The sequence below is a fragment of the Acanthochromis polyacanthus genome, chromosome 15, assembly GCF_021347895.1.
Source record: "Acanthochromis polyacanthus isolate Apoly-LR-REF ecotype Palm Island chromosome 15, KAUST_Apoly_ChrSc, whole genome shotgun sequence".
Lineage (NCBI taxonomy): Eukaryota > Metazoa > Chordata > Actinopteri > Pomacentridae > Acanthochromis > Acanthochromis polyacanthus.
This window is the reverse complement of record NC_067127.1, coordinates 28,517,440-28,589,528: the sequence shown is the minus strand read 5'-3', so window position 1 is coordinate 28,589,528 and position 72,089 is coordinate 28,517,440. Positions and strand designations below refer to the sequence as shown.

Sequence of the window (72,089 nt, the reverse complement as noted above, 5' to 3'; positions counted from 1 at the left end):
AATCTAAAGCAACAAAAAAGAAAGCCATGGAAACTGAAGTAAACTCAGCCTTGCTTTCCCAATTTGAAAATCTCAAAACGCTAATAAACAGCAGAGCGGACTCTATTGAGAGCAGAATCATGGTTTTGGAGAGCAAGTTTGAACGTGTGTCAGCAGATTTAAAGGCTGTTACTAAGCGGGTGACTTCTCTGGAGCAGAGAGTCACTCAGGTGGAGCGGTCTAGCACAGACATTTACAGAAGGATGGATGCTGCTGAAACCCGTATGCGACGACACAATCTGAGACTGGACGGAGTGCCCGAGTCCACCCGGGAGGAGAACGTACGAGAGAAAGTCATAAACATCTGCTCGTCCTTGGTACCTGGAATGAAAGAGTGGCTCGAACGTGATATTGACCGTGCGCGTGGGGAAATGAGTCGCCTCAGACGATGGGTCCAGACCGCGCACAATAATCATGCACTTTGTACATCAAAACTGCAGAGATGCTGTCTGGGAAGTAGCGAAGACATCGCCCTGCGGTTCAAGGTGGACCTATCCAATGGTGACCGAGAGAGATGAATGAAACTGTGGCCCTACGTGAAAAGTGCACAAGGCAAACAAAAAAGCTTATTTTGTAGGAGGACGAGCTTTCATCGAAGGAGAAGGAGAAATCAATATTAATGAATAGAAGAAACCAAGAAAACCAGGTTAGTTATGAGCTCCTGTGATGAATGACTATTTTTTTGCCATTTATAGAACTAAATGGAATTTAATTTCTACAAAGACAAATGTTGTTGACTGAAATCAATAGCTTCCTTTGTTATGAATTTTAAGTTAGAAGGTGCTGCAGATGCCACTGGCCTGCTCAGTTGGAATCCTATCCTAAGAGAGGATTTTTTTTCTTCTTTCTTTTTTCTTTTTTTTCTTCTAGTTTGTATGTCCATATCTTTATTATTAATAAATGCTAGGGGGATTAGGAATGATTTAAAAAGAAAAAGTTTGTTTCTATTCTGTCAAGGGAAACAATCACATTTTTATTTTTTACAGGAAACGCATGGATTAGAATCGGATGTAGCATATTGGAAAAATCAATGGGGGAAAGATATATGGTTTTCACTTTGTAGTAACAGATCAGCAGGGGTTGCCATCTTGAGGGGAAAGTTTGGAAGGCAAATCATTAAACATATTACTGATAATGAGGGTCGATGGATTATACTGATTACAAAAATTGATAATATGGTACTTATTCTGATAAACATTTATGCATCAAACAATAAGAAATTAAATACAACCTTATTTCAAACTATAGAGAATAAAAAATATATGGACAACAAAGTTTCCCTCCGCTAAAATAATATGGGGTGGAGATTTTAACATGGTAATGAGTGACAGTGAAGATAGACTGCCACCAAAGCCTGAAACAATAAATGAATTAAATCATATATGTAGTAGAATGGACCTAATTGATATTTGGAGGAAAAAACATCCAGAAGTAAGAATGTACACATGGAACAATAAAGACATGTCGATACAATCCCGCTTGGATTTTTGGCTGATCTCATCGAATCTAACTGAAAATGTAGGAAAAAAATGAAATTTTACCAACAGTATTTACTGACCATAAGGCAATCACAATAGTCATAAACTTTTTACCTAAAAAGACTAAATTTAATTCGGATTATTGGAAATTTAATGGAAACCTAATTTGTGATGAGGAATTTAAAACACAAACTGAGAAAATAATCGAAAATCACTGGAGAATGGCTACAACAACAAATCAATACGGGCAATCTTGGGAATTAATGAAATTCGAGATAGGAAAGTTGGCTATTGAAGTAAGCAAACAAATGTTTAAAGAAAAGAAAGAAAAAGAAACACAAATAGTGACTGAAATTATGAAATTGATTGAAAAGGTCAGTTTAACTGATCAGGAACAGACAGATCTCGAACTTCTGCAGGGTTCCCTAGGTCAAATCTATAAAGAAAAAGCCAAGGGCGCCTTCATCAGGTCAAGAAGAAGATGGCTTGAACAAGGAGAAAAATGCACTAAATATTTCTTCAACCAAGAAAAAAGGAATTATGAATTATATACAATAAGTAAACTTAAAATTGATAATGAAGTATGCGATGATGAGAAAATAATTGCAAAATATGTTGCCACTTTCTATAGGAAATTATATGCAAAAGAAGATCTTGATAATAATAAAATGGACTCTTATTGCCGGGAGATTGAACATAACATTAAAAAAAATTGATGAGAATTTCAGAAACAAATGTGATGACAAAATCAGAATAGATGACGTACTAAAAGCTATGACTCTCTTAAAGACAATAAAAGTCCTGGTAATGATGGCTTGACAAGCGAATTCTATAAACATTTTAAAGAGTCTCTTGCCTCCTTTATGGTCCAAGTTTTTGAAGAAGCGATTGCCAGAGGTCAACTACCACCGTCTTTGCAACAAGGTCTTATAAAATTAATTCCGAAACCACAAAAGGATAAAATGAATCTTGAAAATTGGAGACCAATTACCTTACTTAATAACGATACTAAAATTCTAGCTTCAATTTTTGCAAAGAGACTTAAAACAAGATTAACAGAGGTTATTGACGAAGAGCAATCTGTTTTTTTGCCTGGCAGATACAGTGCCTTGCGAAAGTATTCGGCCCCCTTGAACTTTTCAACCTTTCGCCACATTTCAGGCTTCAAACATAAAAATATAAAATTTAATTTTTTTGTCAAGAATCAACAACAATTGGGACGCAATCGTGAAGTGGAATGAAATTTATTGGATATTTTAAACTTTTTTAACAAATAAAAAACTGAAAAGTGGGGTGTGCAATATTATTCGGCCCCTTTACTTTCAGTGCAGCAAACTCACTCCAGAAGTTCAGTGAGGATCTCTGAATGATCCAATGTTGTCCTAAATGACTGATGATGATAAATAGAATCCACCTGTGTGTAATCAAGTCTCCATATAAATGCACCTGCTCTGTGATAGTCTCAGGGTTCTGTTTAAAGTGCAGAGAGCATCATGAAGACCAAAGAACACACCAGGCAGGTCCGAGATACTGTTGTGGAGAAGTTTAAAGCCGGATTTGGATACAAAAAGATTTCCCAAGCTTTAAACATCTCAAGGAGCACTGTGCAAGCAATCATATTGAAATGGAAGGAGTATCAGACCACTGCAAATCTACCAAGACCCGGCCGTCCCTCTAAACTTTCACCTCCAACAAGGAGAAGACTGATCAGAGATGCAGCCAAGAGGCCCATGATCACTCTGGATGAACTGCAGAGATCTACAGCTGAGGTGGGAGAGTCTGTCCATAGGACAACAATCAGTCGTACACTGCACAAATCTGGCCTTTATGGGAGAGTGGCAAGAAGAAAGCCATTTCTCAAAGATATCCATAAAAAGTCTCGTTTAAAGTTTGCCACAAGCCACCTGGGAGACACACCAAACGTGGAAGAAGGTGCTCTGGTCAGATGAAACCAAAATCGAACTTTTTGGCCACAATGCAAAACGATACGTTTGGCGTAAAAGCAACACAGCTCATCACCCTGAACACACCATCCCCACTGTCAAACATGGTGGTGGCAGCCTCATGGTTTGGGCCTGCTTTCTAAATATCATATACATAAAACTAAATGGTCAAAAGCAAAACCAAATGGACAATATTTTGAAAATGAAATCTCTCAGTATCTTAATGTAATAAAATATGCAGCTAATCCAAAAGCTGTGAAAACCTATCAAGTAACCTGTAGTTTTTTTAAAAATAGCAACTTAATGTATCTCATTATGTGTGTTTGTGTCTATTTATACATGTAGATATCAAGGTATTGTTGTATTTCTACATATATGTGCGTATTTGTAGAGGTACATATTAGTATGTGGTTCTGTTTTTGTGTGTATATGTATGTATAAATGTGTATATATTATAAATGTACATATTAGGGATGCAAATTATTGAGTAACACAATTATCGATGGTTGCTTCATTTTATCAATCGATGATCCATTAATTGATAAGAGGCAATTTCTCTGAGAAGCTGAACTCCCTTCTGAGTCAATTGCAATTTTTTATCAAGCAATGTCTGATAAATGATTGATTAATAATCAATTGTTTGCACCCCTAGTATACAACCATATGTGTTGTTTCCAACCCCCCCGGCATGTATGTATGTGATGTATGTGTGTATGCATATATACATATATTTCCCTTTTTTTTTCCTTTTCTTTCTCTTTTTTAGTTTACTTTCTTATTTTCATTTAATTTAATTTTTTGTTTTCTTTTATTAATATTAACTTAATGTTATTGCTATTGATTTATTTTATGATTACTGTATATTGTAAAGCTAAATAAAGATTTTTTTAAAAAACTTGTAAAAACATTCACTTCATTGACTACACAATATTCATTGTGAAGCAGTCACCTGACAGGACACTGTCAAGCTCTTTACGAAACTCAGGGTATGAGCTGTAGGTGCACGGTAACTCAAGCACTGCTCCACATGTGTGTTCTACAGGTCTCCGGCTCAATCCAGACAGTGTATTGAAGGTCACTTCAGTCGTATCTTTGCACAGTACAGTCGATCGTATGCAGAAGCGCAAGAACATCTCCAGCTTTCTTTGGTCAGTGTTTCTCACGTACCGTATCAGGTGGTTAAGTGCTTCCTGCTCTTGTGCATTTAGGCTGTCAGATGATGGCTTTATCATCTTGACCACTTTTTTGTTAGTTGGCCTCTTGGATTCATAAAGCACCATTATGCTGTCTTTTGTTATGTGCATTGGCAGGGAACTGTGAATAATGTTGTGGAAACAGTCAATTATGAACTTTGGCTCTTGAAGAAGAGCTTTGTGGGCCATTTTCAAAATGGCTGCCCGCAGGTTGTCTTGAGAGGGCAGGATGTGTGAGCCCATTCTTGAAAAAATCTCAAGCAAGTCCTCCTCAACGGCTTCATCTATGTTGCCATGCATTGCTTTTTCAAGTGTTGCATGCTCGCTCTCTGAAAGAAATCTTGCAAATGACATCATCAACAGATCTTCATCCACTAAAATAAGTCCTTGGCAACAGGCAAGAACAAAAGCGGGCGATATACCAGCGCCTGACTGGTATAATTTTGTGATCAAAGTATCCTTTTAACCACACTCTTCCAAGACCTTCCCATTTCTTCTCCGAATAGTCTGGTTGCAGTCTGGGTACTCTTTCATCTTCCCTCTCACAGTGTTCCAAAAATTCTTCCCAGAATGCGGAATATGTCTCTCTTGATACCCCATCACTGTCCACAGCTATCTCATTTGTGAATTCCATTTTTAAATGAGCATTCAGTACCTTTGGTTCCATAAAGACATTGAGAACATCCTCAACTATATTTATCCGCCTCAACTTCACAAAGAGGAGCTCTTTGTCAGGTGGGTCTGGTGCTGCTGGAAGACTGCTTGAAAATGGAGGCCCATCATTCAATGTTGAGTGCTGCAAGTTAAGAAAGAAGAAAGGAAAAAAATTAGGAAATTAGATGTGAATAATGATTGACTAATCCATTAATGAGAAGAAAATGTATCAACACATCATTAACAATCAATTGGCATGCAAAAATGCTGATGATGTTGTGGCTCCAGATTTGTTGCTTTTCTGTTTTAGCTTGTATGTATTGCTTTTTTTTAAATGTTCTGATTAAAAAATAGGGATGCAAACAATTAATCAATTATCGCTTAATTGTCGATAAGAAATTACTCAATTAAAATAAATTAATTGCAATTAATTGCGAACCCGTAATTTGCTTCTAACCGACAGTTCACTTATTTATTTTCATGTTTCAAGTCACCTTAAAGTAGCCTTGTTATTGCATTGTTCCATTTGTGAATGTGTTGTTCCCTGCTGTTCAGAACAAATCTTTTATTAAGGAATATGATTTGCATTTTCTCTTTCATAAGAAAGATAAAGCATTTTTGTAGAAAGGAACCTGTTGATTCAGAGGCAAATTCAGCTTCTCAGAAAAACTGGTGCTTATCAATTAATCGATCATTGATTGATAAGATGAAACAACTATCGATTAATGAATTACTCGATAATTTGCACCCCTATGAAAAAGTAATCTCAAAACATAAGCTTTGAGTTATAATAGATGGAGTGACAATTTGTAACTCTTTCTGTAGGTTTGTGTATAGGATATTTGTGACAAATTTTAAAGGAAACAGTGATTGTAGTAATATTTTGCCGCACTGTTGTAACTTAGATCTATACTATACCTGCTGAGGGTCCAAGTCATTAGGAGGATTCCAGGGAAGGGTGGTGTCGCCATCGTCATCACCACCAGTGGGTCCAAAGTTAATTTCAGAGTCTTCAAAATCTTCGAAGGGGCAAAGAGGGGAATCTGACCCATCACTTAACATCAGAATTTCCTCACTCAACTGATCTGAAGTTTGTCCCAAATCGACCTGTGGTTCAGCTCTCTGTAGATAACAATATCAAAAACAAACAATTACTAACCTACCAATGCAGCTTCTGCAACATTAATGTACATACTGTATAACACAAGTTGCATATCACAAATTTTTTCATTGTCTACCTGCACTGACCCACTGGGTTCTGGCGGTCTTCTTGTAGGCCCAATCTTTGAGGATCGTCTCTGCAAAGACGTGCACAGATCAGCAAATGATGGCTATGATTGACAGGTTGTTTAACTGTTCAGAAATCTGTCAAAATAAAAATTAAAAGGGAATCAAAAAATTACCTTTTTTGGCCTCTCATTTCTGGGCTCTGAGTCAGATGACTCATCAGAAATAAGCACTAAACCCTTTGCCTTGGAGCATGTGTAGACCCGCAGCATTCTTAATTTACTCTGTTCATATAGCTGGGCCACTGTTACTTCAGGGGATACAACATTATGGCTGTAATCACAAATATCAAACTCGAAGTCTTCCACCGGACCTTTGGGTGATTGTCCATTAGGAAAAAACAGATCTTTGCCTGTCTGCAGCAGCTCGCCCATATTTATAGATTTTTGGACTGACAGATGCTGTGTTCCGCCTCCATTTCTTGTTCTGATTTGGTGATAAGTGCTTCTCTCAAAGCTGAGCCATCCCATCTCAACCCGCCGGGTGACTTTGACTGTGAATGTATTGCCAGCACTGCGTTCTCTGTTCATGGTAGCAGAGTTTCCCCGTTCCTCCAACCTGTGCCTTATGTTCCGCAATAGGACAGACTTCACTGTCTCTGTTCCCGCTTGGTTTTCATTTGTTACAGCTCTCTGATGACAAAATGCCTTTAGTGCAAGCCGGTCCCCATATCTTGTGATATACTGTCCTAATTCTCCATCAGTCATAACACTAATGACGCTGATGTTGATCTGTGAAAAGACAGGCAAGCGACAAAAACGTTTGAAACAGCCATCGAGAAAGCTATAGCAATGTCACTTTGTAGCCTAGCATACAATGCATACTTCATATTTACCTTGTCGTCTCCTAGTTGATTAATTACACTTTCCAGTATATTTCGACCTCTCAGGAAAGATAACAAATCTTCCTCTGCAATTTTTAAGGTTAGGGAGTGGTTAGCCGGGAGGCTGAAGCACCTCTATATGTGCCTGTACGGCGCATCAGGAAGGGAAGGAAGGTTTAGGTGCGCATGCGAAAGTTTTAGGTGCGCACCAGAAAAGGTTTCACGTGCGCACTTTTGTGTGCGCACCTAAAACTTTCAGGTGCTCACCTGAAAGTTTCTGGTGTGCACGCGAAAGTTTCAGGTGAGCGCCTGAAATGTTTTTTTAATTTTATTTTTTGCATGTGGCTTTAGTATGGAGTTATATTTGTGCCATAATCCTGAGCGCACAGTGTGAAATTTTGAGCACAGAAAATAATTTTGAGCAAAGAAAAACTTAATCTGAGCAAACAAAAATCTATTCTGCACTCAAAACATATATTTTTATATTTGCAACTATCCACATACACACACAGTCTCAATGCTTTTCACTCGGTTTTTCACTCTGCTCTCCTGTGGATCTCTGCTCTACGTCCTCGCTACGTCTCTCTCGCTCTCGCTCAACATCTGCTCTCTGCACACGCTCAAATCTGCCTTCACGCTCGCTCAGCTCTGCACGGCGTTACAAATGTGCCACAATTCCAGCCAATCACAGACTTCTGATTCTATCCAATCGGGTCCCTGTTTCGGCCGCCTCTCGGAAGCGCTGTTAAAAACGATCGCTAAATCAACTGGAGTTTTGCGGTATACGCTGGACTACGACAGATTTTCGGTGAGTATTGTTTTATTATTGAATTACATTAAATAAAGCACTATTTTGTTTAGTGTGTTAAATATAGGTGTAATGTTTTGGTACGGTTTTGCAGAAAGTCAGTCCTGCTTCAGCAACAAAACGAGGGATTTAGCAGATGTGCTAGCTAAACAGCATGACAGATCCAAATAATGACAACCGAAATACTCCGTCACCATGTCAGGTTAGTTAAGATTTTTGGGTTTTTTAATTTTTTATTAGCTGTGCTTTTGATTAAACTTTCTATTAACCAACCTTTCAGATTAAAGCTGATTTACTAGCACGAGTCAAAGCTGTAGAGCTTAAGCTAACCTTATAGCTAATGAAAACTTTGTTGGACATTAGTGTTTGATTTCAAAGTGTTAAATACTCTGTGTTTTGACAGAACATATTAACTTTATATTTGGTATTGATTTAGGGTCAAAATGCGGTTGAGTTAGCAGCCAGAAATCTAATAACTTTGTTGGTTAACACCATGGCCACAACTAGTTCACCAAGCCCTACAGGGACCAGACAGCCAGAGCCTAGAAATGTAACTGTACAGCAAGAGATGGCAACGTTTGTGCATGTTTACTCAATCATAGGTTTTTATTCATAATATTGTGAATTTGATGTTCTCATTTGGTTTGTGGATGTGTTTAACAGAGACATTTAAATTCATATATAATCAGAACTGAGAGAGTCTAAAAAAATCAAATTATCTAATATTTGACTATATTATTTATAAATGCATACATATATATGTCCTGTACAGATCTTTTCCAGGATACTTCAGATCAAACTTTAGTTGAGGTAAAAAGAGGTGTTTAACTTCCACCAAGCAGCCTCCTAGAACAACCAGCAAGACCATTGCTCTCATTTTTTATCTGCTTCCAAAAAACACACTCTACACACCTTTGCCAGTTGAGGAGCTTGAACTCCTTCAAGCTGGCATGGGAAGACAAACGGTGTCGCTGCCTGACGACAGTGACCATGCAGAGGTAGTCAGTTCAGAGTTTTGACTTTCCGTGTTTAAGGCGGTCATTGAGCAACACTTTTAACCCAAATTACATGTTAACGTCTATATTGTAGTGTTTTATTTCTCTCTTTCTTTTCTTTGTTGTCAGATTTCAAAGGCCCTGGCTGAAACATTCCCAAAAATGGAAGATCTTTATGGGGGATGGCTCTTGCATAAGGCAACAGGTTTGTAAGGCCAGGATTGTGTATTTTTGTATCACATCCCACTCCTGTAGTTGTAATTTATTTTAGTTGTACATAAGGGCTATTGCTGCACAGACATTTAGTTGTAAGCATTAGAGATGGCTCGTTGATGATAAATAGGTGTATTTTTAATTAGAATATGTTTGTGTTTCTTACAATAAATGTGGCAGTGGTCGACAGAAGCTCACTGTAATTCCACCAGAAGCAGAGAGTTATTCTGTAAAAACTCTGAGAGCTCAGTCCGGAGGGGGTAAAGCCACTATTTACATAGTGCCACTACAGGAGACATTAGACACCTCTCCTCTGCCTCCTGACTCGCAGCACTTTTCAAAGATGCCAAAGAAGACATGCTACCAGTGTAATGAAGTGATGCCTCTGTAGATGCTTGCAATACACATTAAGATATGCAAAGGAAAATCACTTTCTGATGAGAGTGATGAAGAGGTGAGAAAAATAGTTTGTGTTTCATTGTGATGGAAATGACAAAACATACAGTGTTTATTAAAGTGGCTGTTTTGTAAATCTGCAGTACTCTGAGCTATGCATACTTTCGCTTTCTACATTTTTCGCTTAACAGTGAACACTTTCAGGTTGAACATTTGGCTGATGCACAGTCTCTGATGTTGTTGGCTGAAGAAGTTATAAACTATGGATACACAAGCCAGATCAAGCTGGATAATAAACAAAACATCATTTGGTAAGAAAAAACAACTGTCATTTAAATATTTTTGATTTTTGTGTTCTTTCTTTCATAATACTATTGTCTTGCACTCTACCACAAGACTGATTCCAATGCTTCAGCAAGTGAGAAAGGGCATGGAACTGTATGGTCTGCTCAGTCAGATGGCTGCAAACCCTGACGCTTGCCACACACTCTTTGTTCCTGGGAAAATCATCCAAGTAAGCATTATTCATAACAGTTTTACTCACCGTGTTCTTGCAGACAATCGCCCTGTTCTGGATTTTGTTCTTTGTTATATATGTATATGAATTTTAACACCAATTGTATATTCACTTATTCTTTTTAGCCAGATGCTGATTTCATAATGATGAACTGCCGACCACAGCTCAGTGAAAAGGGGACATCTCGGGAGAGAACTGAGAGATTATAAACTTCATGCAAGATTTTTGCCAGGAGCTTGAAATATCAGGTACTATGCTATACAGTACTGCAGGCAAGTAACTAATAATCAGTACAGTTGAGGTATCCAGTAGGTCTGTTATGCTGTTATGCCACTTGTCCAATTTTTTTTATTTACTTATTTCGAACATGAAATTAACAGACAGCCAATGCAGCTTATACAAAATAAAACCGCAGCTAAAACAAGGCATCACATGAATTTACAAATCATACATGTTCGAAAGGGAGTGGGAAGAAGACAGAACTTATTTAATCCCACCCCGAACAAGGTTACTTTATCAATAATTTATTTCTATATAACCAAAAATTAAATGGCAATAATATACAGCTATCCAACACACCAGAAGCAAGCGTCACAGCAAATCAAAACAAAGTAGTTCTGAGTGCTCACACTTATCATGATAGGGTTGTCTCTTCCAGGATGATAACCAGGCTATAAGATGATTTCACGATTACTACATGATTATTTAAATTGAAATTCCTTAAGTTCAAATTGTTTGTAACATGTTTTATTTCTTATATTTTAAACATCACAGTGCTGCAGCTGAGGATCCACTCTCTTGGAGTTCAGCATGTGCTCCAGTGGTTGACCGGGCAAGCCCACATTCCCATCCTCCCTGATGAAAAGAGACATTTCAAAATAATATTCATGTTTGACCACGACTGCAGGGAGCCACTTGGAGATCACTCCATTTGTTACCAAACTGTGAGTGCATGCACTCGTACAGTAACTTTTCCAGTGCAGCATCTCAACACTTACACTGAATTCAGAAGACTTATGAGTGAAGCAGTTAGATATGGTGGTGGCTTCCACAGAGTTTAACAGAAATAGCCCTCTGGTAATCTGAAACAAAAAATGAGAAGCTATTTCTAAACATTAACTGATAGAATATGTTCATCACTAATGAAAAAGCAAAACAGGATCATCCCACAAATCATGACATATTTCCTGATTCAGGCCTTATAAACAGTAAAGTACTCTTCATTTTATGAAAATATGTGGGTGGAGTCACGTGGGTGCCGCGAACAAGATGGCAGCTGGTTAGATCCTCTCCGACAACCGACTTTATAATTTTAATTACTAAAATTGTGAATGGCTCCAATTTGAAATCTTTATCTCCAATTTTTACTGATGAAGAGATTACGGTAATGCTGGTAGAAAAAAAAACTGCGTACGGAGTTCAAAATGCCTCCTAAACAACCTGGAAAGATGTCCACACGCAACAGTCCGACGTATGGTGACGAACAAGGCCAAGGCCAGGCTTCTGCAAATGATGCAAATTTGATGACTGAGGTCCTTAAAATGAGTGGTACTTTACAGACGGTCGCTGTTGACGTTACTACAATCAAACAGACGACATCTGAATTGAAAACAACTGTGGCGGATTTGCAAGTGTGGGTGAAGGAGGCTGAGACGCGTATCGCCAACATGGAGGATACAACTGAGAAGCTGCAGACGGATGCTAGCAAGAGAGACGAGCTGGTAGAAGCCATGTGGGAGCGCATTCAGGTCCTCGAAAACCATAACAAACGTAATAATGTGCGAATCATTGGATTAAAAGAGACTTTTGGAGTTGACGGGACACTCGTGCATTGTGTCAAAAGCATGCTAACGGAAGGGCTCGGCATTGATGCCGCTAATGCAGAGTTTGAGATGGAGCGGGTTCATCGGCTGCTGGCCCCGCTGCCTGACCCGGACAGGCCGCCGAGACCAGTGCTTGTTCGTTTTTTGCGACAGTCAGCGAGGGAGAAGGTCATTAATGCAGCGAAAGGGAAGCGTGGCTTTGACTGGGGTGGATGTCGGCTGTCCGTATTCCCGGACATGACCAGAGAGCTTGCTGAGAAAAGAAAGGCTTTCACTGTGGTGAAGCGAAAGCTGCAGCAGCGTAATGTGAAATACACTCTGGCGTACCCAGCGACGCTAAGGGTGAATTGGAAGGGCAAAAATATGACTTTCAAGTCAGCAGCAGCAGCTGAGAAGTTTTTCAACTTTCACAATGAAGAAGGGAATGAGGAGGAATCTGTCGCAACCGAGTGAGAATTACGTAGGAGCCACACACATGAAGATGCCGTGCGTTTCTGTCGGGGAGAGATGACCCACCTGCCATCCAGGACAGAGAGAGACAGAGGAGAGCGGCTTTACACGGACCCGATAAGGTTTTTTGTTCTGTTTTACCTTTTAAGCTGTGAGACAGCTATGACTATTATGGTTTCAGCGTTATATAGGCTGGAAATGTTCTTTTTCCACGCCAAATGTTTTTTGGGTTGGCAGCACATATTCTGGGGGTTCACTGGGGGAATGGTATGTGAATATATATGTTTGAAATGCAAGGTTACAGTTTCTAAACTTGAATTTTTTTTCCTGCAATGACTGGGAAACATGTTAAGTTATTTTCCTGGAATATAAATGGAAGTGGAAATCCAGCTAAAAGGCGAAAAATTTGGTCATATTTAAAAACAAACCAAGCAGATATAGTATTTCTCCAAGAGACCCACCTGAATCAGGGGGAGGAGTTAAGATTTAGAACAGGATGGGCAGGTCATATGTTTTATAGTTCTTTTTCAAGTGCCCGCAATGGTGTAATGATTCTTGTTAGGAGAAATGTCCATTTTGTAATGCAAAAAGAATTTAAAGACACAGAAGGGAGAATAATATGCATTCAGGCTATGATTGAAGGTATAACGATGATCCTTTGCAACATTTATGCACCAAACAGGGAAGATCCCCAATTTTTTCATCAGGTAAATAAAATTCTGGGAGAGATGGAAGGGCAAATTGTGTTAGCAGGGGATTTTAATGAGGTTATGGATCCGTGTCTTGACAGAAGTGTTTATAAAGGGCCACTTTCCACTAAGAGCAGATCAGCGGTTCACATGCTAAAAGATGATGCGGGTCTGACTGATGCATGGAGGTTAATAAATCCGTCCAAGAGAGAATATACATTTTTCTCTCACTGTCACAAGTCCTATTCCAGAATTGACCTCTTTTTGGTGTCAAACTCTTTGATCAACTGTGTCATGAGCTGTTCCATAAAATCTATTGCATTAACTGATCATGCAGCCATAGAACTCTGCGTCAGACTAGGTGTGGAGCAAAGACAAGGCTCCAGGTGGAGAATGAATGTCTCACTATTGCAGGACAAATCCTTTAAGAAATCGCTTGGGGAAGACCTTAAAAACTTTTTTGATCTGAATATAGGTAGCACAAAGTGCATTGAAAGTGTCTGGGAAGCCTCTAAAGCTTACATAAGGGGAAAAATTATTGCATATGGTGCAAAAAAGAAAAAAGAGGGCTTACAAAAAATAAAAGAACTGGAGACAGAAATTAAACATAAAGAAAAAAAACTATCAGAAAAATATGATGAGTCATTATATCGAGACACCTGTGGGTTAAAATTTCAACTGAATGAAATATACAATAGAAAAGTGTCCTATTCTCTGTTTCGCCTAAAAACAATTTTTTACGAGGGAGGTGAAAAGACTGGAAAAGTGTTAGCCAGACAAGTTAAAAAACAGGATTTTCTAAATTCTATCCCTGCTATTAAACAGGGAAGTAAACTGGTTACATCTGTTACGGATATAAATAAAGTATTTAAACAGTATTATGAGACTTTATATACCTCTAAAGTGTCTAAAAGTAATTTTGAAAATAACAGTGAAACTTTCTTTTCTAAATTTAACTTGCCAAAAGTGTCTCAGGAACATGTTGAAATGCTCGATTCTCCGATAACCGAAGTGGAAATCAGAAAGGCAATCTCACTGATGAAAGCTGGAAAATCTCCAGGTTATGACGGATTCCCTGCAGAGTATTATAAAATCTATATAGAGGTCCTCGCTCCTGTCTTACAAAAAGTATATGAGGAAGCTTTTCAAAGAGAACACATTCCCCCAACTTTTAACGAAGCACTAATATCTCTGATACCAAAAAAGGACAAAGATAATACAGACCCATCAAATTTCAGGCCAATTAGCCTGCTGAACTTGGACTGTAAAATACTCACTAAAGTGCTGGCCCTGCGATTACAAAAAATTTTAAGTACTATTATACATCCTAACCAGACGGGCTTTATGAAAACTCGGTCTTCCTCTGACCATATTCGAATATTATTGCATTTAATGTGGTCGAGTCAATCTAGTGATGCACCAGTAGCAGCCTTCTCCTTAGATGCGGAGAAGGCGTTTGATAAAGTTGAATGGAGTTTCCTTTTCCTGGCTTTATCTCGATTTGGCTTTGGATCGCACTTTATTAAATGGGTCAAAATACTATATAAGGAACCAAAGGCGGCAGTTATTTCTAATGGGATAATTTCACAATTTTTTGGTATATCACGTGGGGCCCGACAAGGGTGCTCACTGAGCCCCCTGTTATTTCTCATTTTTATTGAAACATTAGCAGCGAGTATCCGATCAAATGAAGGAATTAAAGGAGTGTCAATTGGCCAGCATGAAAACAAATTACTTCTATATGCTGATGACATTTTAGCTATTATTACTGATCCACAATCTTCTTTACCACATCTTTTGGGTACTATAGACTTATTTTCAAAAATGTCGGGGTATACTGTAAATTGGGGAAAATCTGAAGTTATGCCTTTATCATTTCATTGTTCTTCCAACATGGTAGAGAAATTTAAATTTAAATGGGTGCCCAAGGGGATGAAATATTTGGGGATCAAACTTAGTCAAGATTTGGAGGAGATACCTCAGCTAAATTTTACTCCAGTTCTGTTAAAAATTAAAACAAATTTGGAGAAATGGGAAAAGCTACAATTGTCACTGTGGGGTAAGATCAATGTTATAAAAATGGTTATAGCTCCACAATTTCAGTATTTATTAATGATGATACCAATGGAAATTCCGCCTATCTTCTTTAAACAGTATGAAAGTCTGATCAAACAGTTTCTATGGGAAGGAAAAAGAGCAAGAATAAAACTGAGTAAATTGTATGCACCTAAGGAAAAAGGTGGTTTAGGATTGCCTGATGTAAATTTGTATTGTATGTCTTTTGAAATGGCCAAATTGGTTAAATACTGGGAGAAATCAAAGCAGGGACAAGAATGGATAAATATAGAAACAGAAATTTGTTTACCATTTGATCCCAAAAATATACTGTCTCAGAAATTTGATAATACTAACCCAGTGCTTACTCATTCTTGCCAAGTATGGCTGAAGGCACATAAAATGATTAAGATATCACATCAAGTACAAAAGTATTCATCTCTTTGGAATAACACAGCAATATGCATTGGTAAAACACCAGTATTCTGGAGGCAGTGGCATTCCTGTGGCATATATACTATTGAAAATTTATATAATGATGGGCAATTTGTGTCTTACACAGATCTCATTGAAAGATTTAAATTAGAAAGGAAAGACAATTTTTGGAAATATTTGCAAATGAGACATTGCGTGTCTACAAAATTCAAAGAGGGTGGTGATAATGTAATTTCTGAGTATATCCAGATGCCACGGGAACGTCATACAGCTTCACAGTTTTACAGGCTCTTGAATAACACCCGCAATAGTGAATCTGTTAATATCAAACTTTTATGGCAGAGAGATCTAAAGGTAGATTTTTCAAATGAGAGGTGGTCAGATATTTTATCAGATAATGGGAAATACGTGAAGGAAGCAAGAAGTAAATGTATACAGTATAAACTATTGCACAGATATTATCATACCCCGGTCAGACTACACGGTATGAAACTTGCATCAGACAACCTGTGCTGGAAATGTAAAGTTGAGGTGGGAACATTCTTACATTGTATGTGGGAATGCGCTCTAATATCACCTTTTTGGACAAAGGTCATTGAAGTTTTAAGTCACTGGGCTGGTTCACAGATGCCCTTGACCCCAGAGCTGTGCTTACTTGGTGAAAGATGTCAAATGCCTAATGTTTCAAAGAATGTTTTCAGTATTGTTATGACTGGACTGGTGACAGCATCTAGAATAATTTTGAGACATTGGAAAACCACTGTGCGTCCGGAAGTGAAAGACTGGATTAAAACCATGGCAGAGACAGCCTCTTATGAATCTATGCTTTACAAATTAAAAGCCACCATGGAGGACGAAGACACTAAATGGGACTCATTCTGGAGTTTTCTTAAACAAAATCTGATTTATACTGATGTATAAAATAATGCTTTTTTGGTTTGTTTGTTTTTGTTTTTAAATAATAGCTGTCTGGATTTGCTTCTGTTTTGGTTGCAGGAAACAATGTAACTTCTTTGTACTTGCATTTGCAATATGTGTGACTCTAAAGGGAAAGGGGTGGGGGTGCGCCAACCAAATTTTGTGTTTTTTTTTGTTTGTTTGTTTTTTTTTTGTTTTTTTTTGTTTTGTTTTGTTCTGTTTTGTGTTTTTCCCTGTTTTGTAAATTTTAGAAAAAGTTTTTTGAAAATCAATAAAAATTTAAATCACAAAAAAAAGAAAATATGTGGGCTTTGTAAACTACAGTCTGTAATAGTCTAATCTATCAGAATGCGTAGCAGATACGTACTGCTCAGTCTTACAACTCAACTTCTTAAAATACATGTTCTACTTGTTTTTACATTGTACCTCGAGTCTCTCTCCCTCGTCCAGATCTTGTAGATGTCCCATGCACCACAGCTGTTCAGGGGTGAGACCTCCCTCTGTCTGCAGAGAATGATTATTCCATCCTTCAATAAAGGTATCAAGATCTGCCCGGAGTCGAGGGACAAAGACGTAGTGCACACCAAAGAGAAGAGTGGCATCAGATATGTCAAGTAGACCATCCTCTTCCAGAGAGTGAAGAATGTCATGGTACTTTTTCCAGAGATGAAGCTCGATCTTCCTGTTCCCCGTGTGGCAAACATGAAATGTGCAATATCCAGGTTTTCTACTCCCTGATCTACCCTAACCCTGTAACCAAAATAGATAAAGTTGTGTCAGTAATACTTAATGCAACTTATACAGATTTAATCAAACTTCATATAACTAGAGAATTTTAATCAGGTAAGAATACCTTGACGGTAAGCCATGAAGCTGGACCGATGTGATGAAGAATGAGAATGCAGTTTGTGCTTTATTTGTTGCAGCATCCAAGTACAAGACCTGCAGTAAAACCACATGGATAATGTACAGATCTGTGTTTAGCTAACAGCATATTATAACATTGTTCTTTGTAGCATTTGGTATCTCATTTGTTGTGTTATTTTATTTTTAAAAAAAAACATCAATGTGGTATATCGTACAAACAAAAACACTCCATACAATGAGTTTATTAGACACATACAGCAAAATTTTTCATTGAACCAATTGCACGTTTAAATAATATTCAAAAATGTAATAAGCAAAAAAAATTGGATCTCACATACACAACTTTATAATCATTTTGCCTTCTGCAAAGTGAATGGGGCTGTAGTTCTGCCAACAGTTACTATCTGAGATATACTACATCTTTAAATAACTTTTTTATTAATGTTTTTGTGTGCTTTCTGCTAGAAATGGTAGGGTGAAAGTGTGACAAGCTCTGCTTCACTCGTCTCAATGATCATATACAGGGCACTTACAAAAAGACAATATTGCTCTTCAGATTACTTGTATGTAAAAATGTATCCAGATGAGATATTAAATGTTTGATTACGTTATAATTATCATTAATTTCATACTGAAAGCCACTGGCTAAAACAAATACTCAAAACCAAGTTGAAAGGCTGGCACACTGATCTCTGTGTACTTGGCTGTATTTATTATTCCAAAGCCATCACCAATGATCTGTACCCTTTGGTTGAAGATTATGATAAAAGTACCTACATTTTTAAACGGCTGTTCATAAAGCTAAGTCAGCCATGTCCAAGTTTCTGATATATACATAAGGATGAAATTACTCTGATTTATAGCTGCAAAACTTCACACATACAGTCATATAAATTTAAGAGTAAAAAATGACCTTCCTTGAGTAGCCATCCACTCCACCAAAGACCACAATGTTGTACCTGTTCAAGATGGGGAGTACTATTTCAATAAGGCTGCTCATGTGTGAGTCGTGTCAGCTAATTGCAGACTGTTCTAAATTGCAACAACCTTTTTTGAATGCAAATATTCTATTAAAAGATGTTTGATGGACATGTTTAAATTAGGGGCTCCATAATGTATTCCCAAGTAACAAACAAGATAAACTTCACTGAAGTATTTTTAATGACATTCCTCTTACTGTTTACTTTGTGTGAAATAGTCTGAGCAAGCTTATTTACCTTATGAGTTTATGATTTGTGTCAATGTGGACAAGGGACAGAGGGCCTTGCACAGAGTAACTTCGTCAAACAACACATCCTATTTTAGTGAGCTGTGAGAAGATCACAGTTGAATATTACACGTAAAAACAAAAGCATTATTCTTAGATAGTGTATCTGTTCCATCAGTTTGTATGTTTGTCAAGTTTGTGAATTAATTGTTGCGGTGAGAGCTACTGATTGAGCTAGCAGACAACAAATCTAGCGTCACTTTGCAAGCGAATAGAAATATACAAATCAATGAAACAAACACACAGACTTTCATGCAAGCTTACATGACAAAATATTTTTGCAAAACCAACTACTTACATGTGGATGTGGTGCACCGTTGTGTTGCCGTTCAGGATCCGACATGGTCCAGCTTTGCTAATCTTGGCTAATTAAACGAGGGTGGGGAAAAAACGTTACATATCGTCCAGTGGCTCTGAAATGTGGATTTAAACATTACACTTGTACTTTAACACACTAAACAAAATAGTGCTTTATTTAATTTAATGTAATTCAATAATAAAACAATACTCACCAAAAATCTGTCGTAGTCCAGCGTATACCGCAAAACTCCAGTTGATTTAGTGATCGTTTTTAACAGCGCTTCCGAGAGGCGGCCGAAACAGGGATCCGATTGGATAGAATCAGAAGTCTGTGATTGGCTGGAATTGTGGCACATTTGTAACGCCGTGCAGAGCTGAGCGAGCGTGAAGGCAGATTTGAGCGTGTGCAGAGAGCAGATGTTGAGCGAGAGCGAGAGAGACGTAGCGAGGACGTAGAGCAGAGATCCACAGGAGAGCAGAGTGAAAAACCGAGTGAAAAGCATTGAGACTGTGTGTGTATGTGGATAGTTGCAAATATAAAAATATATTTTTTGAGTGCAGAATAGATTTTTGTTTGCTCAGATTAAGTTTTTCTTTGCTCAAAATTATTTTCTGTGCTCAAAATTTCACACTGTGCGCTCAGGATTGTGGCACAAATATAACTCCATACTTTAGGGGCTCCGTATTGGGAGTGTGGCGTGAGAGCGTGTGAAGGGACTGATTTGAATGTGTCTCACGGCCAAAGTGTGAGAGTTGGCAGCCCTGTAAAAGTATGGATAAAAAGCAACTATACCTAGCTGAGGAAACTGTTAGCTACAAGTAAACTGCTAAAATCCTTAGAAGTTGACAAACTGTCCAAATTGCTCGTTGAAAGTATGGATAAATAACAACTTTATCTAGCTGAGGAAACTGTTAGCTACAAGTGGACAAACAGATAAAATCAAGGTAGGTACAAAATGGACAAATTGTTAGCTAAAACTATGCATAAACAATTGAAAGCTCAAACTAATTGATGGTTGGTAAATATCTTAATAAAATTACCTTGATCAAACACTTACACTGTCATTCAAAAGTTTGGGTTCTTTTAGAATGTCCTTATTTTTGAAAGAAGAAAACTTTTTTTCAATGACGATAACATTAAATCAATCAGAAATACAGTCCAGACCTTGTTAATGTCGTAAATGACTATTCTAGCTGGAAACTGTGGGTTTTTAGGGGTAATGCTACATTGTGTTGGCTAATCATGATGAGAGGCTAGCTGATGATTAGAAAACCCTTATGCAATTATGTTTGCACATGAACAAAAGTGTGAGTTTTCATGGAAACTTTTCAACAGTAGTATATATTTAGTGATTCCTGTTTTAATACAATTAAATGAAATCCAGTTTAAAATGAATTCAAATGAACATGAGGTTATGATGAAATGAGTCCATCTCACCGTTTGTCTGTCGGTGGAGGGATGGATTCTGCTGAGTTTGGTTCATGTCAGAGCAATATCAGCTGGGAGACGTTTGGTCGGTTTCAAGGTGAAGATTCGCTGGAGATGTTTGACGGACTCAGCTGTTACCTGTGCAGGTGAGTCCTGGTCTGGTTGATGCTAAAATTGTAATAAATCAGTTGGATTGTTGAGCTGTTGTTGGGCAAATGTGAATTGTTTGTTTGTTTTCTCAATAAGAAATTCTCTGAGCGGGAAGAAGAAGAACTCGGAGATGTTAGTGCTGATCCCTGTTACTGCTGCAACATGTACTTTAATTTACTTTAAAAGCCTGTAGTCTTTAAATCAAATGTAGATTTACGTCTTGGTAAGGAAAAGCAAATAGAGCTGCAAACATCAATCAGCTACTTAAAGCTCGTGTCCGGAGTTTGAATCGCAGCGTCTCCCAAAACACTGTTGGTCCCACCCTCCCTCTGATTTCGCCCCTTTATTTGTGCACGCGCTCAGTACCTGAGAGGAGTGCCCGGAGTGCTGCAGCATCTTGCCTGTTTTGTTGTTTTCCACTCTTCTACATTTAGTACATTTAGCAAATAATAAAGGAATTACGTTAGAATTCTGTATTGAGTCTAACTTGTCCTAATACCAAAATAACATGAATCTGCTAGGACGAACGAGTAAAGTTTCAATATGTGATTACACTTGTGTATCGCTCTCGATGACATTGTTTATCAGACTTAGTGCATTTACGCGTGTATATGTGTTACATTGTTTATTTATTTCTATCTAGAGTTCAGAATTACATGACTCCTCTGACGAAGAGTATGTCCCAGACGCCCCAACATCTTCCTCCAGAGGTCGGGCATCTAAACGAAGCCGTCAGGCGGGCTATGGAGGCCTGCAGTCTCTTGGCCTGACAAGCCGTGGGATTGGTAACTTTTCTGGAAGTTGCTGATCCCTGATGCTCTCTCCTCCACAAGCAAAACAAATGTGCGCGCGGTTGCGTAGTGCGTAGCTTGCCCACCTCTGCATGGGCTTGCTTTCTGTGTGCGTAACCGTTGATTGACAGCATGACAAAGCGGAAGCTCGAACTTGATTGGTTGGCAGTGACCGGCGCTTTTTGGAATAACATGGGAGGAAGGCAGAGCTCATGAATAAATTTTCATATCGCGGCATACTAACATTATATTATAGTATCGAACTAGACTAACACATTTAAGCTTTGTTAAACAATGATACATAAATTGAAAACAAACGGAAACTCCGGACACGAGCTTTAAATTACTCACGTGAACATTATTCTGATCAGTTTTAGTAAGTTTGAGGAATTTCTTTGGAAAGAAAAAGTTTTCTAAATTATCAGATTTTAGTTTCTTAAATGTGAATATTTTATGTTTTCTTTACTCCCCTATGACGGTAACTGAATAACATTCAGTTGTAGACAAAACAAGCTATCATGTTGTGCTTTGGAAAACGCTAATTGGTATGTTCCACCATTTTTTATTATAGAAGAAACAAGTAAGAAATTTTGTCGGGCTATCATGGTTTTAAGATTAGATTTGGCAAATTTTCCCAGCAGAACTCTGGAAATAGAACACGATTAGTTCAAGGACCATCAAAAAATTCACAATCAGACCATTTTTTTTCTGTTTGTACAGTTTCTTGCTTGGATAAACGGTGTGGTTTTAACTTTTTTTTTTTTAATTAAATGACGTGCCATTGGAACATGTCAGTGGATTTTTGGGTTCAGAGGGTTACAATGACAATCCTCTGTAAAACTTTATATTTTCTTTCAAACTAAATAACTTGCAAAAGCAAGTAGTTGATTAATTGATTCTGACAGTCTATAATTGAAGCTGCTCACATGTGTAGTTTTTCTTAAGTCTGACGGTATTTTACTGGTAGTAAATGAACATCTTTGGGCTGTGAGTGGTTGGACTGTTCATCAGATGATATTCAGCAACATTTTATTCACTACTTAAACAACTAGTGATCAAAGAAAATCAAAGAATCTCTGGCGGTTTCAGTAAATATAAACTTTATTAAGTTACAGGCTGCTGACAGTCTAAACATAGCATGGTCCTTTATTTAAATATATTCTGCTCTGTGTGTTTTTACATCGTTATCCTGGTGCTTTACATTCAAATATTTTCCTCATGTAAAGTCTATAACCGTTGTTATGCTCAGGCAGAGGATAACAACGGTTAGCATCTGGAGAGTCGTGCTGCAGACGGTGAGTCATGTTTTGTTTTGCAGCTGGAGTTGTTAGCTTAGCCTAGCTTAGCATTAAAGACAGGTGCCAGAAGGGAAACAGCTGGTTCTGTCCAGCAGGTTTGAAACTGGTTTGGTTGAATGTAAAAACTACTGGAGCTGATTAACACCACCATTCAAAAGTTTGGGGTCACCGAGAAAGTTTCATGTTTTCCTTGAAAGCACACTTTTATTCATGTGCTAGCCTAATTGCACAATGGTTTTCTAATCATTAATTAGCCTTTCAACACGATTAGTTAACACAATGTTGCATTAGAACACAGGAGTGATGGTTGCTGGAAATGGGCCTCTATACCCCTATGTGCATGTTCCATTAAAAATCAGCTGTTTCCAGCTAGAAAAGTCATTTACCACATTAACAATGTCTGGACTGGATTCCGAATTCAATTAATGTTTTCATCACTGAAAAAACACTGCTTTTCTTTCAAAAACAAGGACATTTCTATAAGTGACCCCAAACTTTTGAATGGTAGTTGAAGTGTAGTTCTCAGCTTGGATACCCAGAATTCATTTAGGCAGAAAAAACAAGACTGAAATTAAATAAGCAAAAATGACTAAATCTTTTACATTTTTCAACAAATTAAAACTAAACAATGTGACAGACAGATGAAAAAATGTTTAAAGTCTTATTTAAAAGCCAACTGATCTGTTTGACCTGCTGTTACTGTGCTACTTTTTAAGCTTTTATTTACTTTGTTTGCTTTCAGATTTATTAACTGTGGATTGTTATGAACCCATACAGGTTCGTAAAATCAAAAGGAAAAGATACTCTGGATTTGTGGACAGATTAACTCTGAACTCCAAAACACACCAGCATGTTTGAAAAGCATATCTTTAAAAAAAACAAACAAAAAAAACATCAATTTTCAGAGCCACAAATTGTATGACAGTTGGATTTTCACTGTTCCAACAGTCCTTGAACTGACCATTAGTGATGTCAGAAAGCTGAACCAAATCTAATCCTAAAATCATGATGTCACTAAACCCATTTTATTCTGTCTTATGTAAAAAAAAAAACACACACACACACACACACCAAAAATAAACTCTTTACTCCAACCAAATTTTGTAAAACAACACAAAATTCTGCTCTTCTCAGCAGAACAGTGAAACCATGTCTGACTCAGATGTGACCAACAATCATGTCACAAAAATTCAGAGGAAATTTAATTCAAAATGTTGGGTAGTGAAAAATATCAGTAGTATGCAGAGTCACAATTTTTGCCCGTGGACACTTCGAAAAATGTTGTTTCCAGGTTTGTTCATTTTTTGTAAAATCAATAATCTAAGAATTTCAACTTTAGCTTTTTGTTGCTCATAATTTATGGCATTATACCTGTGTCATACTGCCTAAAAGACATTTCTGAGTTCTCTCTCCTTCATTCTGTTCCATGGAGGTGCAGGACTTTATACTGCAGTGAAAAATGAGCCCAAAGTGAGGAAAAATGTGACAGAAGCAAAAATAACCACACAGAAACTGCTTGGGGTTCAGAGAGTTAACCACTCAGTGTCAACCACAACTGCAGTATTGGTTCATTTTAACAGTTTAATAGCATCATGCTCAAATGTGACGTAAATGCAGCATCAGATCCGGGCTAGCAGTTTCCACCCATTTCCAGTCTTTATGCTGAGCTAAGCTAACTGGCAGAAAACTGCAAAAAAAATATTTTGCAGCAAGTTTTATTTCAGTTGTTTAGTATGAAATTAATTAGTTGGGGGTTAGTTGGCATGTTTTTTTTTGTTTTTTTTTAAGTCTGAGTGTGTTTTAACTGTTTGATTTCAACAAATCCAGAAAACCTGCTCATGTTCTGCTTTTTTTTTTTTTTTTAGCTCATATTTATATAAAACTAAACATCACTGGATTATTTCATTTTGGGTGTAAACTGGCATCAAATATTGTTTTGCACTGACCAACCACTGTTGTTTTTTATTGATCCATGTCTGTTTTTCATCTTTGTTCCACTTTTAGACAATATCTATTGCCATTTTATGTTCATTTGTCACATTTTTGCATGTATTTACAACTGATTTGGTGTTTTCTTTTGCACTTCATGTAGTATTTTTCTGCTCATTGTGGTAGTTTTCTGTCTATTTTTGTTTGACGTGATTTTATGACTGTTGGGTTTGTTTGTTGTTGTTTTTTTTTTGCTTTTTTGTTCATCAATATATCAATTCTGGTTGGGTTTTTTTGTTCATTTGTAATTCTTTTGCATTTACATTGAGTTGTTTTATGTCTATTATGGTTCTTTTTCATAGAATTGTAAGTTTATGGTTGTTTTACATACATTTCTGGCTGTTTTGCACTTGCAGCATCTCTCTCTGCCCATTCCTGGTCATACTTGTGCCAGTTTGCTTCTTTTAAAATTGTTTTGTGTGTACTCATGGTTGTTCTTAATCAGTTTTTTGCATATTTGTAGTCTGATGGTCCTGTTTACAAGACTTTTCACTTGTTAATACCCATCTTATGCCTTTTTGTTTGTTTTACACTTATTTGAGACACTATTACATCTGTTTTTAAGCATTTTTGGGCTTATTTGTGGTAATTGGTTATATTTCTTGTTCTGTAGCATCTTTGACAGTAGGCATATATTGAAAGAAGTCAGTATTTTCTATTTGTTTCTGCAACATCAAAACAGATACACATAAAATTGTCCTTCCTGTTCTAATTTAAAAAAAAATGAACCAAAAGATCATTTTAGCAGGCTTATTTTTGTTTCTTGTGTAACTGTAGAGCTGGAATCTAAACAACTAAAGATTCACAGACAGGTTTGATCCAGTTCATGACTCTGTAAGGTGCTTTGGATTAAACATGGAAATTTGTTTCACAACACCTCCGGTGACTCCGCCCCCACAGTCTTTGATTGTTTTTTGTCCTCTGACTGTCAGCTAATTGGTCCACAGCAGCTCAGGTTCGGTGGAGCAGCAGCCCGGCGAACACATTGTCCTCTGACTCCTGCCACTGTCCCTCCTTCAGTTCCAGGCAGACCTCCTCGCCCTCTCTCAGCAACAGGAGGCCGGTGCCAGTGACAAGCCCCGCCTCCGCTGCCTTCCGCTGCTGCAGAGACACTGGCACTCCGTCCCCCTGCCCCCTCCTCAGGACCATGTGGGCGGGGCCTGGCCTCAGGTCTAAAGTGAGGAGGAACAGGTAGAGCCCGTCCACTGGAGCCGTGAAGGTGCCGCTGTCGGAGTAGATGTGACCGCGGTTCAGAGACGGTTCAAACACGATGATGCTATTGAAGATGCTCAAAGGAGATCCAGTTACAAACAGCAGGGAGCCTTCTGATTGATTGGATGGGATGGCGACACCTGGGCAGGACAAAAGATGTGATGTCAAAGTTCAGAAGGATAGAATCCTATTTAGTATTTTACAGTTGAAATCTGTCGGTTGTTGTGTGCTGATTAGTTTTGCTGTACTTAAACTGTTTTGAGTTGAAAACCTCCATTTAGCACTTACTAGCAGCCGTTTTGAGTCTATTTTTAGTCATTTTGTGTTTCTTTGTAGCAGTTTTGCACAAAATCACAACCACAAAAAAACTCAAGACCACTAATAAGCACCAAGTCACCCCTAATAGACTCACAGCTGGTAAAGAACACAAAATGGCCACTAACAAGCAACATATGATCATTTTTAGCCTCAAAATGGTCACCTTTTGCCAATCAATGACTAATAAGCCATGAATAATCATTTAAACGCCACTAATGGACTCAAAGTGACCACTCACAACAGCTTCTAATGAGCACCAAGCAATAACCAACTGACTAAAAACAGTAATTACAGCCAAACGACCACTAATGGATTGAAAATGGACACTAACTGGCAATAAACGACACTGAATGGTCTTTTAGGGGCTACAAATAACCACAAATTGCCTCAAAATGATGGACAATGATGAGACCCACTACAGAGAGAAGATCCAGCACCTTATTCAGTGGTGTTCAGTAGGAGTGTAACGGTACACGTATTCGTACCGAACCGTTCGGTACAGACCCTTTCGGTTTGCTACGGAGGTGTACCACGGTACGAAAATTTTAAGACTATTAAGAATGTACAGAATTATTTTAATTGTGAAACCTAAAACTTCATAGTGCCCACAGTTGCGGTGGACCTTCTCTGGCTCACACAGTCGTGCAGTATTGCAGAACTAAAAACAAGAAGGAGTTTCCAGTGAACCACAGGATGTGACGGATTCTTATTCTCCTGCCAGTGCTTCATGGCTAATGCTAGCAATAACAAGAAGAAGCTAGAGCTGGAGGACGCTCCGGTGTAATTAAAATCATCTGTTTGGGATCTCGTCAGTTACCCAGTGAAGCACGAAAAAGTAGAGAAACAAGTGGGCAAGACAAAAGCCGTATGCCGACACTGTGAAGCAGTGCTCAACTATGCATCCAGCAACACGTCAAACTTAGACACACATTTGAAAAAGCACCATCCAAGCGTGACTTTCCCCACTGCTAGGAAAAAACAGCGACCTGTACAAACGATGCTCCCAACATCATTTCATCAAACCCTGCCTAGCAATTCAGAACAGGCTAAAGCAACAACCAAGTCCATTGATGTTTTCATAGCAGCAGATCTACGGCCATACTCCGTTGTTGAGAACTGAGGTTTTAAGCTTATGATTAAGGTCAGCTTACATTAACTTTACATTATCGCTGTGCTCTTTGCTATAGATAATGACTACATTGTGTATTTTTTTTAGCCTACTAGTATATTTATGCTGGTAAACAAGAGCCTAACTCCATGGTGTTGTGTTTTTTTTTAAAAAAAAAAGAATTATATTAAAATATATTTCCTATTTTAGGTGATACAGCCCCGTTATGAAGTTCCTGCTCGTCCACACTTCAGCCAGAAAGTCATACTAGCTCTTATATCAGCAGGGTTTTTTTTTTTTCCCCTTAACTGAGAATCGAACCGAACCAAACCGTGACTTCCATACCCAAGTACATACCGAACCGTGATTTTTGTGTACCATTACATCCCTAGTATTCAGACATCAACCTCGTTCTGAACACCAACAAGACCAAGGAGGAAGGGGCGTGGCCATGCCACTGAACTGAGTAGACGTGTCTTTGTGGGCTCCCGGTGAAATTCGGCTAAAATCCTTCATTATTTGGTAAAAAACACGAACTCAACAGTTAACCAACGCCGATAAGCTTGTAAATTATGCCACGTTTATAATACCGTCGAGAAAAAATAAGAGTAGAAGCGCAGCAGACTTTGTCATGGTCGACAACGACGAGTGGGATGCTAACAACATGACTAGCCCGACAGAAAATGCTAACCCGTCGTCCCAGCCGGCTACAGAACCTGCCGATACGAACGCAAACCTGGATGTGATTCAAAGACTGGACCTGATGAGTAACGACTTTGCCACGAAACTGGACAGTGTCCTAAAAGCAATCCATGATGTTAAGAGGAATGTGAGAGACTTTTCTGGTCGCGTGGACGGGGCAGAAGAGCGGATCAGTAAAGTCGAGGACGCCATTTACTCGGGGAAAGGCAAGACCGACGAGCTCATTAAACAAGTGGAGCAACTTACATACAAGGTGGACGATCTTGAAAACCGCTCGAGGAGATCAAACCTCAGGTTGGTTAACCTACCCGAAAAAGCTGAAAATCAGACAAATTTAACTTCAAGTCTGGCTTCAGAAAGACTAACCTATACTATCTGGAAGAAAACCTCTGAATTTAAAGACATTTGGGATACATTTTTAGATTTTGTCAAGCATGGTGATATAGAAGATGCTTTGTAAGTGATATTATGTGGATGCGATGTGATGTGAATCTTTGATGTACCGTGGGATAAAAGCAAAGGCCTAATGTTGTATGCTGCCTGTTCGAATGGGGAGGTTTAGTTATTTTACTTTATCTGATCATTGTGGATTGCCTTCCTGACTGTTACATAATTTTTTATTGTCGAAAATTCAATAAAGACATGTTTAAAAAAAAAAAAAAAACAAGACCAAGGAGGTCATCGTAGACTACTGGAGGTCCAAGAGAACAGAGCACGTGCCTCTCCTCATCAAATTTATTTGCTTCAGGACTGCATTGGACACACCATTTGGGATTTATTTGACAGTCAGGACTTACAGGAGCACACAGACTCTGTACTCTCCTACATCAAAAACTGCACGGACATTGTAACAGTTCAGAAACGCATCCGAGTTTTCTCAAATCAAAAACCCTGGATGACCAACGATGTCCAGAAACTCCTCAAACTTCGCAACACCGCCTTCAGGTCTGGCAACAAACTTCAGTACAGCGAGGCCAGAGCCAACCTGAAGAGAGGAATCAAAGAGGCCAAGGCAGCCTACAAAAAGAGGATTGAGGAGCACTTCACTGACAATAACCCCAGGAAGATGTGGCAAGGTCTCCAACATATCACACAGTACAAGGACAGGAATCCTGTGTCTGTGGACCCTGACGCTTCACTGGTGGAGGAACTGAACCATTTCTTAGCCCGCTTTGAAGCTGTCAGATCCACATCATGCAGACCACACCTACAAGCCCCCTGCAACAGCGCCCTAACACTCCATAAACACCAAGTGAGATGGGTGCTGAGGACCGTAAACCCCAGGAAAACTGCTGGTCCTGACGGAGTACTGGGAAAGGTACTCAGGGGATGTGCCAACCAGCTGGCTGGGGTTTTCACCAAAATCTTCAATCAATCCTTGTCACAAGCCACTGTCCCTCCCTGTCTAAAATCATCAACAATCATCCCAGTTCCCAAAAAGACATTGACTGACAGCTTAAAGGACTACTGTCGTTCTCACACCTATAATCACAAAATGCCTTGAGAAACTGGTGGCAGAGCACATCAAAACCAAACTGTCCCCCACACTCGACCCGCACCAGTTTGCCTACAGAGCAAACAGATCCACTGAGGACGCCATCGCCATAGCTCTTCACAAAGCGCTGAGTCACCTGGAACAACAGGGGAACTATGTGAGGATGCTCTTCATCGACTACAGCTCAGCTTTCAATAACATCATCCCAGACATTCTGGTTGACAAACTCTCTCTCCTTGGACTGCCCGAATCCATCTGCAGATGGATAAAAAACTTTTTAACAGACCGCCCACAAACTGTCAGACTCGGCTCACACCACTCCCCCACCATAGCCCTCAGCACTGGCTCCCCACACGGTTGTGTACTGAGTCCTTTACTGTACTCACTGTACACACACAACTGCACACCAACCCATCTCTCCAACTCCATCATCAAATTTGCTGATGATACCACCGTGGTCGGGCTTGTCTCAGGAGGAGATGAGTCGGCCCACAGAGATGAGGTTGGGAGACTGTCAGTGTGGTGTTCAGAGAACAATCTCACACTGAACACCACAAAAACAAAAGAACTCATCCTGGGCTTCCGCAAGCGCAGCATGGACCCAGCCCTACTCCTCATCAACGGGGTCTGCGTTGAAAGGGTCCACTCATTCAAACTGCTGGGTGTTCACATCTCTGATGACCTCTCCTGGACTTAACACCATGGCGATGGTGAAGAAGGCCCAGCAGTGGCTCCACTTCCTGAGAGTGCTCAGGAAAAACCAGCTGGAGGAGAAGCTGCTGTTGACCTTCTACCGAGCCACCATTGAGAGCATCCTGGTGTACTGTGTCACAGTGTGGTATGCTGGGTGCACTGCAGCCAACAGGAGAGCGCTGCAGAGAGTGATCAATGCCGCCCAGAAGATCACTGGCTGCCCCCTCCTCTCCCTGGACGATATCGCCAGCTCTCGCTATCTCAGCAGAGCTACAAACATTATCAAGGACCCATCCCACCCCAGTCACAATCTGTTCAGCCTTCTGCCCTCTGGTCAGTGCTACAGAGCACATAAAACAAGAACAAATAGACTCAGGAACAGTTTCTTCCCCAGAGCCATCAGTGCTCTGAACAACAAGAAAACATGAACACAATAACAATAAGATCACTGGTAACACACACTACACGTGCAATATTTCACAATGAATCTCTTAAGTCACTTTATCATGTCTGTGCAATCTAAATGCTCTTGTTTTTCCACAATTGCCACTCTTACCCATTGGATTTTATTGTATTTTTACTTCATTTTATTCTATTTTTAATTATACTTTATTGTATTTTTATTGTATATATTTCCTAAGCACCAAATGGAGCAGCGCTCCCAATTTCATTGTATACTCGTTATACAATGACAATAAAGGCTTTCTATTCTATTCTATTCTAAATTGGAAGCAGTGGAGCATGTTGACAATATCAAGTTCCTGGGTGTCTACATTACATCTGACCTGACCTGGTCCCTGAGCACAGCTCACCTAGTGAAGAAGGTTCAACAAAGACTCGTCTTCCTTAGGAAGCTGAAACATGCTGGTCTCTACCCTCAGCTCCTACAAGGCCACAATAGAAAAGGTCCTCCGTCTTGGTGCAACAGTGTGGTACGGCAGCTGCACAGCTCAGGAAATAAAGAACTTATCCAGAGGAAGGCCCGACGTATCACCGTCGACCCCACCCACCTGGGAAATGGACTGTTTGTTCCGCTTCCCTTGGGCAAATGGTACAGGAGCATAGAAACTCTGACCTCCAGACTGAAAAACTGTTTTTATCCAAGAGCTGTCCAGTCCATTTCCCCCCTACACACACAACAGACTCACTATGTGCAATAAAGAACTAAGTCTTGCACTGGACTGCACTTCACACCCACCCTTCTGCTCATGTGCACTAACTCTGTTTAAATATTTATATTTTTGAGGATTTAAAAAAAAGTTTTATTTGTATAAAATGTGCCATTTTCTACTTTTTGTATCTATAGCTGGGAGTCAACAATCATATTTTTGCTGTGTGGAAACACAATGATGATGAAGATTCTTGATGCTTGAGGAAAAAAAAACAGCGACAAATGACCACATCAACTGCTAATGACACCAAATGGCCACTTATCTGCAACAAACGGCCAGTCACAGCCACAAATACACACCAAATGACCAGTAACGAATGCAAAACAGCTCTTATTGGCACCAAATGACAGCTAACAGCCACTAATAGGTGCCAAATGTTCATTAATAAAAGCCAAGCAACCACTAACGGACTAAAAATGACCACTGATGAGCACCAAACAACTGGTAACTTACTCACAAAGGCCTCTATTAGCACCAAATGATGAACAACAGAATCAAAATGGCTACTAGGAAGCACCAAACAACCCCTTATCGGCAACTAATGACACTAAATAGCCACCCAATGACAACAAACAGCCACTAATCGACTCAAAATTATTAATATTATGTGCCAAACTGCTACTAATCAGAAATGAACAACTGCTAACAACACTAAATGGCCGCTAGTGATGTTACGAGATGTGCTGAGGCTTCGAAGCGTGTGTCGAGTAATGGAGGGGCGTTTCCACGAAGCGCGTATCGAGGCTTGCTTCATTTAGGGGAGGAGCCAAAAATGATGACGTCCAAAGCCTCATTGCCTGGCTGAACCACGTCACTGCTTCAGAAAGTGGTTTGCGAGGTTCTGACAGCAGAATAAACCCCTCAGGCTCCGTTCAAAAATTGAGTTTTTATAGAGAGTTGTGGTCAGTCGAGAGTTTGGATAGTTTGGATAGAGTTTTGATAGTCTGGATACAAGAGTTTGGATAGTGTTTATATAGTTTGGATATAGTTTGGAGATTTAGGAGACTGAGGACAGAAAGATAGGTATATAGGATGGAGCCAACCAGGAAGTGGAAAATTTCCCCTGTGTGGGAACATTTAGATTTTTTAACTCCTAATAAGGTAAGCTAAATCTAACATTATTACAGACACATTAGGTTTGCTTATCAAGAACTGTATTTTTCACCATTTCTTATTTTATTCAAAGGTGAGGTGTTTATTGTGTGTGTCAAAAAAAGGAATCGTTTAAAACCAGAAACTATTGAAAACCTGTTACTTCTGAATAAAATGAATAAAATCTCCCCTTTCCTGTACATCCTTGTCTAAGTTATACAAGCATATTCAGTACAATCTTCCTAGTTCCACAAGCTCTTTCACTGTCATCTGCCGGCATAAGGCCATGCCATTTTCCTAAGGTGATAGAAAGATATTATTATACAACCTGCTACATTATATGATACTACCATTTTGGGGAAAATTTAGACACACAGAATACATGAAAATATATTTTATTATACACATATGTGATCATTTATCTATAGAAATTATTTGATCATACATTTTTTTGTTCTTCATAGTCATTCCCAACAGCTTTAATGAACAATATTCAAGGCATCCGGTATTTGGTTCAGATACAGTTGCCTGTGATTATACACTTGACCAGTAGGTGGTTTCGTGTGCTCATGAAGCTTCAAGAAATTAACCCTTTCTCGAACCAATTGGCTCAAGTGGTTCAATGCCTCATGAGGCTTCATCTCACCATCACTAATGGCCACCTTCAGAGACAAATGACTGCTAACGATTTAGAACAACCATTAATGTAATACGACCAACAACTTACAGCAACTAATAAACACCAAACAAACAATAATGACAACAGCGGCTAATAATGAGCACAAAACCACATAAAGGTAAAACCATCTAAGAGATATTTAAGAGACAAATATGAAAACCAAGTATGAATCCCAGACTCACCTGAGGAGTCCCTCCTGTTTCGGTGGCGTCCTCCTCTCCCAGGCTCCTCCCCCCGCCCTCCTCTCTTCCTGTCTTTCTTGTCATCTTTGTTCTTCAACAGCTGAAACAGCTTGTCAAGGTCCAGTGTGACTTCAGCTCCCACCAACCTATCGGCGTTGCTGAAGACGTTCTTGAAGACCCTCAGATGTTCCTCCAACCCTCTCTTTAGCCACATCACCTCCGCCTGCAGTTTGGCCTCCAGGCCTCCAGGGGCCGCCTCCCTGTTGGTGGAGGTGTTGGAGCAGGGGCAGGGCCTCTCCTCCAGCCTGAGTAGCTTCTGCTGCAGCTCTTCCACAGTCTTCTCCAAGTTCCACAGGTCACTCCCTTGGAGGAGCAGCTGGCGCTCCCTGGCTACAAGTCCACCAACACTCCTCCTCATGTCGCCAGGCAGCCAGTCGTCCTGCACGGGGTTGGAGGAGGAGGAGGGCTGGTCAGCAGCCTCCTCTCTGACTCCTGAAAACAGAGAGATTGGTCATTTCAAAGGAGAAAATGTTCATCATTACTGTTATGCTGCAGGAAGCTTAAAAACAGGATGATTCTTGGGGCGCCCAGAAAGCTCAACAGGTTCAGTGGTTGACCCATATACAGGGGCTTCACCGACCCATTGGCCGGGGTTCGATTCCTGCTTGCAGCCCTTTGCTGCATGTCTTCCCCCAACAATCTTCTCCCTCCTTTCCCGTCTGTCTCCACTGCACCTATCCAATAAAGCAGAAAAAAGGCAAAAAAAAAAAAAAAGACAGGACGATTCTCAGATAGCTGCTGAACTAATTTCATGTGATTTGTAGCTGGATATATTACTCTGCCAAGGAAAGGGGAAATTATGTGACAATCAGGGTAGACTTGTCTGTCTGACTGTTAGCAACATTACTCAAAAATGGAATAATAGATTTGGGATTTTCAGGGAAGGTCAGAAATGACACAAGGACCAACTGACTAAATTGTGGGGGTGTTTCAGAGTCCCATCAATTCCCGCTGCACACTACATATTTAGGTCACGTGATTTGGTATCCGTACATAACATACACATGCAAAACATACGCTTGTGCTAAGTGCTAGGTCATTTTGTTTGTGGTTACATTTATATTAAATGGTCACATTCTATGTTGCCATGCTTTCTGCCGCAAATTTTTTCAAGATTTAAGCCGTCGGAAATGATACAACTGAGCAGGCTTGGCGCATTACTGCACTCTCTGAGTGCTTTTCCTGTTGATCATATTTCATCCTCACAAAGTGGAAGTTTCATCCATTCTCTCTATATCCATTCTCTATACACCGCTTTATCCTCACTAGGGTCGCGGGGGGTGCTGGAGCCTATCCCAGCTGACTCGGGCGAAGGCAGGGGACACCCTGGACAGGTCACCAGTCTGTCACAGGGCTACATATACAGACAAACAATCTCACTCGCATTCACACCTACGGGCAAATTAGAGTAACCAATTAACCTCAGCATATTTTTGGACTGTGGGAGGAAGCCAGAGTGCCCGGAGAAAACCCACGCATGCACAGGGAGAACATGCAAACTCCATGCAGAAAGATCCTCAGGCTCAGGCTCAGGCCGGGACTCGAACCAGGGATCTTCTTGCTGCAAGGCGAAAGTGCTAACCACTGTGCAGCCCACACTGAATCTAAAAATCTGTCTGAGTTCAGTTCTGACTGAGTTATGACTAATTTTAAAACAAAACTTCCAAATCAAGACCGCACAGGTTAATTAGTGATTCTAAATTGTTCGGAGGTGTGAATGTGAGTGTTTGTCTATATGTATCCCTGTGATAGATTGGCAACCTGTGTCCCCCCCTCGACCCCGACCCAAATGAGGATTAAGCGATGTATAGATGATGGATGGATGGATAGATTTCGAAATCAGTCCATGTTATTGTAGTTCCTCACAGCTGCCACTAGATGCAGCTGAAATGCTGTTTTTTCACTCCTCAATCACATCTGTTTTAACATTCTAAACTCCCTCAGTAACCTCAGCAGCATTTTTATTCTCTTTTCAACCTGCAAGTCCTGCATCTCTGTGGAAACAAAAACAACCATGACTAGAAGTAGAGAGAACTCAGAAATGTCTTCCTGAAGAACTAAAAAAAATAAAAATTTGAAAAACAAACTGGGATCTGCTAGTGCCCACATACTTGCAGGAAGCTTAAAAACAGGACGATTAATAATGAAAAAATGGCAACTGATTCTACATACTACAGATAATTTACTACTCACATTTTTAATTTGTTTCCCTACTTGTTTCTCATCTGATCTGTGTAAAAACTACCTACAGTTCAGCTGAAACTCTTAATTTTGGTGACCTGACTGTTGGTCATTTATGGCTTCATGGTTACGTCAAGGAATGCTGAATTTTTAGTTTAACTGTTTAATTTTGGCAAATTTTATAATGAGACATGTAGACTAAAGTCATTTTTATGCATTATTACAATTTTAAGCTCAGATATTGTTCAGTTTTCCAACAGTACATTCAAGGACTATTGGATGTCTGAAAATCTGACAATTTCGTCTGCTCTCACAGTTTCTGGCATTGACAAATGGTTCTTTTTTTTAAAAGTAAACATTCCTTTCAAAACCAGCAGGTTTTGGAGACCAGAGAGTTAACACAATGACTTGCATAACTGCACATTAAAACAGGATCTGAAGGCTGTGATGTTTCCTCCTGTAGAAAATTGACTTCCTATGAAGTGAACAGAAGCAGTTATGTGTAAATGAACAGCGTTACGCTAAAAAGACAACATGGCAGACTTCCTAACAACCAGTTTCACAGTTGATTAAGTGCAAATTTAAATGTAATATTCGTCTGTGTTTAAGAAATCACTGTTTTTGTGAGTTTTAGTTTTCATTTTAATTCTGACACCTTTCCTGAGCAAAATACCCAGAGCGTTCTCTGAACATCTTGTGTTGAAATATTGATATATATATATATATATATATATATACACACACACACACGTGGACAAAATTGTTGGTACCCCTCAGTTAAAGAAGGAAAAACCCACAATTCTCACTGAAATCACTTGAAACTCACAAAAGTAACAATAAATACAAATTTATTGAAAATTAAATAATCAAAATCAGCCATCACTTTTGAATTGTTGATTAACATAATTATTTAAAAAAACAAACTAATGAAATAGGGCTGGACAAAAATGATGGTACCCATAACTTAATATTTTGTTGCACAACCTTTTGAGGCAATCACTGCAATTAAACGATTTCTGTATTTGTCAATGAGCGTTCTGCAGCTGTCAACAGGTATTTTGGCCCACTCCTCATGAGCAAACAGCTCCAGTTGTCTCAGGTTTGATGGGTGTCTTCTCCAAATGGCATGTTTCAGCTCCTTCCACATATGTTCAATGGGATTCAGATCTGGGCTCATAGAAGGCCACTTTAGAATAGTCCAACGCTTTTCTCTCAGCCATTCTCGGGTGTTTTTGGCTGTGTGTTTTGGATCGTTGTCCTGTTGGAAGACCCATGACCTGCAACTGAGACCAAGCTTTCTGACACTAGGCAGCACATTTCTCTCCAGAATGCCTTGATAGTCTTCAGATTTCATCGTACCTTGCACACTTTCAAGACACCCTGTGCCAGATGCAGCAAAGCAGCCCCAAAACATTACTGAGCCTCCTCCATGTTTCACCGTAGGGACAGTGTTCTTTTCTTCGTATGCTTGGTTTTTGAGTCTATGAACATAGAGTTGATGTGCCTTACCAAAAAGCTCCAGTTTGGTCTCATCTGTCCAAAGGACATTCTCCCAGAAGCTTTGTGGCTTGTCAACATGCATTTTTGCAAATTCCAGTCTCGCTTTTTTATGAGTTTTTTTCAGCAGTGGTGTCCTTCTTGGTCGTCTCCCATGAAGTCCACTTTGGCTCAAACAACGACGAATGGTGCGATCTGACACTGATGTACCTTGGCCTTGGAGTTCACCTTTAATTTCTTTGGAGGTTGCTCTGGGCTCTTTGGATACAATTCGAACGATCCGTCTCTTCAATTTGTCATCAATTTTCCTCTTGCGGCCACGTCCAGGGAGGTTGGCTACTGTCCCGTGGGTCTTGAACTTCTGAATAATATGAGCCACTGTAGTCACAGGAACATCAGGCTGCTTGGAGATGGTCTTATAGCCTTTACCTTTAAGATGTCTGTCTATAATTTTTTTTCGGATGTCCTGGGACAATTCTCTCCTTCGCTTTCTGTTGTCCATGTTCAGTGTGGTACACACCTTTTCACCAAACAGCAGGGTGACTACTTGTCTCCCTTTAAATAGGCAGACTGACTGATTATGAGTTTGGAAACACCTGTGATGTCAATTAAATGACACACCTGAGTTAATCATGTCACTCTGGTCAAATAGTTTTCAATCTTTTATAGAGGTACCATCATTTTTGTCCAGGCCTGTTTCATTAGTTTGTTTTTTTAAATAATTATGTTAATCAACAATTCAAAAGTGATGGCTGATTTTGATTATTTAATTTTCAATAAATTTGTATTTATTGTTACTTTTGTGAGTTTCAAGTGATTTCAGTGAGAATTGTGGGTTTTTCCTTCTTTAACTGAGGGGTACCAACAATTTGTCCACGTGTGTATATATGTTACAGGCGAAATTAGAATGCAGGCAGATTTTAAATCCGCCTTGGCAGAATTAGAATTTTGATTTCACCTAGGCGAGATTGAAATTTGAAGAGTTTTGAATATGATATGCTCTGTTAATGTAATTATTTGTTTTCCCTAAAATTATGTACCTTGAAATTTGGTTTTAGATACAAGGTAAATAATTACTTTAGAAGTAATGTCAACTTTTGTCCTCAACACTTGACAAAATAAGCAGGGAAAAAATTATGTTGTCAAAGTAGTTTCTGGGTTGTTTTTTTTTCATATACTGTATACCAAAATCCTGTTAGAGGGTTAGGGTTATTCTTTTTAATATACAGGCTATTGATATATCAAGATTGAAATCTTTACAACAACCATGGTAGGATTTTGAAATTCTAATTCTCCCTAGGCGGATTTAAAATCTGCCTGGATTCTTAGATAGATAGAGAGATAGATAGAGAGATAGACAGACAGACAGACAGACAGATAGATAGATATGAAGAGTTCATTTGGAGAAACAGGTAACTGTTTTATAAATTTTCAGAAAACTCATTTATTTATTGTTTACTTGAGATAATAATAGTAATAACACTAATAATTAATTTTTTCTCTATTTTGTCATGTATTTTTCTACTTGGTCAAATCCACTCAGCTTCAGCTTGATTAATATTACCTCAATTAAACAATAAAAAAAATTCTGAAAATTTATCAAAACGGAGTTACCGGTATCTGTTTTTGCAAATGAACTCTTCATCTATCTATCTATCTTTTAAATATGTTCTGTCATCAGAGAACTTGACAACATCTTGAAACCATTTGCTCATTGTTAGTTTTCATAATCTGACATCCTCCAAACATCTTCTGAATGTTGCACTTCATGTCTTAATGGATTTTTCACCTCATAGGAAGTTTATTGGAAATGATTCAAAAAATCCTTAAAATGTTCTTTAAATCGGACACAGCATAAATAATAAAAATAATGCATTGGACGCCATGTTGTTGTTAATCACAGACACATGCTAGAATTTTCCACTTAGCATTTATTATATGAAAATAATTTCAAAACAACTATGGCATCATATAAACAAAGTGTTTTTCTTAAAGGGTGCTCAAGACTGATGTTGATTAAAAGAAATAAATAAAGTGAAAAACTGATAGTTGACATGGACACTTTTGTCTTTCAGGACCTCTGTAACTTTTTGAAATTGGAACCTGAGTGTTAAACATTAGACTAAAACCTTTTTTTCTTAAGTATTATTATAGATAATGTTCGTTACTCTGAGTAGGACTATAAGAAAAAAAATCACCAGACTAAGTAAATTATTCCAGCCTGTCTGTCCACAGTCTGAACCTGAGACCTGCTGCATGTGTTTAAGGTGTGGTTCTCACCTGTCCCACCACCCTGCAGCGTCTTGATGCTTTCATCATGTCCCCTTAGTTGTTCCTGCAGGTGCCTCAGCTGCTCCTTCAGCACCGGGACCGAGTTGGCCTCCTGCTCGTGGACAGGCCAGTCCAAGAACTCGAGCACCTCCTCGCCCAGCAGCTGCTCTAGCACCTCGCTGTGCCGGATGGCGTCTTTGAGCAGCGAGTTGAAGGAGGCCGACAGGTGCTCCATGCGCGCTTTCAGCTTGACGTCGGTTTCCGTCAGAACGGAGACCGAGTCGCTCAGCTGGGTCAGACCGACGTCCAGAGTCCTGGTCCTGATCTGCTCCGAGGTCAGAGACTCCTTTACCTGCAGGACGAAAACACAGTGCTGTCTGTTTGTTCATTTGATTCATCACTTTTAAATCTTAGGGAGAAATATTAAAGAAATATGTAAAGGACCCAAATTCATTGTGGTTAACGTAGGCAGAGTTTTATTTTCAAAAGTACTTTTAGTGTCTTATGTTGCCTTTTCCTGTTATAAAGGAAGTTTTGATTGGTCACTGAAGGCACGTAGTGAACTGAAAAGTAAACATAACCAGTTATGATGGCTAGGACCATTGACAGAGAAACAAGTAATACAAGAGTAGAGATAAATGGCAGAGTAAGGTGTGACAAGGAATTGAGCTTCAGTTTTTGTGCAACAGATTAAGTATGAAATTTCTGTCTGTTTAGGACCAGTTTCAGCTTTGTCATCATCATATAAGGGGCATGACAAAAATAATTAAATAGCAGCCACTGGACGGTGCATTGAAAACAAGCTAAATTAAAACTATAAATAATAAAATAAAATTTATATATACATTAAGAATAACAACGTATGCAACAAAAGGAAAGATATAAACAATACAATGTGGGAGGTAAATGAAATCAAATAAAAAATAATAAAATAGAATATGGGCAGAAGATTACACGTACACAGCATTTGAACCATAAAGCTGAACTTTAATAGAAAAAGTATTTTTTAAAACAAAAATGCAAAAATTCATCAGTTCTGCATTCCAGATGTGAAGATTTGATCCTGTTCTTTGTTCTTTGGGTCACTGTTTGTGAATATGTTTGACTGAATAAAACTTTTGAAGGGAAATAAATGAAACAATCAATTGCAGTTTCGAAAATTATTTATTTATTAAACTTAAAGGCTACGTTACCATCTGAAGGCCATGTTGGAGTGTCTCCACCGCAGGCTCCCAGTCGCCAGTTCCGCCCCACTGCCCCACCCCTCCCTCGCTGTTCTCGTCCAGGGCCAGTCTGTTCTCATTGGCCAGCTCTGTCACGTTGGCCACACCCCTCTCCAGTCGGGCCACAGCAGCTTTCAGGGCCTTGCAGTCGCAGTCTGTGGTGGTGTTGTGTTTGTAGAGGACGGTGTACAGGTAGTCCACATCCACATCCATCTCCTGCAGCCTCTGGTCCTGCTGCGTCAGGTTTCCTGCCAGCTCGTCCACCCGCCGCAGCACCGACACCTTGGCGTCCTCCACCTCCAGACCCGTCTCCATGAACAGGATCTGGCTCTTCCGGGCTGTGCTGCTGATCAGCTTCTCCAGCTCCTTCACGTGCTGCCTGAGCTGCTGCACGTCACCCGATGTCACCTCCACATCCTCCATCAGCCCGTTCACCTGCATAGGTGACATCTTTAACTTCCTGTTTTACATCCACTTGAATTTAATTAGAATATCAACTGCTTTACACTGACGCACCTTCACCGTGTTGTTGACCACCATGTTGTCCAGACGTTCGATGGCCTCCCACAGCGTCAAGGTATTGGAGGGGGGTGGCGGTGGTCGAGGTGGAGGCGGTGAGGGTGGAGGGAGACGATACTGCGGCTCATCATCTGTGATCTGATCCTGGTCAAACTTCAGCTCAGACAGTGTGGCGTTCATGGTCTGCAGGCTGACCTGGGAGTAGAGACAGGAGCTACAATTAATAATAATCAACTAATAATAACTCTACATGGTGGAAAAAAGGCTGACTGATAAATAAATTCTGAGAACTGTCAGTGTATGAAGCCTCAACCTGTCATCCTCTTACCTGCAGCATCTTCATCAGAATCCTGGGCCCTAACCCGATAATGCCAGTGACTAACCTGGGAATTCTACTGAATCGCAATAGTAGTCGCTAACCTAAGGATCCTAGTTGCTACTCTAAGAATGCTAATTTCCACACTTAGTATGGTAGTTGCTAAGCCTAAAGATCCTATTTGCCAACCATAGGGATGCTAGTTGTTTATCTCAGGATCATAGTTGCTAACCTAGGAATGCTAATTTCTACACTAACAATGCTGGTTGCTAGCCAAGAAATGGTAATTATGAACATTGTTACATGCCCTGTGTGTTGGTGTGCTGCTTTGTGTTCTCTCTCTCTGCCTGTCTCTCTTCAGGCTCCTCTACTGCTGTGAAGGTGTGGCAAGTGCTGGTGATTAGCCTGATTGCTGCTGCTGTGAAGGTGTGGCAGGTGCCGGTGATTAGTCTGATTGAGCGAGAAGTGTATGTCTGCAGCCGGATGCTGCCCGAATACGACCCGCACGAATACGGCCCTACACTTCCGGTAAGTTTAGAGCACTTTTTAAATAGAGCGCCACTTACCGGAGGCTGCATGAATACGCCCACACGAATACGGCCCTACCGCAATTTACGTTTTAAATTAGTGATTTCACTCAAAATATACTTACAACACAAAAGGATTATTCAAGAAGAATATTGGCTTGAAATGTTACAAATAAAATATATTTTATTAAATAAGTGAAATATGTACAGTTTATCAGATAAATCAGTGCTATATCTACTTATGCTTATTAATGTCTGTGTCTCTGTCAGGAGGAAGTGAGATCAGACGTTTTGCAGCGGGAGTCATAGACTTCACTTACTTTTGTGTGTGTGTGCAGCTTTTATTTTTATGTCATATTATCATGTAACATAAATATATATCTGTCTTAAGAGTTGCCCTTGCGTTTTGTCTCTTTCCTGTTAGATCTAGACTCCACAAAGGCCATTACAGATGATTCCATTAATATTTTAATCTTAATAAAAAGAATATTTTCAAAACTTGTGACATTGTAATAAGAACATGATGTAGTACTTTGTGTGGTCCAGAAAGAGCAGCCTCCGGCTCTGTAGAAAAACTTACAGGGGTTAAAATGAACGGGGAATTCTCCTTGAATAATCCTTTTGTGTTGTAAGTATATTCTGAATGAAATCGCCAATGTAAAACGTAAATTGCGGTAGGGCCGTATTCGTGCGGGCGTATTCGTGCCGCTTTCGGTAAGTGGCGCTCTCTTTAAAAGTGCTCTAAACTTACCGGAAGTGTAGGGCCGTATTCATGCGGGGATTATTCGTGCGGGTCGTATTCGTACAGCATCCGGCTGCAGACACATATTATTGGATTGAGCAGGAGAGTACATGTAGCAGGAGAGAGCTGTGGTCTTTCTCGCTCTCTAGCCTCTTCTCTCAGCAGTCCTGTGTGGAGCAGTGGTGACCTGTCGGTAGTGATGGTGAAATCGAAGCTTCATGAAGCAATGAACCACTTTGACACATCTGCTTCAAGAATGACACATTGCATCGAAGCATTTGACACAACCAGAAGAGTGACATCTGCTGGTCCTGTGTCAGAACTGCATCCAAGTGGAAAAAATGAAAGCCTCAGGACTGCTTGTCTCACACTGCTTTGTACTTGTAATAAATGTTTTGAAACGTTATGTTTGTGTGCATATATGTATAGTGTGTTTCTATGAATGAATGTGTGTTGTGTATGAGTGAATCTATGCGTATGTATCTGTGTGTTATTTAATGTATGAAATGCAACTAGATATATCTAAACCAAATTCTAACTAAATGTATACTCTCCCTAACTTCTCTCAAAATGACAAATGGCAAATGCACAAGGGTAATCTCCTCCTCTCAAAAACCCACAATTTGAGGAGTGAATCAGACCCCTTTACCTTTAAAGACCTGGACAGATTGAAATGTCCAACCCCTTCAAAGTTCGCGCGAAACACCATGACACGCGATGTGACGTAACGAGGCCTCGTTCTCGATAGTCACGTGATTGTGGGCGTGCTGAAGCAGGGATCGAAACACCGTCTCGGAACACTTTCGCTTCAAAAGCTTGGCACTGTGTAGAGCAAACTGGCTCGAGCGTAACATCACTACCTGTCAGCTTTGTGAAGCTGTTTGTTTGTGAGTTTTGCAGGCCTCCAGTGGCTGAAGAGCCTGCAGTAGTTTGGTAGTTTCCTTTGTTCTTTAGCTTTTTAGTTTTGCCAGGTGGTATATGGGCTTCCCTGTGGTTTTAAGTTATCAAGTTGTATAAATAAACATTCATCACCTTTTCTTTTCATAATTTGTCTCTATTTTCTTTATTTAACCTGGGTTTTACATTGTTACTTTCTTCATTCCCTTAAACAGCTTTTAAATCGTCACAAACATAAAGATTGTAGTTACCAGCCTAAGGATCCTTGCTGCTAGCCTCAGAATGTTAGTTGCTAGCCAAGGAATGGCAGTTGGCAGCCTAAGGATCCTGGCTGTCAATCTAAGCCCTAGTTGCTGATCAAAGGTTGCTAGCTTAGTTATGCTAGTGACTAGCCCAGAATACTCTTGCGTAGGAGTTGAAGTTGGTAGCCTAGTCATGCCAGTAACTAGCTTGGGAATAGTAGTTGCTAACCTTGGAATGTTAGGTGCTAGATTAGAAATGCTATTTGCTAGCCAACGAGTAGCAGTTTGCAGCCTAAGGTTTCGAGTTGTCAACCTAAGGATTCCTTAGTCGGAGTTCCTGATCTGTGGGTCCTTGTTTCTAGTCTATGTATGCTAGTGAATGACAGGAACATCAGCTGCTAATTTTGTGTGGTCGAAAGAAAAAGATAAGAATCATCAATATTTGTCTTTGCACCATCATCCACTGACCTGCAGCATCTTCTGGTGGCGTTTCAGCTTCATGTCGACATCCGTCTTGAAGCTGGTCAGGTTGGCGTGCAGCCTGTTCTCCATGTCGCTGTGTTGGCTCTCCACCTGTCTCCTCAGCTCCCTGATGTGGTGAAAGGCCTCGTCCAGTTTGTCCTTTAGAGGCCCCTCCACTCCCTCTGGGGGTCCCGCCTGTAGCTCCGCCTCTAGTTGGCTGCGCTTCAGCTGAGCCATGTCGCGGGCCAGGTCCCCTACCCGCTGGCTCAGGTGCTCAAGGGAGCGGTTGAAACCTTCCAGGACTGGCTGCAGCTGGGACATGACCAGCGCCATAATGTGGGGGACGGGGAGGACAGTAGGAGCATCTGGGTAGGGGAGGGCGGCCACCTCATCGACAACTGAGAAAAATAACATTAAACTATAGATCAACACTCTTATTTTGAAACAAACTTTCTCCACAAAACAATAATATTTAATCAAATAAAAGGCAGTGTAGGTGCAGTGGAGCGTTAAATGTGTAGTTGTGGGGTGATGATTATAACACCTGCTTTGACCTGCCAAGACTCACTAAGTTTTGGTTCAGCTCCTCTGATCTGGGGTCAGTGAGAGCGATAACCAGCAGGACATATAAACACACTTGGAATAATTTCAAAGTCCAGAAATAGCAACATGTAGGATGGAGCCACTGAGTCACAAACTAAGAGACAAAAAAAAAACTGCACAGAGAGAAAACCACTGAAAAGAGACACAAGACATCCAACAAAGAAATACCAAAAGAAATAAGAGACAAAACCACTACAAGGAGAGACTACATGACGACAAAGAAGAGACCCAAACAATGACAAAACTCAGACTTAACACTAGAAAGAGACACAAAAGTCTACCACAAGACACAAAAATACTATGTAAGAGACAACTACAAAAAGACAAAAGGGACAACTATTGATACAAAAATACAAGACAAAACAACTATAAAAAACACAAAACGACTACTAAGAGGGACAAAATGATGACAAACTACAGATACAAAAATACTACAAAACCACCCACAAAACAGCTACAAAGAGACACAAAAACTCAAAAGGACTCAAAACAACTACAACGGAACAAACTACAGATACAAAAACACTACATAAGAAACCAAATAACTACAAAGAGACATGAAATGACTACAAAGAGACACAAAAAGACTACAAGAGACAAAAAAAACCAACTACAAAGACACGCAAAAAGACAAAGGACTACTAACGAACAATCTACAGATAGAAAATTACTACATAAAAAATAACTACAAAGAGACACAAAAAGACTACAAAGAGACACAAATCAATACAAACAAACAAAGAGTACAAAAGGCACAAATTACTACAAAGTGACAAACTACAGATACAAATTCAACATAAGAGACAAAACACCTATAAAGAGATACAAAGACTACAAAGAGTCAACATCCACAAATAGACACAAAAAGACTACAAAGAGACACAAAAAGACTACACAGAGATACAAAAAGACTACAAAGAGACACACAACAACTACAGACACAAAAAGACTATGAAGAGACACAAAAAGCCTTCAAGGAGACAAAAAGATCTCCAAAGGACACAAAAAGACTACAAACAGGCAAACGTGACTACAAAGGAACAAACTACAGATGCAAGAATACTACACAAGAGGCCAAACAACTACAAAGAGGCACAACATGACTGCAGATAAAAAACAACCAAAACAGGCACAAAATGATAACAAAGAAGCACAAAATGACTACAAAGGAACAAACTACAGATACAAAAATACTACGTGTGAGAAAAAACAACTACAAAGAGACACAAAAAGATAGGGGCAGTTGCATCTACCTCACCTCTAACTGATAAAGAAAATATTAAATTACAGATGAAAACTTTAATGTGAGGAATTTTAAACATGTTTTATGTTTTCTGAAACTGTGTGAAGTGACAAACAACCAGCAGTGCTACATTGTAAACAGTTTAATCTGTGGAATATTTATTTATTTTCAGTCACAGTTTGCCAAATGACATGAAGCTCCTCAGTAAAGTTTAGTTTGAGCTTGGAGGTTCATTGTCTGTTTTTAAACCTGTTTTGTGCTCCAGCTCATTAAAGTATCGCTTTACTTTTTAATTGTGATGATTTTAAGAGAAACAAACAGCGGCTCGGTTGTGCAACAGACGCCGTTTGTGCGAGCAGGAAGCCAGCTCTGCTCGGCTCCGTAAATCACGCCGACATCATTAGATAGAAACGCTGCCAGCTGACGGGGGTGTGTATGATTTCACTGGCCTTCTCCCTCCTGCAGCTGCAGTGTGAGGCAACCTGGAGCCTCCTGTTGCAGCAAGTTCTCACTGTATCATGACCTCCGAGCCCTCCGCAGGGTTTGGTCTGTGGTAATGAAAACAGGTCGTGTTGAAAGAGGCTGAGATCAATGGGGTTCAGGTGGTTTTCTGTCTGGACTGTGTCTTCGGAGGAGGCAGTTTCTAGACCTGTGAGGACCCTCACTGCCACCGCACATTCATTAGCCTCAAACTGAACCTGAAAATCAAGTTTGGACTTCCAAATAGCTCTTTGTACAAAGTCTGAAAAAATGTTATTGCTTTCCCAGAAAAAAAAAAATCACTTTCTCGGAAAAGTCTAAAAATTCAAGCACAAAGGCCTCATTTCAAAAAAGTCTAGAAACATATCAAACAAGAGAAATGTTTGAGATGTTTTTACTAGCATTTTCTTATTCTAAACAATACGTATTCACTTTACAAAAATATCCATTCTTCAGAAATGTCACTTTCTCAAGAAGTGGTGTTTCCAAAAGTGGTTCAACTATCCAAAAATAATCCCAAGAAATTCCTCCGCCTCCAAAGCATCCCACACTTTCTAGAGAAAACATACTTAGTTGCAAAAAAATGTCTCGACTTTCCAAATATATCCTCTAGACTAAAAATGTCCTGACTTCTCTACAACATCCTGCTTTAAAAATATGCCCTTTCCTCTCCAAATACAGTGCCTTGCGAAAGTATTCAGCCCCCTTGAACTTTTCAACCTTTCACCACATTTCAGGCTTCAAACATAAAGATTTAAAATTTTAATTTTTTTGTCAAGAATCAACAACAATTGGGACACAATCATGAAGTGGAATGAAATTTATTGGATATTTTATACTTTTTTAACAAATAAAAACTGAAAAGTGGGGTGTGCAATATTATTCGGCCCCTTTACTTTCAGTGCAGCAAACTCACTCCAGAAGTTCAGTGAGGATCTCTGAATGATCCAATGTTGTCCTAAATGACTGATGATGATAAATAGAATCCACCTGTGTGTAATCAAGTCTCCATATAAATGCACCTGCTCTGTGATAGTCTCAGGGTTCTGTTTAAAGTGCAGAGAGCATCATGAAGACCAAGGAACACACCAGGCAGGTCCGAGATACTGTTGTGGAGAAGTTTAAAGCCGGATTTGGATACAAAAAGATTTCCCAAGCTTTAAACATCTCAAGGAGCACTGTGCAAGCAATCATATTGAAATGGAAGGTGTATCAGACCACTGCAAATCTACCAAGACCTGGCCGTCCCTCTATACTTTCACCTCGAACAAGGAGAAGACTGATCAGAGATGCAGCCAAGAGGCCCATGATCACTCTGGATGAACTGCTGAGATCTACAGCTGAGGTGGGAGGGTTTGTCCATAGGACAACAATGAGTCGTACACTGCACAAATCTGGCCTTTATGGAAGAGTGGCAAGAAGAAAGCCATTTCTCAAAGCTATCCATAAAAAGTCTCGTTTGAAGTTTGCCACAAGCCACCTGGGAGAAACACCAAACATGTGGAAGAAGGTGCTCTGGTCAGATGAAACCAAAATCTAACTTTTTGGCCACAATGCAAAACCATATGTTTGGCGTAAAAGCAACACAGCTCATCATCCTGAACACACCATCCCCACTGTCAAACATAGTGGTGGCAGCCTCATGGTTTGGGCCTGCTTTTCTTCAACAGGGACAGGGAAGATGGTTAAAATTGATGGGAAGATGAATGGAGCCAAATACAGGACCATTCTGGAAGAAAACCTGTTGGAGTCTGCAAAAGACCTGAGACTGGGACGGAGATTTATCTTCCAACAGGACAATGATCCAAAACATAAAGCCAAATCTACAATGGAATGGTTCACAAATAAACGTATCCAGGTGTTACAATGGCCAAGTCAAAGTCCAGACCTGAATCCAATCGAGAATCTGTGGGCAGAGCTGAAGACTGCTGTTCACAAACGCTCTCCATCCAACCTCACTGAGCTCGAGCTGTTTTGCAAGGAAGAATGGGCAAGAATTTTAGTCTCTCGATGTGCAAAACTGATAGACATACCCCAAGCGACTTGCAGCTGTAATTGCAGCAAAAGGTGGCACTACAAAGTATTAATGCAAGGGGGCCGAATAATATTGCACGCGCCACTTTTCAGTTTTATATTTGTTAAAAAGTTTAAAATGTCCAATAAATTTCGTTCCACTTCACGATTGTGTCCCACTTGTTGTTGATTCTTGACAAAAAATTAAAATTTTATATCTTTATGTTTGAAGCCTGAAATGTGGCGAAAGGTTGAAAAGTTCAAGGGGGCCGAATACTTTCACAAGGCACTGTATCTCCACACTCCCCAAAAAATGCCAGAATATATATAGAAAAATTCTTCATATTTAACTCTCTAGAGTCCAAGCAGTTTCTGGGTGTTTTTTTTTTTTTTGCTTTGCTCCTGTCACATTTTTACTCACTGTGGGCCCATTTTTCACTGCAATATAAGGTCCTGCAACTATGGCTAGAAGTCTCAAAATGTTTTCTGTGCAGTATCACCCGGTTATAATGCCCTAAATTATACAAAAAGAACTTGTCCAACATTTTTCCAAGTGCCTTCATGTGTTACCATTACTGTGTGTTTCTACATACTATAGATATTTTACTGTTGACATTTTCATTTTGTTTCCAGTCTTCACTCTGCTCTATGGAAACACTGCCTGCAGCAGTTCAGTTGAATAGTTACTAAATTTTTATCACATGACAGTTGGTCACATCTGAGTCTCTCATAGCTTCCCAATGGCAGCGAAGAGGACAAAATGTTTTGCTTTTTACAGAATCTGGTGCAAATTCTTGTTTGGCAATTTTTTTTTTCAATGAGACATGTTGAATAAAGTGATGAAAAATCACAATTGAAATGTCAAATTTGTCTAATTTTCTCAACAAAAATGTCACACAGAAAGTTCAACTATCTGAAGGGTGAAAAATTTGACAATGTTGTCTTTTTTCCCCACAGTTTCTTGACTCAGTTAATTGGTCTTAATCTGGCCAAAACATAACATGCCATTCAATTCCACCAGCAGATTATGGGGTTTGGAGATCTTAAAAAATGTCTTAACATCACAAAACTGTCCTCAATGTGCTCCCAAAGAGATGCAATGAAGCTACAAAATGGCACATAAAGACTACAAAAAGACACGAAGATACCCAAAACAACTACGAAGTGACATAAAACTCATACAAAAAGAGACACAAAACATAAAGAAACAAAAAACTACAGAGACCCCAAAACTACAAAGAGAAACAAAGTTACTACAAACAGATCAAAAATATATTACAGAAAGACATAAAGTGATCTCAAAAAGACCCAAAACAACTGTAGAGACATAAAACAACTTTAAAGAGATACAAAAACAATTACAGGGACACAAAATAACAACAGAGACCCAAAAAATTACAAAGAGACACAAAACAAACTTTAAGAGCCATAAAACAACTACAGAGAGACAAAACTACTACCAAGATATAAAAAAAGGAACTAAAAAGAGACTGAAGATGTCTACAGAGACACAAAAAGATACAAAAACTAGAAAGGGAAACAAAATTACTACAAAACACACACAAAATTATTGCAGAGAAATATAAAGTGACCTCAAACAGACCCAAAAAAAACTGTAAAGAGATACAAAACAACTGTAAAGAGACACAAACAACCGCAAGGAGACACAAAACAACTGTAAAGAGACAAACAACTATAAAGAGACACAAAACAACTGTAAAGAGACACAAACAACTGTAAAGGGACACAAAATAACTGTAAAGACATTCAAAACAACTACTTTCTTCATGTGCCTCAACCTTATTAAGATTTGGTTCAGCTCCTCTGATCTAGTATCATTGACAGCGATAACCAGCAGGCTGTCTAAGCACATTTGGATTAATTTCAAACCCCAGAAACAACAACAACAACATGCAGGATCAGACGGATCCGCTGAGGCGCCTTGAACCTCCGATGGATCGAGTCCAGCTGGAGGAGCAGCAGCGTCCTGAACCAACAGCAACAAACCTCATCAGGTGAAGCTCAGCTCTGCAACGCTGAATCTCAGCAGCAGTAGAGGGGTTTCCTTTTCTGGGACTGTGGTGTGTTTACAGCCTGTCTGGAAATTGAACTGGTTCCATGTCAGACCAAGAACTTTGTTCTGAAATCCCCAGAGAGCCGTGATTCATCCGGAGGGGTGTGTTTGTGTAAAGGAGGGTTTGGGGGTGTGAGAAAAGCTTGTTGAAATTGGCTTCATGTTCTACCAGAGTCCTGATGTTAGTGACATCGTGTGTCGGTTGTTCTTGTGCCACCAAAACCTTCAAACATGTACAACATTAGTCCAAGTGTCCACAGGTGCTACCAGTACTGGAAAACATGATCGCTTTACGTACTATAGCTATTTTACTCAAACTTTTCAGAAACTCTGCACATCAACCCTAGAAAGATGTTTCACCATGCTGAATCTATCTTCCAACAACTTGCTCCACTGTTCACTGTTTTGGAGTCATGCTGCATCTATTTTATTGATCCAGGAGGTTTTATTTTCCCTTCAGTCTCTCTAATCACCTCTCTAAACACAGCCTGGAGTTCAGCCGAAAACTCTCTGAATTATTGTGACAGTGACATGTAGAATATATTAATTTGATCTGAATGTAAGATATGGATATTTTTGATGGAACTCTGTGACACACATTAACGGACAGTTGAATTGTAATTTAAAAAAAAAAAGAAAAAGTCTGGGTCTTCAGAGTTTAACAACGTTTAACAAAGACATCCCAAAACAACCACAAATACAGAAAAAAAAAACCGACAAACACAAAATAACTACAAAAGAGGTGCAGAACAACAACAAAAAGACATTAAAGAACCACAAATAGATACAAATGAACCACTAATAGACACAAAACTACAAAAAACAAAACAACCATAAAGGAGAAACAAAATAACTACAGACAGACACAAAACAACTACAAATTGACACAAAACAACTACAAATAGACAAAACTATAAAGAGACACAAAACTACAAACAAACACAAAATAACTACAAAAAAGAACAAAATAATTATAGATGCTAAACAACCACAAATAGACACAAAACAACTACAGAGGCACAAAACAACCACAAATAGACACAAAACTACAAACACAAAATAACTACTAAAAGAACAAAATAATTACAGACACAAAACAACCACAGAGACACAAAGCAATTACAGAGAGACACAAAACAACCACAGAGTCACAAAACAACCACAAAGACACAAAACAACCACAGAGACACAAAACAACCACAGATAGACACAAAGCAATTACAGACTCAAAACAACCACAAAGACACAAAACAACCACACAGACACAAAACAACTTCAGAGACACAAAACAACTACACAGACACAAAACAACTACAAAGAGACACAAAATAACCACAAAAAAGGCACAAAAAATACAGACACCAAATGAGTATCACTACTTCTATAAAATATTATGAGACACAAAAGTAGTTAGAGACATAAGACAACTACAGACACAAAAAGACTACACAGAAATACAAAACCACTAAAAGACACACAAAACAATTACAAGGAGACAGAAAAAGACAACAAAGTGATCCAAAACAACTACAAAGAGTTCCGATGGAACTATTAAAGAAACTGGAACAACTACAGAAACACAAAACAACTACAAAGTGACACAAAAAGACTACAAAGTGGCCCAAAACAACTACAGAGAGTTCCAACGGAACTATTAAAAAGACAGAAAACAACGACAGAGACACAAAACAACTACAAAGAGATGTGAACGGACTACAAAGAGAAGCAAAGTAAATAACAAAGCAACCCAAAATGTCTACAATAAAGTTACAAAATTACTGCAAAAGAAACAAAAAAAAAAAATTACAAATAGACACAAAAAGACCACAAACAGACAGACTTACTAAGAGAGGTACCATACTAGGGCTTAGATGATGGAAAATGCTTTTAGTTTTTGTTACCACAGCTAATGAAATTAAAGACTGGACAAAGTTGAACTGAATAATAAAAAAAAAGGGATCTACTTGTTCCAGGTTTTACAGATGAATAATGGGATCATCACTTGTGTTTATGTTTTTCGCCAACAAATCTCAGATTACAGTTTCTGAACAAGGACAGGACGTTAACATGAGAATCAGCAGAGTGACGTAATCATGTGAGGTTTAGAAGTCATGGAGAAGCAGAGCACTGTGGGAAACTGACAATGAGGCCAAATCTGAAACTGTCACAGTTCCGCTCCTCTGTCCTGTCTGTCTGTCTGGTTGTCTCCCGTCCGCTCCTCTGCCCTGTCTCTGTCTGGTTGTCTCCCGTCCGCTCCTCTGCCCTGTTTGTCTGGTTGTCTCCCATCCGCTCCTCTGCCCTGTCTTTCCCCTGCAGCTCGGTGCCTGAGTGGAGTCTAGCTTCTCAAGCTGACTCCACTCAGGCAATCAACTATCTCCTTGGCTCCCGGACAGCTGACGATCATTCACTAACGACTCACCTCTGCAATAAGTACCGGCTCAGCCTTCCACTCCCTGCCAGAGTGTTAAACAAGAACCACGCAGTTCGGTTTGCTCTCTAGCCCTCTACGCGATCTGTTTTTGAGTTCCTGCCATAATTTCTGATCTTGTTTTCTCCTGCCTCCCTCAGTTCAGCTGTCCGGGATCCCCCGCCATCCTCCTTCCCCTCCGGCTCTCCCCGACAAGCCTTCACCGGTTTCTCCTGCCTGGACCCCCCACTCCTGCCTGGACCCCCCACTCCTGCCTGGACCCCCACTCCTGCCTGGACCCCCCACTCCTGCCTGGACCCCCCACTCTTGCCTGGACTCCCACTCCTGCCCGGAACCCCCCGCTCCTACGCCCTGGTTTTCCCCCACCTAGCCACCATTTTCACCCCTAAACAATAAACCACTTGCACTCAGCCAGCCCTGGTAGTGTGGCTTTCTGCTCGGGTCCACCTGCTCAGTTCGTGACAGAAACAAGCTCCAGTCAGAGAATGTGGCTGTGATGTCATTAAAACATGCTAGTTGGGTGACACATGACACATGAAACAGTCCTCTCAGAACACACACAATGTTGATATGACAGAAGAAAGAGAGGATTTCCTGTGGAGGAAGTGTGTCTATGTCTGTTGTTCGGTAACTGTATGCACATATGTTACTTCGGTAAAAGTAGAAAGATCACCATCGAAATATAAACTAAGGACCAAAAGCAGCAGGTACGCAAAAAAGAAAGTTAAGACTTAATAACAAGACAATTGCACAGAAGGACACAAAGCAAATGTATAGAGACAGAAACTAGACGAGCCCTCAGTAGATGGCAGAACCACGTAATCTACTGGCGAGTTTCCGTAGATGGCATTAAATACTTGCATATCGTTAGCCTAATAGCACAATTGCCCAAGTCATTTTTTGGCCTTCATGACTTAGGCAACTATGCTATTAGGCTAACGATATGACTCTATCAATTTTGATCATCCTACGTATATCCCTTCCTACTTGATCTGCTGACCTGTAACTCCACACCTGAGCAGGGGACCTTCGACTGATCTTCAGTGCCAAGTTTGATTATCCTGTCTTCAGCACTTGCAGAGATATCGGACCGGACATACCCACATACATACATACATACCCACATACATACTTACCCAGCCAGCCAGATACCGCACCGAATGCAATAACCCCGCTGACGTTCGTCAGGCGTGGTTAATGACCTCAATTAGATCTAAATTGACCCTAAAGGCCTGCAAATCAACTACAAAGAGACACAACAACTAAAAACACGTACAAAAACCCCACAAAACTACATTAATCAACCAAAGATCCAACAACTATACACGTGGACAAAACTGTTGGTACCCCTTGGTTAATGAAAGAAAAACTCACAATGGTCCCAGAAATAATTCGATTGTGACAAGCGTAATAATAAATAAAAATTCTATGAAAATTAACCATTAAAAATCAGACATTGCTTTTGAACCATGGTTTAACAAAATTATTTTAAAAATAAACTCATGAAACAGGCCTGGACAAAAATGATGGTACCCCTAGAAAAGATTGAAAATAATGTGACCATAGGGACATGTTCAATCAAGATGTGTCCTCTAATTAGCATCACAGGTGTCTACAAACTTGTAATCAGCCAGTGGGCCTATTTATAGGGTTACAAGTAGTCACTGTGCTATTTGGTGAAATGGTGTGTACCACACTAAACATGGACCAGAGGAAGCCAAGGAGAGAGTTGTCTCAGGAGATTAGAAATAAAATTATAGACAAGCATGTTAAAGGTAAAGGCTATAAGACCATCTCCAAGCAGCCTGATGTTCCTGTGACTACAGTTGCACATATTATTCAGAAATTTAAGATCCATGGGACTGTAACCAACCTCCCTGGACATGGCCACAGGAGGAAAATTGATGACAAATGGAAGAGACGGATAATAGGAATGGTAACAAAAGAGCCCAGAACAACCTCTGAAGACATTAAAAGTGAACTCCAAGGTCAAGGTACATCAGTGTCAGATCACACCATCCATCATTGTTTGAGCCAAAGTGGACTTCATGGGAGATGACCAAGGAGGACACCATTGTTGAAAACAAATCTTTAAAAAGCCAGACTGGAATTTTCCAAACTGCATGTTGTCAAGCCACAAAGCTTCTCGGAGAATGTCCTATGGACAGACGAGACAAAACTGGAACTTTTTGGCAAGGCACATCAGCTCGATGCTCACAGATGCAAAATTGAAGCATATAAAGAAAAGAAGACTGTCCCTACTGTGAAACGTGGAGAAGGCTCTGTTATGTTCTGGGGCTGCTTTGCTGCATCTGGCACAGGGTGTCTTGAATCTGTGCAGGGTACGCTGAAATCTCATGACTATCAAGGTTTTCTAAAGAGAAATGTGCTGCCCAGTGTCAGAAAGCTTGATCTCAGTCGCAGGTCATGTCTGTTGCAACAGGATAATGACCCAAAACACACAGCTAAAAACAGCCAAGAATGGCTAAGAGGAAAACATTGGACAATTCTGAAGTGGCCTTCTACGAGCCCTGATCTAAATCCTATTGAACATCTGCGGAAGGAGCTGAAACATGCTGTCTGGAGAAGGCACCCTTCAAATCTGAGACAACTGGAGTAGTCTGCTCATGCATGAGGAGTGGGCCACCTGCTGAGAGGTGTAGAAGTCTCATTGACAGTTACAGAAAAGTTACCATCATTTTTGTTCAGGCCTGTTTCATGAGTTTATTTTTTTAAATAATTCTGTTAAACCACAGTTCAAAAGCAATGTCTGATTTTCAATGGTTAATTTTCATAGAATTTTTTATTTATTATTACTTTTGTCAGATTCAAATTATTTGTGTGACCATTGTGGGTTTTTATTTCATTCACTGAGGGGTACCAACAATTTTGTCCACGTGTGTATAAAGGTAGCTACCACAAATAGACACAAAACAACCACAAGGACACACAGGTGATGCTACACTGCTACAGCAAGACAAAACTACTAACATGCACAAACAAAAGAGGCACAAAACTACCTCAAACAGACACAACCACAAATAGACACAAATGAACAATGAAAAGACATGAAACAAACACAAGGACACACAAACCTGCTACAGAGAGACACAAAATGACCACAAGAGACGCAAGCATACACCAAACAACTACAAAAACACAAAACTACTACAAATAGACAAAACTGAAAATATTCACAAACTGACCAAAAAAGACGTACAACAGTACCACAAAGAAACACAAAACTACTACAAAAAGACAGAACTACAAAGACACCCAAAACAACCACAATGAGACACAAAGCAACCACAACCAAACACAAACACGCAAAAGTACAAAAAATTATTTCAGAGACACAAATAAAAAGATACAGTCCTGCCAGACACAAAACAACCACCACAAATAGAAACAAAACTACAAAGATGCACAAACTGGCTACAAATAGACACAAAATGACCACCAGAGACACAAACATATACACAAAAACTACAAAGACAAACAAGCCAACCAAAAATATGTGCAACACTAAAACAAAGAGACACAAAACTTCTACAGAAAGACAAAACTTCAAAGAGACTCAAATTGATCACAGAGGCACAAAGCCATCACAGAGACAAAACAACAAAGACACAAAAAACTACACACAAATATACACAAACTGACAAGAGACAGACACAAAACAATCACAAAGAGAAACAAAACTACAAAGAGACACAAACCTGACAAGAAACAGAAACATAACTACAAATACGAATAAAACCACTTCAGGGAGACAAAATTGCAAAGATACACAAACTGACCAAAATGACGTACAACACTACCACAAAAAGACACAAAACTACTACTGAAAGACACAATCACAAAGTGTCACAAACTCATCACAGAGACACAAAACCACTACAAGCAGAGCTAAAACTACAAAGAGACAAAAAACAATTACAAAGAGACACAAACTTTCTACGGAAACACACAAAATTTCTTCAGAGAGACACACAGGATCACCCCTGAGCTCAAAGCCCTCCTGAACCAGAAGAAACGGGCTTTCATCTCAGGGGACAGAGAGGACCAGAAGAGAGTGCAGCGTGAGCTCCAGTGGCGGATCAGAAGGGCCAAGAAGGACTATGGGAAGAGGCTGGAGGAGAAGCTGGTTCAGAACAACGCGCGGGACATGTGGAGAGGACTTAAGAACATTTCTGGACATGGACAGAGTGCCAGAGGGACAGCTGATGGAGACCAGCGCAGGGTGGACGAGCTGAACTGTTACTTTAACAGATTTGACTCTCCCCCCATCTCCTCTGCCCCCTTTCCTGCTCCCCCCTCTTCACACATCCCCAGCCCAGCAGACCCTCCCCTTCCTGCGACACCTTCACCGGCCCCCAACTCACCCTCACGAACTACTCCCACCCCCTGCAGCCCACCTCAATCCCCCCCTCACTCCCCCCTCTCCTTCACACCGGACCAGGTGAGGAGAGAGCTGAGGCGACTGAAGCAGAGGAAATCTGCTGGACCAGACGGCATCAGCCCCAGGCTGCTGAGGACCTGCGCGGACCAGCTCTGTGAGGTCCTCTGCCACCTCTACAACCTGAGCCTCAGCCTGGAGCGGGTCCCCGTCCTGTGGAAAACCTCCTGTGTGGTCCCAGTCCCTAAAACAGCTCACGCCAAGGAACTGGCCCACTACAGACCTGTCGCCCTCACCTCCCATCTCATGAAGACCATGGAGAGGCTCCTCCTCCACTACCTCCGCTCAGTGGTGAGCTCCGACCTGGACCCGCTGCAGTTTGCCTACAGGCCAAACATGGGGGTAGAAGACGCTGTCATCTACCTGCTGCAGCGAGCGCTCACTCACCTGGAGAGCGCCGGCAGCGCTGTGAGAGTCATGTTCTTTGACTTCTCCAGCGCCTTCAAAACCATCAGGCCGGCGCTGCTGCGGGGGAAGCTGGTGGACGCGGGAGTGGATGGACATCTCGCTGCCTGGACCACTGACTACCTCACTGACCGTCCACAGTACGTGCGGCTGCGCGGCTGTGAGTCAGAGGTGGTAGTCTGCAGCACGGGGGCACCCCAGGGCACCGTCCTCTAGCCCTTCCTCTTCACCATCTACACCTCGGACTTCACCTACAACACGGACAGCTGCCATCTCCAGAAGTTCTCTGGTGACTCCGCCATTGTGGGCCGTGTGTCTGAGGAGAACGAGCTGGAGTATCGGTCGGTCATCATGGACTTTGTGGACTGGTGTGAGCGCAACCATCTGTGCCTCAACACCAGTAAGACGAAGGAGATGGTGGTCGACTTCAGGAACCGAAGACGGGGGCAATGGGCCCCACAGGAACCGAAAGGAGTGAGGCGGCTCAGGACGTCTCCTCAGCCGAAGGGAGTGGAATGGCACAGGGCCTCTCCTCCGGCAGAAGGAGTGAGGTGGCATCGAGCCTTTCCAAGACTGCAGTGGCAGTATTCACTGCCTCCAGGAAAGAAGTGACGGTCCTGGGATCCATAGAAGTAGCCAGAGCCTCCCTGTAGGTCGAATAGGCTGACCTGAACCTCTCCAACCCCGACATGACAGCGAAAAGCACCTCGTGGGCGGAGGCGACGTCTTGGACCCCCCAAACCAGGGTAAGGCAGCCGCTAGCCTCTCTGAAATTACAGAGGCCGCTCTCAGTGCCCCAGGAAGTGAGGAGACAACACTAGGTCCTCCTAACACGGGGGTGGCCTTGGTGTCGCCCTGCTCAGGAGTTGAGGAGGCGCAGGGCCCCTCCGGAGTTGGAACCGGAGCACCAGGGCGCTTCCTGGCGTTTCGCCTACGGCAGGCAGGCTTCTCTGCAGGTGGAGCTGTGGCTGGTGGGGAAACCAACTCTGGTTGGCTGCTGGGTGGTGTGCTAATACCTGAAGGGTCAGTTAGCCCAGAGGCAGGCAGACTGGTGGTCACAGAACAGGGATGGCGGAATATAGAGTTAGGGACAGTCAGGTATGTGAGAGGAGTCTCCAAAAACTCCTTAATTTCAGCCAGCAGGTGGTCCATTAACCAGGGTCGCTGGGCTGCTACTCTGCAACCCAAGGTGATCGTAATGTTTTTTGGGTCCTCCCTCCATTCACACCATAAGTCACCAACTGTTTTAAAATTAATACTATTCTCCACACTGGAGGAAAAAATCTCCAGGGGAGAGTTCTGGATGCTAGGCGGGGCGCCTGCTGGGTTCTGGGGTGGCTGCGTCATTCTCTCATGAATGTGGGTGGTGTGAACCCATGCAGCAGGCGACAGACAGGCAGGATAAATTAATAAGAATTTATTCAACAAAATATTAAACAAAGAAGCACTCCATAAGGGAGGCACAGGGGAATTAACAGGAAGAGGGAAAAACTAAACCAAGTTAAACTAAGGGTGACGGTGCAGGACCGTGATCTAGGGTTAACTGAACTAAAAACGGGGAGAGGCAACTCACGAATGTCCAGGGGGGTCTGGAGGCTGGGCGAAGGCAGAGCAGATGATCCAGTGGCAGGGATGTGGTGCGTACAACAGGGCAGACAGACTGAGAACAGATGCCGGAGGTTTCTGAACAGAGGGAGGGTGACAAACAGGTGAATTAATCCGAAAACCAGTGAGCGGGGCGCTTGCGGCGGAGCGGCAGGTAGTGTGCAGGGTGTAGAGGGTACGAAGGATTCCGGGGATGGAACCGGCAAGGTGTTTCACTGAGAGCGGAGTCCAGACAATGGAATGCATATGACGAGGAGTAGTAAGCAGTGGGGTGGCAGATGAGGTGATCCATTAATCCAGGGAGCACAGTGCTCGCGGCAGGGTGTAGCGTGTCTCTGGCAGGAACACGATGCAGGAGGCATGTGGCAATGACGCAGCAGGGAATTGAGGGAAGCGCCAGGCTTTATACTGAGCTGATTGTTCTTGATTGTACATCGCGCTCAGCTGTGCTTCTCCCCAGCTGCTCCTAATTAGCTGAGTCAGCGCACTGGCACAGTGTGTGACACAAATAAAAGGACACACAAACTGACTACAAAGAGACACAAAACAACCCCCAATGAGACACAATAAACTAAGACAGTCTTGGCTCTCTTGCTCCGCTACAGATCCACGACAACACCTTCCAACAACTGTTCTGAACTTGTCTCCAATGGATCTGGTTGTTACAAAAAATCTGGTAAATTTTGAACCTGAACTGGTTTCTCACCTTCAGCAAGGAAGGTAAACAACAACTAGGTGAACCAAAACTCACCTGGTTGGTGGTGTTCCTGTGGTTGGTGTTGTTCCCGCGGTTGATGTGGTTCCTGTGGTCGTAAGCGGTCTTGTTGTTGGTGGTGGTTGTATGTACTCGTGCCATGGTGTGGTGCATGATGGGGGTGGTGGGTGTGGCCTGGGCCCACAGGGGGTTGTGTGGTGTTGGACTGGGTGTTTGCGTAGCTGTTGTCGTACTGCACCTGAGGAGCTACCTGATGGTCATTCTGTTCGTGGTTCAGGTCAGCTTGCTGAAGCTGGAGCCGATCCTTGACAGCTGAAACACACACAACAATCAGTTTAATTAACAACTGTGTTCATCATTCATTATGTTAATGCAAATAAAGCTGCACTCATTTTCAAAGAGAAAGAGAGAGAGAGAGAGAGAGAGAGAGAGAGAGACCAGGAGGAAGTAAGACAGACCGGCAGAGAGCGAGACAGAGTGGTTGATGGGAAACCGGCAGATGTGTTTGGGGATTTCTCAGCCAAGCTTCCTCAACATTTGTTTCACTTGCAGTTCATTGTTTAAGTTTCAGTGTGTGACAGCAGGAACAAGGAGCTCCCAGTCAGTGACCTGCAGGCAGAACTGAAGGCAAAAAACACAAGAGTGCAACCGTGGAGATTAAAGACGGGGAAGTTCTCCAGTGCCATCGATTTAAGCACCGCACATCAGTCTTCTGTGGGTTTTTTTGTGGGGAACAAAAAAAAACACAAAGAGACACAAAACTTCCAAAATGAGACACAAAAAGGCACAGCTATTGTAAAAAACAACAACAACACAGATCTACAGATGCAAAATGACCACAAAGACACACAAAAGACTACAGAGACTCAAATCGACCAAAAGAGTCACATGACTATTACAAAAAGACACAAAATGAGTAGAGGGACACACAACACACTACAAAAAGACAAAAAACAGGTACAAAGAGATGCAAGAATATACAAAGAGACACAAAATGCCAAAAGAGACACATGAGTCATAAAATTATTGGAAAGAGATGCAAAGCGACTATAAAAACACAAACAGACCATAGACATAAAAGACCACAAATAGGTGCAAAATGACTACAAAGAGACACAAAACCAGGGTTCTCGCCAGCGCATTTCAGTGTAACGGGCCGTTACGCTGTCATAACGGCTCGTTACACTGTCTAACGGGCTGTTACGCAGTCTTAACGGCCCGTTACGCTCAGTTTAAAAGATTACGCTGTGATTAGGGCCGCTACGCCAGCGCATTTCAAAGATTACGCTGTTGTTATGAGAGTGTGTTGCTTCGTCATGAGAGTGGGAGAGAGAGCAGCGTGTGTGTGTGTGGGAGGGAGGGGGAGAGCGAGTGAGACAGACGGGCAGTCGGTGCAGTCGGAGGAGGAGAGAAGGTGGGTTTGCGGTACTGTGCGGTTCAGCCACTGTTTATAGACAATAAAGGCTGCAGTGTTCTTCGATGCGGCTGGGCTCCTGTGTCTTTGCCTCTACGGCTGCTGATGAAGTGAAGGGGGTTAACCCCGGGCTTCCTGACCACGGTTGGGGGCCGAACAGGAAGGGTTAACACTGTGATTAGGGCCGCTGTGCTGTTATTTTGACAGATAACGCCATGTGCGTTTGTTCTTATCAACTGGGTGCCTATCTACACACGTGGACAAAATTGTTGGTACCCCTCAGTTAAAGAAGGAAAACCCCACAATTCTCACTGAAATCACTTGAAACTCACAAAAGTAACAATAAATAAAAATTTATTGAAAATTAAATAATCAAAAACAGCCATTACTTTTGAATTGTTGATTAACATAATTATTTAAAAAAACAAACTAATGAAACAGGCCTGGACAAAAATGATGGTACCTCTATAAAAGATTGAAAACTATTTGACCAGAGTGACATGATTAACTCAGGTGTGTCATTTAATTGACATCACAGGTGTTTCCAAACTCATAATCAGTCAGTCTGCCTATTTAAAGGGAGACAAGTAGTCACCCTGCTGTTTGGTGAAAAGGTGTGTACCACACTGAACATGGACAACAGAAAGCGAAGGAGAGAATTGTCCCAGGACATCCGAAAAAAATTATAGACAAACATCTTAAAGGTAAAGGCTATAAGACCATCTCTAAACAGCTTGAAGTTCCTGTGACAACAGTGGCTCATATTATTCAGAAGTTCAAGACCCACGGGACAGTAGCCAACCTCCCTGGACGTGGCCGCAAGAGGAAAATTGATGACAAATTGAAGAGACGGATCGTTGGAATTGTATCCAAAGAGCCCAGAGCAACCTCCAAAGAAATTAAAGGTGAACTCCAAGGCCAAGGTACATCAGTGTCAGATCGCACCATTCGTCGTTGTTTGAGCCAAAGTGGACTTCATGGGAGACGACCAAGGAGGACACCACTGCTGAAAAAACTCATAAAAAAGCGAGACTGGAATTTGCAAAAATGCATGTTGACAAGCCACAAAGCTTCTGGGAGAATGTCCTTTGGACAGATGAGACCAAACTGGAGCTTTTTGGTAAGGCACATCAACTCTATGTTCATAGACTCAAAACCAAGCATACGAAGAAAAGAACACTGTCCCTACGGTGAAACATGGAGGAGGCTCAGTAATGTTTTGGGGCTGCTTTGCTGCATCTGGCACAGGGTGTCTTGAAAGTGTGCAAGGTACGATGAAATCTGAAGACTATCAAGGCATTCTGGAGAGAAATGTGCTGCCTAGTGTCAGAAAGCTTGGTCTCAGTCGCAGGTCATGGGTCTTCCAACAGGACAACGATCCAAAACACACAGTCAAAAACACCCGAGAATGGCTGAGAGAAAAGCGTTGGACTATTCTAAAGTGGCCTTCTATGAGCCCAGATCTGAATCCCATTGAACATATGTGGAAGGAGCTGAAACATGCCATTTGGAGAAGACACCCATCAAACCTGAGACAACTGGAGCTGTTTGCTCATGAGGAGTGGGCCAAAATACCTGTTGACAGCTGCAGAATGCTCATTGACAAATACAGAAATCGTTTAATTGCAGTGATTGCCTCAAAAGGTTGTGCAACAAAATATTAAGTTATGGGTACCATCATTTTTGTCCAGCCCTATTTCATGAGTTTGTTTTTTTAAATAATTATGTTAATCAACAATTCAAAAGTGATGGCTGATTTTGATTATTTAATTTTCAATAAATTTGTATTTATTGTTACTTTTGTGAGTTTCAAGTGATTTCAGTGAGAATTGTGGGTTTTCCTTCTTTAACTGAGGGGTACCAACAATTTTGTCCACGTGTGTAGGTTAATTTATGTCTCCCCACCTCAGCCGTACTTTCCTGTCGATTGACCCGTTCCCGTCTATTGCGCGTGCGCGTGCGCGTTCCCGTCTATTGCACGCGCGTGTTCTCGTCTATTGCGCGGGCGCGCGTGCAGGACGACCTGCCGTTACGCTGAAAAAAAATCCTGGCGAGAACCCTGAAAACTGCTATAAAGTGACACAAAAGTATAACAAGTGATACAAAAATAAAGAGAAAATAGACAACAGAGATATAAAAGACTACAAGGAGACGCAAAACAACCATAAAAACAAACTAAAAGACATGAGAGACACAAAACGACTACAAAGAGACACAAAACTAACACAAAGATATGCAAAACAACCACAAAAAAAATGTAAAATTATGCAAAACACAACAAGAATGCACAACAATTACTACAAAGAAACAAACATCTACTACAAAGAGGCAAAAGACGAAACACAGTAACACAAAATGACTACAAAGAGATGCAAAACATCCACAAGGACACACAAATAATGAAACAGAGCCACAAAATGACGATAAAGAGATGCAACATGACTACAAAGATGCAAACTTCTACCACAAAGAGACAAAAGACCTTTAAAGACACAAAAAAAGACATGCAATACCCAACAAATTGATTTAGCAGATTGAATATTTTTGGGATTTTTGATTGCTGGCTGGACAAAACAGGACATCCGATAACGCTGAGATTTGGTCAATAATGAAAGATATTTTTGGGCAAACTGATTAATCAATTATGAAACAAAATATTTGCTGGTTGTAGTCCTTAAAACAGAAATGTCTTCTGTTGATTTAAAGACTTACAAACTGACTTCAGTAATGATGAAGGTGTAATTTTGCATTAATACATTTCAGATTGTTAACTCTCAACTGGTACAGCCTGATAACAGAGACACCTGTGCAATCTGATCTAATCTGTGAGCAGACTGAAAATGTTTTACGAGCTGACTGATGACTCATGTGTGCTGCATCTGAAGGTGTTCCTGTTATTGTGTCCGGTGTATTTCTGCAAGGCAGCGTTTGTGTTGATGATTTAATTGCATCAACATCAGCTTGCAGGAAGTTGATTCAATCAGAGGCGTGGTGGGAGCGGACTGTACCATGTGGAGGAGTGTGTGGAATGGCCTCTTTTGTTTGTGTTTCTTTGTTAAATCGAGCCTCTAAAGGCCAAAGGTCTATTTTAGTCTGAAGCCTTTTCCAAAAACATGGACTGTTTTGATTCTCAGAGTTCTCAGTGCCACGCAGGGTATAAATATTTCATGTTCACCGCACGTACCCTGCAGAACTGAAACACCTAGCGTACTACACTTCGGCTGACCTTTATCTCGTGCAAGGGTTTTCTGATGGGACAAAACTACAATGTGAAGTTAAAGTGACCAAACTGCTGCAGCTAGAAAACCTCAAAAGCGTCCAAAAGTTACAAAAAAAACAATGGCATGTTCGTGGTTACATGGATGACAAGGTCATGGACATCTCGACACTAAAATGCAAAAAGTCTCAGATTTTCATCTCTTTTAGATAACTTTGCATCCCTTAGTCATCATTTTCTGTCTGTTTGTGGCCATTTTCTGCATCTCTTTGTGATCGCTCTGCATCCCTTGTAGTAAATTCTGTATCTCTGGGATAGCTTTGAGTCTCTTCGTGTTCATTTTGCATCTCTTTGGACTTGCTTATCATCCCATTGTGATCAATTTGCAGCCCTCCATCATTGTTTTCTGTCTTTTTGTGGGCATTTTTCATGTCTTTGAGATTGCTTTCATCTCTGGTGGTAAATTTGGCATCTCTTTGGACTTGTTTAGCATCCCATTGTGATCATTTTGCATTCCTTTGTCATGGTTTTCTGTCTCTTTGTGGCCATTATACATCTCTTTGTGATCGCTTTGCATCTCTGGTGGTAAGTTTGGTGTCTCTTTGTGGTCATTTTGCATCTCTGCAAACTTGTTTATCACCCCATTGTGATCATTTTGCATCCCTTTGTAGCTTGGCTTCTCTTTATGGTCGCATGCGTCTATTTGTTGTCATTTTGCATTCCCCTTTCTCTGTTTTGGATGTTTGTGGTAGTTTTGTGAGTCTTTTTGGCATGTTGAATCCATTTGTGGTCATACTAAATCCTCTCCTGACATTGTTTTAGGTTTTTTTGTAGTAACTAAGCAAGTTGTTTTAGTTGTTTTGCATTTATGGGATTTTTTGGCCTTCCTTTCAGTCATTATTCACCTCTGCAGTCATTTTGTGTCCCTTTGTGGTCAATTTGCATCTCTGTGTTTTTTGTTTGCATCTGTGTCCATTTTGCATTCATTTGACATTGTTTTATGGAGTCATTATGTATTTAATTTTGGACATCTGTCATTTTTAGGAATACTATTTAGTTGTTTTCAAGTTGTTTTTCATTTTGCATCTATTATGGTTGTTTGGCTTCCCTTGATGGTCGTTTGCATCTGTTGTAATTTTGCATTCCCTTTTCTCTATTTTGTATGTTTGTGGTAGTTCTGTGAGTCTTTTTGGTCATTTTGAATCCATTTGTGGTCATTTTTCATTATCCAGTTAGCATCTCTCTGTTTTTGTTTGACATCTGTTTGTGTCTATTTTGCATCCCTTTGTCATTGTTTATAGAGTATCGTGTTTCGGGGTTTTTGAACTTTTGATCTGTCATTTTTGGGCATACCGTTCAGTTGTTTTCCAGTTGGTTTTAATTTTGCACTTATTTATGGTTATTTGGTGTCCATTTGTATGTCTTTTGCATTCCTAATACTGTAGTCATTTTGACCTGCCTTGCGGTCAGTGTCGCCATGTACTTGCTTTGTGGTCCTTTTGTGTCCATTTGTACTTTCATTTTGTTTTGGTTGTTCTGCATGTCTTTGTGGTCATTTTGCATTCCCTTTAGGTTGCTTTGCATTTCTTTGAGATTGTTAGTGTCCATGTGCGATCATTTTGTTTTTACAATTTTGTTTTCATCATTAACAATTTTTTTGGGACATTTTCCATTAGTATGGTTGCTTTGCATCTCTTTGTGGTCATTTTGCATCCCCTTGAAGTTGGTTTTCCATCCCATTTGAGGTTTTTTTTCATCAGTCTGAGGATTTTGCATCGCTTTGAGGTTGGTTGTGTCCATTTGCGGTAATTTTTCTTCTTTGTGCTAGTTATAGACAATTTGTTTTCATCATTGATTATTTTGTTTTGGTTGTTCTGCATCTCTTTGTGGACACTTTCTTTCTTTGTGGTTGCTTTGCATCTCTTTGTGGTCATTTTGCAACTCTTTGAGGTTGGTTTTGCAACCCGTTTGAGGTTGGTTGTGTCCATTTGCATTAATTTTGCTTCTTTGTACTAGTTTTGCACAATTTTGTTTTCGTCATTAATAATTTTCTTTTGGTTGTTCTGCATCTCTTTGGGGACATTTTCCCTCGCTATGATTGCTTTGTATCTCTTTGAGGTTGGTTGTGTCCATTTGCCATAATTTTGCTTCTTTGTTCTCATTTTGCACAATTTTGTTTTTGTCATTCGTCATTTTTTTTTTTTACTTGTTCTGCATCTCTTTGTAGACATTTTCCATCTATGTGGTTGGTCTGCATCCCTTTGAGGTTGGTTCTGTCCATTTGCAGTAATTTTGCATCTCTGAGGTCATTTCGCACTATTCTCTTTTCGTCATTATTCATTTTTTTTAGTTGTTTTGCATCTCTTGGTAGACATTTTCCATCTCTGTGGTTGTTTTGCACCTCTACATGGACATTTTGCATAATTTTTATGCAATTTTGCTTCTCTTTATGGTCAGTTTAGCTTGTGCCTGTGTTTCTTCAGTGCCCCTTTGTGATTATATTTGTGAGTTTTTAACTTTTGACCAAAAATGTGAAAAGTTTCTTCATTGTTCTTGTTTTTAAAATCTGACTTTCCATATGTTTTCACTTTTGTTTTAGAAACCATTATAGTTTTTGTTCAGAGCCTTCTGGGCTGAAGTTAAAACAAACGAACCTTGTTGTCTTCTGCTTTGTCACTTCATTGGGCCACAGTAACATCAGCTTCATCAGACTACTGCGACCTCTGACCTCCATACAGAACAAACTCTCATCAGGAAGCTGACGTACTCGCCTCTTTCAGGGTGAATCACGGTGTGTTTACAGCTCAAGGATGTTGGGGGCAGGGGGGTGACCTTGGTGGAGGATCTTTTGGGAACGGGCTCACCCACTCCCACTTCCCCGGGTGAAGGAGGGAGGTGGAGGGTGGCCAGACGTTCTCCTGACCTGTGCTTGAGGTTCATCGAAGCCGAGCGTAGATGTGCTTCCTCACTTTGTTAGAGAGGCAGGAATGAGTCAGAGCGCTCTGACACCGTTAATACTGAAGGTGAAACAAAAGAGCTGCATTCTTGTCTACTGTTTCAACTACACTGCTGCCTCACATCTCCCTAATATAGAAGTGAGATACATGAAACTATTTTCTCATCACTACCTCGACTGTATCCTGCTGTAATGTCAAAAAATCATTAAAGGGTAAATGCAATTAGAATTTCTGAGATTTATTAGCTTTGAAACAGAAAAGAAGCTCATAGGTGTGTTTGATTTCTTTAACTGTGCAGCCTGAGGCCTCAGATAATAAACAAAAGTCAGCCAACTCTGCTTTTCTAGAGACGGAAGATTGATTCTTCTGCTAAAAAAGTGTAAAGTTTGGTGGTTGTTTTGTGGCCCTTTGTGTTTGTTTGCCATCTTCTGGTGGTAGTTTATGTGTCTTTAAGGTAATTTTCTGTCCCCTTATGTTGGTTTTGCATCTTCTTACGTTAGTAATGTGTGTGTCTTTGTGGTAATTTTGCATCCCTTTGTGGTGTTTTATTTTTTGCTCATTTGTGGTTGTTTAATGTTCCTTTATGTTGGTTTTCCATCTCCTCATGGTCATTTCACATCACTTCGTGGTGGTATTGTATGTCTTTGTGGTCATTTTACATCTCATTGTGGTCGTTTTATATGTCCTTGTGATCATTTTACATCCCTTTGTGGCAGTTTTGTGTGTCTTTGTGATAAATTTACATCTATCTGCGGTTATCCTTTGTGATGGTTTTTTTTTGGTCATTTGTGGGTTTTTGTGTCCCTTTATGTTGGTTTTGCATCTCCTTGTGGCAATTTTATTCCTTTGTGGTAATTTTGCATCCCTTTGTGATCATTGTGCATCCCTATGTGGTTGTTTTGTGTGTCTTTGTGGTCAATTTACATCGCTTTATGGTGGTTTTGTGTGTCTTTGTGGTCAATTTACATCGCTTTGTGGTGGTTTTGTGTGTCTTAGTGGTCATTTACATCTCTGTGGTGGTTTGTGTGTCTTTGTGGTCAATTTACATCTATTTGCGGTCACTTTTTATCCCTTTGTGGTCATTTTACATCCCTTTGTGGTGTTTTTTTGTTTGTTTATTTGTGATTGTTTGTGTCCCTTTAGGTTTTACATCTTCTTTTGGTTCATTGTGGTCATTTTGGTACTTTTATTGTCACTGACCTGAGGAAACTCATAAATTAAAACTAGTCATGGGGTTATTTTGTGTGTGATCGTACCTGGAGCCTGGACTTCTATTCTCTCTGGTTCAGATAACTGTAATCAGACCCAAACTTCCGGAGTCCAGCTGAGGATCAGAGTCTGTCAAAGAAAGAAACACAGCAAACTGTAAACAGACTGTGACCCAAGGAGGTTACAATTAAAATATTAAAGCTGCAAGCAGCACTGAACGGGTCCTCGCATCCTTGCTGGTCGGCGACCCCAAGCATTTCCACCAGGTAATGCTGCTACAGAGTGTATTAGGCCCATGAATGTGACGAGGGCTGGATTCTTAGCACACAGGTTAAATTTCAGGCAGATTGGAGCATGTACAGGCTATTTATGCAGCACTTTCCGTCCATCCACCAGGTGGTGCTATCTCTGTGACTGTACAGTGGTCTATGAAACTCATCAGGAACTGGTCTCTTGATCAAACATGTAAGTTTGAGGCAGATTGCAGCATGTATAGGGGATTTACATAAGACGTCCTGCTTGATTTGTAACATTAAAGTTCAGTTGGCCACCATGGCCACGCCCTTTGAGTTTTGTGAACAATTTTCACAAATACTCAACCGAAGGCGTGCAGTATATATTGTCCCAATTTCAGATGTTTTGGAGCTATTGCCTGTGAGAAATGAATTGTTGAAAATGATCAAAAACACCAAAAATCTGACATTTAATTCAAAATGGCAACTTCCTGTTGGGTTTAGAGAATGACTCCAAGAGACTTTTTTGTTTGCACTGACAAGCTACATTTGCATGCCAAATTTCATAGTCAGAGGTGAAAGTCTCTGTGGAGGCTATTCTTAAAAATGCTGTAGAGGGCGCTATGGAACATGCTGTGAATGTATTTTGGCCAATAAATGTGATCAGGCCAGGACTTTGATTAAATGTGTGAGTTCTGAGGTAGATTGGAGCATGCAGAGGATAGTTAGATAGCACTTGATGTTTCATGGCGAACCATCAAAATTCTGGAGGTCGCCATGTCCACACCCTTTGACTCTGGAAGAATCTTTTAATAACTTTTGATCATAACATCGGTTGTATACCCTGGCAAAATTTGAGGTCTCTCGGAGTTAACCCCGAGGAGGAGTTCGCTCTCAAAAATTCAAAAAATAGAGAAAATTTATCCACGTAATTCAAAATGGCGGACTTCCTGTGGAGTTTAGGGGATGGCTCCAAGAGGCTTTTGTGTGTCCTGGTGTGCTCTATAGGCCACCCAAATTTGTGGATGGAGGTGAAACGTGCTGCCGGGGCTGTTTGTTAAACATACTGTAGGGGGCGCTATAGTACATGCCCTGCAGAGATGCATACAGTGTTATTCCTTGAGACGACTGTGATGTGTGTGTAAATTTGGTGTGAACTGTTGAACATTCTAAGCCTGTCAAAAAGTACTTGTTTGTCACAAAAACAACGCGTTGCCACGGCAACAGCATTCATCAAATATCAAAATCTTCACACTGTGGTATGTCTGGGGGTGAAGAATCAGCTGACAATTTTCAGAATGATATGAAAAAGTTTGGAGCAATGGTGTGTGCAAATGTAATTCTAAACTTCTTGTTACCAATAGTGGCACTATGACTTTTTCTAAAATTTCCACCGTGGATGTCCTCACACCGGGCCTGGTGTCCAGCACATGAAGTTTGGGGCAGATATGATGAGGATTTGCTGAGATATAAGCTTTTTAGAAATCATGGCGAGACATCAAAATTCGCCGTGCCGCCACAGACACGCCTTTTTGATGACACATCACCATTTTAACTGTGAATCATCATCAACATGTTTAGGTTTATATCACCACATTTGAGGTGAATCTGAGCAAGAGACAAAGAATAATACATCAAAGTGTAAAAAATTACATTGTCTGTTGTCAGCAGGTGGCGCTCTGACTGTGAATGGATTTCATCATATGGATGTGATCAGGGCAGGAATCTGATCATACATGTAAAGTTTCAGGCAGATTGGAGCATGTTCAGGGCATTTACACAGCACTTGAAATTTCATGGCAAAGGATCAAAATTCCACAGACCGCCACGGACACGCCCTTTGACTTTGAAAAAAGATTTTAATAAATTTTGCTCATTAAGGCCTCCTGTATATACTGGTCGAATTGAGGCAAATTAGAGTTTCCCCCTGGGAGGAGTTCGCTCTGGAAAAAAATGAAAAATGGGCAAAATCTGACATTCAACGCAAAATAGCTCACTTCCTGTTGGGTTTGGAATATGGCTGTCACTGACTTTTTTGTTCAGTCTGATGTGCTTCATATGTGTACCAAATTTGGTAGCTGAAGGTGAAACATGATGGCCGTGGAAAGTGTAGGGGGCGCTATGGAGCCATTTTGCTACACACCTCCACATGCTCTAAAGAATATGAAATTTTTCGCCAGTTGTGATGTGTGTGCAAATTTTCATGACTTCTCGAGCATGTTCAGGCCCTGAAAAATGCAGTTCTTTTGGCAGGATAATAATAATAATTAAAGCTGCAAGCAGCGTTGAACGGGTCCTCGCATCCTTGCTGGTCGGCGACCCCAAGCATGTCCACCAGGAAATGCTGCTACAGAGTGTATTTAGGCCCATGAATGTCACGAGGGCTGGATTCTGAAAACACAGTTGAAATTTCAGGCAGATTGGAGCATGTACAGGTTATTTATGCAGCACTTTCTGTCCATCCACCAGGTGGCGCTATCTCTGTGACCTGTATAGTGGTCTATGAAACTCATCAGGACTGGACTCTGATCAAACATGTAAAGTTTGAGGCAGATTGCAGCATGTACAGGGGATTTACACAAGACGTCCTGCTTCATGGCGTAACATTAAAGTTCAGTTGGCCGCCATGGCAACACC

At 40.5% G+C, this 72,089-nt stretch overlaps 1 protein-coding gene across 1 annotated transcript; it reads right to left on the bottom strand.

Annotated features, from left to right (window-relative positions):
* Positions 1–23,886: 23,886 nt before the first annotated feature.
* Positions 23,887–61,108, bottom strand: mmrn2a (multimerin 2a). The gene is made up of 8 exons (XM_051960126.1): positions 61,072–61,108; positions 60,459–60,734; positions 44,404–44,795; positions 41,209–41,406; positions 40,663–41,127; positions 39,479–39,821; positions 33,461–33,952; positions 23,887–26,159 (listed from the first exon to the last, which is right to left on the bottom strand). Exons 1-8 carry the CDS (start codon positions 61,106–61,108, stop codon positions 25,759–25,761), a joined length of 2,604 nt encoding a protein of 867 aa, XP_051816086.1. The 3' UTR covers positions 23,887–25,758.
* Positions 61,109–72,089: the final 10,981 nt, after the last annotated feature.

Coding starts and splice junctions, on each gene's coding strand:
- mmrn2a (XM_051960126.1), bottom strand. CDS start 61,108: ATGGCACTGGAGAACTTCCCCGTCTTTAATCTCCACG. Junction 60,735..61,071: donor CCCCGTCTTTAATCTCCACG/GTTGCACTCTTG, acceptor TGTGTGTTTCAG/CTGTCAAGGATCGGCTCCAG. Junction 44,796..60,458: donor ACAGGAACACCACCAACCAG/GTGAGTTTTGGT, acceptor TATTTTTCTCAG/TTGTCGATGAGGTGGCCGCC.